General features: G+C 51.3%; 4 protein-coding genes across 4 annotated transcripts in view; 2 read left to right on the forward strand and 2 right to left on the reverse strand.

Annotated features, from left to right (window-relative positions):
- MRPL9 (mitochondrial ribosomal protein L9) overlaps positions 1-6,536 on the reverse strand; it is a 12,430-nt gene extending 5,894 nt beyond the window's left edge. The window contains exons 1-4 of the mRNA XM_082275788.1: positions 6,398-6,536; positions 4,747-4,906; positions 4,536-4,660; positions 3,426-3,479 (exon numbers count right to left, since the gene is read on the reverse strand). Coding sequence (XP_082131914.1) covers positions 3,426-3,479; positions 4,536-4,660; positions 4,747-4,906; positions 6,398-6,460 — 402 coding nt within the window. The 5' untranslated portion in view covers positions 6,461-6,536. The remainder of the gene's footprint in view (positions 1-3,425; positions 3,480-4,535; positions 4,661-4,746; positions 4,907-6,397) is intronic.
- Positions 6,537-8,766: 2,230 nt separating this feature from the next.
- LOC309569377 (zona pellucida sperm-binding protein 3-like) lies at positions 8,767-16,761 on the forward strand (the record flags this gene model as incomplete). The annotated part of the gene is made up of 8 exons (XM_082275185.1): positions 8,767-8,937; positions 10,956-11,074; positions 11,722-11,825; positions 13,507-13,684; positions 14,257-14,377; positions 14,454-14,545; positions 15,802-15,923; positions 16,520-16,761. The coding sequence occupies exons 1-8, from the start codon at positions 8,782-8,784 to the stop codon at positions 16,759-16,761; spliced, it is 1,134 nt and encodes a 377-aa protein (XP_082131311.1). The 5' UTR covers positions 8,767-8,781.
- Positions 16,762-24,171: 7,410 nt separating this feature from the next.
- On the reverse strand, positions 24,172-55,562 carry TDRKH (tudor and KH domain containing; the record flags this gene model as incomplete). The annotated part of the gene is made up of 14 exons (XM_082275789.1): positions 55,473-55,562; positions 46,749-46,878; positions 43,911-44,017; positions 42,026-42,215; positions 41,018-41,157; positions 38,837-39,095; positions 36,413-36,576; positions 36,167-36,339; positions 31,925-31,989; positions 31,693-31,841; positions 31,073-31,177; positions 30,914-30,995; positions 25,521-25,982; positions 24,172-24,215 (listed from the first exon to the last, which is right to left on the reverse strand). The coding sequence occupies exons 2-14, from the start codon at positions 46,858-46,860 to the stop codon at positions 24,172-24,174; spliced, it is 2,052 nt and encodes a 683-aa protein (XP_082131915.1). The 5' UTR covers positions 46,861-46,878; positions 55,473-55,562.
- SLC39A1 (solute carrier family 39 member 1) lies at positions 55,563-59,842 on the forward strand (the record flags this gene model as incomplete). Its single annotated transcript, XM_082275905.1, is given in 6 exon segments — positions 55,563-55,604; positions 55,607-55,633; positions 55,636-55,664; positions 58,673-58,863; positions 58,964-59,094; positions 59,205-59,842. Coding segments are annotated over 6 exon segments (1,056 nt in total). The 3' UTR covers positions 59,841-59,842.
- Positions 59,843-61,847: the final 2,005 nt, after the last annotated feature.

Consider the following 61,847-nt stretch of genomic DNA (forward strand, 5'->3'; position numbering starts at 1 on the left):
AAAATCCCCAAACATTGTAGATTTTTTTTTTGAGCAGAGACCCTGGAGAATAAAATGGAGATCGTTGCAAAACTTTATGTCACACTGTATTTGCCCAGTGGACGCAATTTTTTTGGGAAAAAAAATACACTTTTTTAAATTAAAAAATAGTAAAGTTTTCTATAATGGGTTTCTCTAGAAAAAGAGGACCGGTCACCCCTATTTCTATTACAAAGGATATTTACATTTCTTGCAATAGGAATAAAAGTGATACAAAAAATACTAAAAAAAATTACAGTGTGACAATTTTATTAGTAATTAACAATTTAGTAATTTTTTGCATCACTTTTATTCCTATTACAAGAAATGTAAATATCCTTTGTAATATAAATAGGGGGTGACCGGTCCTCTTTTTCTAGAGAAAACATTATAGAAAACTTTACTGTTTTCTTATTTTTTTAATTTAAAAAAGTGTATTTTTTTCCCCAAAAAAATTGGGTCCACTGGGCAAATACAGTGTGACAATTTTATTAGTAATTAACAATTTAGTATTTGCCCAGTGGACGCAATTTTTTTGGGGAAAAAAATACACTTTTTTAAATTAAAAAAATAAGAAAACAGTAAAGTTTTCTATAATGTTTTCTCTAGAAAAAGAGGACCGGTCACCCCTATTTCTATTACAAAGGATATCTACATTTCTTGTAATAGGAATAAAAGTAATACAAAAAAATACTAAAAAAAAAATTACTAATAAAATTGTCACACTGTATTTGCCCAGTGGACGCAATTTTTTGGGGAAAAAAAAATACACTTTAATTAAAAAAATAAGAAAACAGTAAAGTTTTCTATAATGTTTTCTCTAGAAAAAGAGGACCTGTCACCCCTATTTATATTACAAAGGGATATTTATATTTCTTGTAATAGGAATAAAAGTGATACAAAAAATACTAAAAAATTACAGTGTGACAATTTTATTAGTAATTAACAATTTAGTAATTTTTTTTAGTATTTTTTGTATCACTTTTATTCCTATTACAAGAAATGTAAATATCACTTTTGTAACAGAAATAGGGGTGACCGGTCCTCTTTTTCTAGATAAAATCTTATAGAAAACTTAACTGTTTTCTTATTTTTGTAATTAAAAAAAAGTGTATTTTTTCCCCAAAAAATTGCGTCCACTGGGCAAATACAGTGTGACAATTTTATTAGTAATTAACAATTTAGTATTTGCCCAGTGGACGCAATTTTTTGGGGAAAAAAAATACACTTTTTTTAACAAACAAAATAAGAAAACAGTAAAGTTTTCTATAATGTTTTCTCTAGAAAAAGAGGACCGGTCACCCCCTATTTCTATTACAATGGATATTTACATTTCTTGTAATAGGAATAAAAGTGATACAAAAAATACTAAAAAAAATTACTAAATTGTTAATTACTAATAAAATTGTCACACTGTATTTGCCCAGTGGACGCAATTTTTTGGGGAAAAAAAAATACACTTTAATTAAAAAAATAAGAAAACAGTAAAGTTTTCTATAATGTTTTCTCTAGAAAAAGAGGACCTGTCACCCCTATTTATATTACAAAGGGATATTTATATTTCTTGTAATAGGAATAAAAGTGATACAAAAAAATACTAAAAAAATGACAGTGTGATAATTTTATTAGTAATTAACAATTTAGTAATTTTTTTTAGTATTTTTTGTATCACTTTTATTCCTGTTACAAGAAATGTAAATATCACTTTTGTAACAGAAATAGGGGTGACCGGTCCTCTTTTTCTAGATAAAATCTTACAGAAAACTTTACTGTTTTCTTATTTTTGTAATTAAAAAAAAGTGTATTTTTTTCCCCAAAAAATTGCGTCCACTGGGCAAATACAGTGTGACAATTTTATTAGTAATTAACAATTTAGTATTTGCCCAGTGGACGCAATTTTTTGGGGGAAAAAAATACACTTTTTTTAACGAACAAAATAAGAAAACAGTAAAGTTTTCTATAATGTTTTCTCTAGAAAAAGAGGACCTGTCACCCCCTATTTATATTACAATGGATATTTACATTTCTTGCAATAGGAATAAAAGTGATACAAAAAAATTCTAAAAAAAAATTATTAATTACTAATAAAATTACTAGTAATTAAAAAATTACTAAAAAAAAAAAAAAAAAAATGTAAAAACGTCCCCATGTCTCCATGCTCATGCGCAGAGGCAAACGCATACTTAAGTCGCACCACACATGTGAGGTATCACTGCGAACATCAGAGCGAGAGAAATAATTCTCGCCCCCGACCTCCTCTGTATCTCTAAACTGGTAACCTGAATAAATTTTTAACGGGTCACCTATGGAGATTTTTAGGTACCGTACTTTGTCCCCATTCCATGAGCGTGCGCAATTTTAACTGCTTGCTGACCGCCGCACGACTATTTACTGCGGCAGTCAGCCCCCTACAGGCAAAACGACGTAGGGCTACGTCGCTCGCCCACGAGCCTCTAGGGGGCGAGCGTGCGCCATGGAGGCGCACTCCCGCCCCCGCTCGTTTCCTAACATCCCCGCGCGAGTGACCGGTGGCTCTGATGTCCGCCGGTCACTCGCGATCTCCCGCTGGAGAGGATGAAAGGCAGGCGGCTGATGTAAACAAAGCCGTCTGTCATTCTCCTTGATGTAACTGCAGAGATCATATGATCCTGCTATGTAGGATCGTATGTCTCTGTGGTTACATCACAAGCCACGCCCCCTTTACAGTTAGAATCACGCCCCTAGGGTCACATTTAACCCCTTGATCACCAATACAGTTAACCCCTTCCCTGCCAGTGTCATTAGTACAGTGACAGTGCATATTTATAGCACTGATTACTGTAGTAATGTCACTGGTAACCCCAAAAGTATCAAAAATGTCAGTCAAGGGTCCGATCTGTCCGCCGCAATGTCGCAGTCCTGCAAAAAAAAAAAAAACGCAGATCGCCGCCATTACTAGTTAAAAAAAAAAAACAATAAAAATGACATAAATCCTTCCTGTAGTTAGTAAACGCGATAACCTATGCACAAATCAATCAAAATACACTTATTGCGATTTTTTTTTTTTTTTACCAAAAATATGTAGCAGAAAACAAATTGGCCTAAAATGTTAAAAAATTTAGATTTTTTTTTGGAGAATTTTCATATAAAAGAATGTGAAAAATACTTATTTTTTCAAAATTGTCGCTATTTTTTTGTTTATAAAAATGAAAATCGCACAGGTGAGCACTACGATGTCACCTGGAATGGATAGGAGGGGACCGGTAAGGCAGAACAGGCAGCCATGTCAATGCCGCTTCCCTGTGCCGCTCTGCATATAGGGGGGGGGGGGGTAGGGCGGAACGCATGTCTGATGGGGGGAAATGATGGTGGCACCTAAAGGAAAATTTTACAGCTTTGTGTAAATAAAAGTCCTTGTAATGACTGACCTTCTCACCGGTCCACGTCTGCAGGCGTTCTCCGGGTGCCACTGCCGCTTGTTTCTATGGGAAAGAATCAGAGTGGTGAGATAGGAAGCAGTACAGGGACACCGTTCTCTCAGAAAGTGAGGACCACACCCTATCAGGGCAAGGCGTGGCGAACATCTGGGGACTGGGCACCAGTACCCCACCCTCCGGCGGACAGGGCGAAAGGGCCCCTCCGGGTGACAGGGTGCCAGGACCGCACCCTCCGGGGGACAGGGCCCCACCCTCCGGGGGCAGGGCCCCACCCTCCGGGTGTACAGGGCCGCACACTCTGGGGGACAGGGCCCCACCCTCCGGGGGACAGGGCGCCAGGACCGCACCCTCCGGGGGACAGGGCCCCACCCTCCCGGGGACAGGGCCCCACCCTCCGGGGGACAGGGTGCCAGGACCGCACCCTCCGGGGGACAGGGCCCCACCCTCCGGGGGACAGGGCGCCAGGACCGCACCCTCCGGGGGACAGGGCCCCACCCTCCGGGGGACAGGGCCCCACCCTCCGGGGGACAGGGTGCCAGGACCGCACCCTCCGGGGGACAGGGCCCCACCCTCCCGGGGACAGGGCGCCAGGACCGCACCCTCCGGGGGACAGGGCCCCACCCTCCCGGGGACAGGGCGCCAGGACCACACCCTCCGGGGGACAGGGCCCCACCCTCTGGGGGACAGGGCCGCACCCCCTGGGGGACAGGGTGCCAGGACTGCACCCTCCGGGGGACAGGGCCCCACCCTCCGGGGGACAGGGTGCCAGGACCGCACCCTCCGGGGGACAGGGCCCCACCCTCCCAGGGACAGGGCGCCAGGACCGCACCCTCCGGGGGACAGGGCCCCACCCTCCCAGGGACAGGGCGCCAGGACCGCACCCTCCGGGGGCAGAGCCCCACCCTCCGGGGGACAGGGCGCCAGGACCACACCCTCCGGGGGACAGGGCCCCACCCTCTGAGGGACAGGGCCGCACTCCCTGGGGGACAGGGTGCCAGGACCGCACCCTCCGGGCGACAGGGCCCCACCCTCCGGGCGACAGGGCCCCACCCTCCGGGGACCCCATTCTCTTAGGTGACCCCACTTTCCCTGAATACCCACCATCTTCTCCTCTTCAAACATCTGCTTGTTCTCCGGGGACGGGTAAACCGCGAGACCCTGTGGCAGAAGTTTGTTGCGGCCCAGCGATTTCTCCACCAGCACCGTGTCACCGCGACTGCCGAGCTCTGCAGGGAAGAGGAAGAGGAATGCCGGCTGATTGGTGTACAGACAGTGAGACCGCAGCTTCTGGCGCTGCACTGTGAGCACTTACTGTGTACAGACTGAGTCAGGATCAGCTCCATCTTCTCCTTCTTCTGGTGCTTTGTGTCCTCCACCATGCGGTAGACCCGGTGACGCCGCGGGTTCAGGTAGGGCTCCTCCCCCTCCTTAGCCAGGCGGACATTGTACCAACGTTCTACAATCACTGTACCCTGCAAAACACAAAGACAGGGGAGCTCACAAACCGGGGGAGGACCAATGAGGACCATCGTACCCACTATACATGGGGGGGGGGGGGGGGGGCACAGCATCTATAGAGGGGGACCATCACTTCTCACCAGGAGGATGAGGGAAGAATGAAGGGGGAGGGGTGTGATAAGAATATCAGGAAAGTTCTTCTTCCTTTATCACTAAATCTTTAGAAGGGGGTTACTCAGTGCAGGACCAACAGGTAAAGGGGGGGGGGGGGTACACAGGAGTCAGACAAGTACGGGGGGGGGGGGTCATACAGGTACAGGAGGGTCAGTGGGGCAGACGGTTATGGTGGGGGGGTCAGTCAGTGGGAGGCAGATGGGTACAGGGGGGGGGTGAGTCAGTGGGGGGCAGAGGGGTACAGGGAGGTCAGTGGGGGGCAGAGTGAGGCACAGGGGTAGAGGGGTGTCAGACGGGTACAGGGGAGGTCAGTCAGTGTGGGGCAGAGGTGTACAAGGGTGGGGGGGGGTCAGTGTGGGGCAGACAGGTACAGGTGGGAGTCAGTGTGAGGCAAAGAAGTACGGGGGGGGGGGTGTCAGATGGGTACAGGGGGGTCAATCAGTGTGGGGCAGAGGGGTACAGGGGGGGGGGGGAGAGTCAGTGTGGGGCAGACAGGTACAGGTGGGGGTCAGTGTGAGGCAAAGGGGTACAGGGGTGGGGTCAGATGGGTACAGAGGGGTGCAGGGGTGTCAGACAGGTACAGGGGGGGTCAGTCAGTGTGGGGCAGAGGGGTACAGGGGAGTCAGACGGATACAGAGGGGGTCAGTGGGGGGCGGAGGGGTACAGGGAGGTCAGTAGGGGCAGCCAGGTACAGATGGGGGATAGCGTAAGGCAAAGGGGTAATGGGGTGGGGGGTCAGATGTGTACAGAAAAAGCAGTTCGGGCAGGGGTCAGTGTGGAGACAGGGGTAGTCATTGTGGGGCACAGATGGGTTAGACGGGTACAGGGGGGCAGAGCAGTACAGGGGGGGTCAGTGTGGGGCAGAGGGGTACAGGGGTTCAGACAGGTGCGGGACAGAGGAGTCAGATGGGTACAGGGGTGGGTCAGGGGTAAGGGGGGCAGTCAGTGTGGGGAAAAGGGGTACGAGGGGGGTCAGTGTGGAGACAGAGGCAGTCATTGTGGGGCACAGATGGGTTAGACGGTATGGGGGGAGGGAGCAGTGGAGTGCAGGGGGGGGGACAGACAGGTACGGGGGGGTCAGCCAGTGTGGGGGTATAGCTGGGTATAAGGGGCATATGATGGGGTATACAGGGGGGTTAACAGGGTATATATTAGAGATGTATCTGGGGTATCTATCAGGTGTATATTATGGGGTGTACAGGGTGTATATTATGGGGTGTACAGGGTGTATATTATGGGGTGTACATTATGGGGTGTACAGGGTGTACATTATGGGGTGTACAGGGTGTATATTATGGGGTGTACATTATGGGGTGTTGGGGGGCCCTCACCCGGCTCGGGCACACACGTATCGGGGCTCCCAGGCTCAGCAGGCGGCTTGTCACTTTCAGCATTTCTCCGGTCTCTCCAGTCCAAGGACACCATATGCAGAGCTCCGACCAATCAGCGCCCCGCAATCACCCCACGTGAACACAGTTTACCTCACTCCTGACCGTCACATGACCCGTCACTAGAGTCTCGTCCCCTTTCTTTTTCTATACACAGGAAGTGTCCTCTCTGGCGGCCATTTTCCCGGAGACCATCCCCTGATCTGACTGTTCTGTGTGGATCGTTGCTCATAGCAACCAGATTCCCCCCTCCACCCCATTCATTACCCATCCCCCCAGTTACTAATAAAAAAAATAATCACCATGGTAACCTTAGCCCCTCCCATCCCTGAATATTTCCTGCTGTTCATGTTTTCCTCTCAGATAAAGTAAACAATGATGGAATAATGTATCTGTGTGGCGGTGACCCTCTCCATCCTAAGGGACTCCGCCCACAGCGCCGTGTGTTTTTCCTGCGTTTCCCCTTCCCATCCTAAGGGACTCCGCCCACAATGCCGTGCATTTTTCCTGCGTTTGCCCTTCCCATCCTATGGGACTCCTCCCACAGCGCCATGCGTTTTTCCTGCGTTTCCCTTTCCATCTTATGGGACTCCTCCCACAACGCCATGCGTTTTTCCTGCGTTTCCCCTTTCCATCCTATGGGACTCCTCCAACAGCGCCGTGCGTTTTTCCTGCGTTTCCCCTTCCCATCCTAAGGGACTCCTCCCACAGCGCCGTGCGTTTTTCCTGCGTTTCCCTTTCCATCTTATGGGACTCCTCCCACAACGCCATGCGTTTTTCCTGCGTTTCCCCTTTCCATCCTAAGGGACTCCTCCCACAGCGCTGCGCATTTTCCTGCATTTCCCTTCCCATCCTAAGGGACTCCTCCCACAGCGCCATGCGTTTGGAAAAGTCCTGCATGCTGCATCTTTGGTTCGCTTTTCAAAACCACACCTAAAACGCAGCTCACCATTAAAAAAAATGGAAAACGCAACAAAAATGCATCAAAAATTGACCATTCTTGGTGCCTTTTTGAAGTCACAGGTCCATTTTTTTGGCAGGAGCAGGCAACCAGAAAACGCATTACTGCTTTTGCTGCGGAGCAACCAGAAAGCAGTCTAAGGCTACGTTTCCGCTACTGCGAAAGTCGAGCGATTCAGAGTGCGACTTTGATGCAATTTTGATCTGACTTTACAATCTCTGACTCAAAGTCGCATCAAACGAGTGCAGCCACCTTTTCAGAGTCGCTACAACTTTAAGTTGCATAGATTGGAACGCCTGCCATTGAAATCAATGGGCTGACTTGGTAGCGCAATGCACATTTTGCGTTTTTTTCGAGTCCCGTGTACGTTTTTTCCCCCCTCAGGTGACCAGGGAGGAAAACGCATTATGCAATTTTAAATGTTAAAACCGTGTTAAAGCACGATAGGCATGTTCTAAAAACGCATATCGCATTTTACAAAGCGCAGTTGTGCGTTCTGATGCCATTCCAATGACATTTCACGGAACGCTGGGTTGTCGCACTTTCGATAGAGCGGGGGGGGGGGAATGTGCGTTTTCCACACGTTACTGCAACGCCAGGATTGGTCAGGGTTGGTCAGGATTGGTCAGGATTGGTCAGGTTTGGTCAGGGTTGGTCAGGATTGGCCAGGGTTGGTCAGGGATGGTCAGGGATGGTCAGGATTGGTCAGGATTTGTCAGGGTTGGTCAGGGTTGGTCAGGATTGGTCAGGGATGGTCAGGATTGGTCAGGATTGGTCAGGGTTGGTCAGCATTGGTCAGGATTGGCCAGGATTGGTCAGGATTGGTCAGGATTGGTCAGGATTGGTCAGGGTTGGTCAGGATTGGTCAGGATTGGTCAGGGTTGGTCAGGGTTGGTCAGGATTGGTCAGGGTTGGTCAGCATTGGTCAGGGTTGGCCAGGATTGGTCAGGGTTGGTCAGGATTGGTCAGGGTTGGCCAGGGTTGGTCAGGATTGGTCAGGGTTGGTCAGGGTTGTCCAGGGTTGGTCAGAATTGGTCAGGGTCGGTCAGGGTTGGTCAGGATTGGTCAAGGTTGATCTACCCCAGGTGGGGTAATTACTGCAGGGTGTATAAACTCTCACGCCAGAAGGCTGGATGGGAATGTTTCTTTCTTGGTCACTATGAGTTGGCTTAGAGGGCTCCTTGCAGTGGTCTTGGGCTTTGATCTTGTCCTATGTCAGGACTATTGGTACCACCAACGGCCTGGTTCCAGGCAGCCGGCTTCTCTCCAGGCTGGTTGGGGTTCTGCCCGAGGTTTTCCCCAGAGACCTAGGCAGCTGTTGGCTCCTTCTGGAGGGGCGGTCAGTATAGTGTGCTTGGAGGACACAATGGTGGTGACCATCCAGAAGAACCTGTATGGGAATGGAAAGCTGGTCAAGGCGTCGGACCTCACCCTGGGCTCTGCGCAATGTAAGCCGTCCTCTGAGGACCAGGACACCGTGACCTTCCAGATCAGTCTGCAGGACTGTGGGAACCAAGTTCAGGTTGGTTGTCTGATAGAACTATGACTTGTTACATTCTAGTCCAGTGATGGGGACCTTGGCACCCCAGATGTTTTGGAACTACGTTTCTCCTGATGCTCACGCACTCTGCAGTGTAGTTGCACATCATGGGAAATGTAGTTTCAGAACATCTGAGGTGCCAAGGTTTGCCATCACTGCTAGTCTAAAGCTGGATGTGAACTTGAAACTGTGGTGCCACCTCCCTTATGTTGTCTGATAAAGGACAATAAACTGGTCACATGCTTATCTCTTGTAGGTCTATCTTTATTGTGGTACAAGCTACTGGCGGGGCCGGGAGGGCCACCTCTACAAGCTACTGGCGGGGCCGGGAGGGCCACCTCTACAAGCTACTGGCGGGGCCGGGAGGGCCACCTCTACAAGCTACTGGCGGGGGCGGGAGGGCCACCTCTACAAGCTACTGGCGGGGCCGGGAGGGCCACCTCTACAAGCTACTGGCGGGGCCGGGAGGGCCACCTCTACAAGCTACTGGCGGGGGCGGGAGGGCCACCTCTACAAGCTACTGGCGGGGGCGTGAGGGCCACCTCTACAAGCTACTGGCGGGGGCGTGAGGGCCACCTCTACAAGCTACTGGCGGGGGCGTGAGGGCCACCTCTACAAGCTACTGGCGGGGGCGTGAGGGCCACCTCTACAAGCTACTGGCGGGGGCGTGAGGGCCACCTCTACAAGCTACTGGCGGGGGCGTGAGGGCCACCTCTACAAGCTACTGGCGGGGGCGTGAGGGCCACCTCTACAAGCTACTGGCGGGGGCGTGAGGGCCACCTCTACAAGCTACTGGCGGGGGCGTGAGGGCCACCTCTACAAGCTACTGGCGGGGGCGTGAGGGCCACCTCTACAAGCTACTGGCGGGGGCGTGAGGGCCACCTCTACAAGCGATTGGTGGTGAGAACCACCTCTACAAGCGATGTGAACTTGAAACTGTGGTGCCACCTCCCTTCTATTGTCTGACAAAGGACAATAAACTGGTCACATGCTTATCTCTTGTAGGTCTATCTTTATTGTGGTACAAGCTACTGGCGGTGGCGTGAGGGCCACCTCTACAAGCTACTGGCGGTGGCGTGAGGGCCACCTCTACAAGCGACTGGCGGTGGCGTGAGGGCCACCTCTACAAGCGACTGGCGGTGGCGTGAGGGCCACCTCTACAAGCGATTGGCGGTGGCGTGAGGGCCACCTCTACAAGCGATTGGCGGTGACTACATTTCTAGGGTGACAACCATGCTAAGCAGTGTTTTCACCCTAGGACAGCATTTCTTACCCTAGAATAGCCTCTCTCAATCTTTTTCAACCCAGAGGAACCCTTGCTCAAACTCCTAGCAACCTCTGGAGGAACCCTAGGCTTCCATTACACCCTGCCCTAGAACAGTGAGGACTGCATGGCACTCCCACTCCTTCATAACTGGGGGATGTTTTGTAGTCTGCTAGTCCATACCATTATTGGGATGACAACCATACTAAGGAGTGTTGTCACCCTAGGGCAGTGATGGTGAACCTTGGCACCCCAGAGGTTTTGGATCTACATTTTCCATGATTCTCATGCAGTGTAGTTAAGCATCATGGGAAATATAGTTCCAAAACATCTGGGGTGCCAAGGTTTCCCATCACTGTCCTAGGGCAAGGCGTGTTGGACTACATTGCTTTCCCCTTCCTTCACAAACCGGGGAAGGTTTTGTGGTCTGCTGATTCATTACTAGCCTGACAACCATCCTAAGCAGCGTTGCCACCCTGGGACAAGGAGGGACTACTAACACCTCCCATCTCTAGTGAGCTTGGAGGACACAATGACCATCCTGAAGAATCTGTATGGGAATGGAAAACTGGTCAAGGCGTTGACTGCACCATGCAAACAGCGGGGCTCGGGACAAGAATTAGGACATGAGGGCCGCCTACATATTTAGGCAATGCCTATTTGACTGGAAGGTTGGGAGTCCCCTTGGGAGTCCCCCCCTCCCTTTGGGTCTCGGTGACATTGTTCTTTCTTACAGATGGATGCAGACTTCCTCCTGTACACTTCAAACATCGCCTACAAACCCTCTTCATCCAGGAATGTTCCAATCACCAGAACCAACAGTGCCAACATCAATGTCAAGTGCTACTACCCTCGGTGAGTCTCCTAGTTGGGTCAATTGTGTGCCTTTGTCTGATTCCATCACCAAGTCTTTTTGCATTGATAAACTTTGGTATTTCATGGGGTAACTATAGTGAGCTACAGAGAAACCCATACAGGACACTAAATGGGGATGTTTGGTATCCCAAGATTCGGCACATGCTTGGGTTGACTTGCCAATTGGTAAAGCCGGGACAAGCTTGACTGCTTTGGAACATGCTACTCTAGTGGGCTCACTTTAAATGGACTCCATAGTTGTTACAACAGTTAGGAGTAATTTTCTCTTAACTGTGTGAAATTCATATATACCATGTGCCACCAGCAGGTGGTGGTCACCAAACAAAACTGGCATTTTACTGTGGCTGCTGAGTATGCTGCCAAATGTTCCATCTTCTATGTATGGGAATATCCTCTTCTATGTATGGGAATATCCTCTTCTATGTATGGGAATATCCTCTTCTATGTATGGGAATATCCTCATCTGGTTGCAGCTAGTGCTGGACTATCTTATTACACCAGCATGCTTTGCAAACTTGGGTCATGGATGCTCCCCCCCCCTTTTTTTTTTATAAAAAAAGTTGTATAAAGAGGAAAGGTTGTGATTGGGTCAGCATGAATTAATTTTGTCTACTGCTTTATTTTAGGCATGGAAATGTCAGCAGCAATGCCATCAGTCCAACATGGATTCCCTTCAGCTCCACCATATCCATAGAGGAGAGGCTCTCCTTTGCACTATATCTGATGAATGGTAGGAACTTCTTGGCCTTTAGAACATTAAATTGTAATTCCAGGGTGTGGTTGTAAGCTGTGGGCTGTTCAATAACCAGTCATCGTTCTGGATGGGGCAGCCTACATGTGGCCCCTGCTATGGGCTGCCAGCCCTAACCATGCATGGGCCCCTGCTATGGGCTGCCAGACCATGCCAACCCTAATATATGGGGCCCCTGCTGTGGGATGCTAGCCCTAACAATACCTTGGGCCCCTGCTATGGGATAACAGACCATGCCAGCCCTAACAATGCATGGGCCCCTGCTATGGGATTCCAGACAATGCCAACCCTAATATATGGGGCCCCTGCTGTGGGATGCTAGCCCTAACAATACCTTGGGCCCCTGCTACGGGATGCCAGACCATGCCAACCCTAACAATACATGGGCTCCCTGCTATGGGATGCCAGACCATGCCAACCCTATCAATACATTGGGCCCCTGCTATGGGATAACAGACCATGCCAGCCCTAACAATACATGGGCCCCTGCTATGGGATAACAGACCATGCCAACCCTAACAATACATGGGCCCCCTGCTATGGGATGCCAGACCATGCCAACCCTATCAATACATTGGGCCCCTGCTATGGGATAACAGACCATGCCAGCCCTAACAATACATGGGCCCCTGCTTTGGGCTGCCAGCCCTAGCAATACACAGGTCCCTGCTACGGGATGCCAGACCATGCCAACCCTAACAATACATTGGGCCCCTGCTATGGGAAAACAGACCATGCCAGCCCTAACAATACATGGGCCCCTGCTTTGGGCTGCCAGCCCTAACAATACATGGGCCCCTGCTATGGGATAACAGACCATGCCAACCCTAATACATGGGCCCCTGCTATGGGATAACAGACCATGCCAACCCTAACAATACATGGGCCCCTGCTATGGGATAACAAACCATGCCAACCCTAATACATGGGTCCCTGCTATGGGATAACAGACCATGCCAACCCTAACAATACCTTGGGCCCCTGCTATGGGATAACAGACCATGCCAACCCTAACAATACATGGGCCCCCTGCTATGGGATGCCAGACCATGCCAACCCTAATACATGGGGGCCCCTGCTGTGGGATGCCAGCCCTAACAATACCTTGAGCCCCTGCTATGGGATACCAGACCATGCCAACCCTAACAATACCTTGAGCCCCTGCTATGGGATACCAGACCATGCCAACCCTAATCCAACTTTCTTTGGGGGGCCAGTTTTTACCTGATTCAGACCAGCTTGGTTGATGGATTGGATGATGCTGAAACTCAAACCGCTATACATGTATGTGGTGGCTAAATGCACAAAAGGCTAAAAAAAATTTTGTTCCTCAAATGGTGGTCTTGCATTCACCTGGCATCTTTTGAGACTTGGCTACAGAACTAGTTTTTAAACCTACATGGATGGTTGCCTAAACCAACCAGTATCCAAAGTATCTCAATATTTGAGGACATCTGATCAATAAATTCTGAGGTTGTAGCAAACCCACTATTGGCTTGCTATAAGCTTCATAAAAAAGCTGTTGGGTTTTTGGTGCTCTTTGCTATTCCTACCCACCATATCCATCAATCTAGGCTTGATCAAACTTGGCCCTCCATCCAGCTTGGTAGATAGAATTGGCTGGAAATGTCTTGCCTAACCATGAGGTTTCTTTTTACAGATGATTGGAGTGGTCTGAGGGACTCCAGCGTTGTATCTCTTGGAAACTCCTTGCACATCGAGGCTTTTGTTAATGTAGACAACCATTTGCCGATGAGGATTGTTGTGGACAGCTGTATGGCCTTGTTGACTCCGGACCCCAATTCTACCCCTCGATATGAGCTCATTAACAATTATGGGTAAATATTCATTCATGTTCTACGATGGGACTTTGTAGGTCCACCTCAAGTAAAAAGCAATCTGTAAAAACGCCAACCATGGCAAACCCCTTCCAACAGGGTGTGAGGGTTAGAAGTTAGAACATTACTCCTTGTTTCTGCTTGTTCTGGTGACTTCACAGGAAGTGAGGAAAAAATCCCCACAACAGTTCAACTCCTACAATATGCAAATCTCTAGGCTTTAGTGCTTTATTTTATGAACTTAGAGGCGGGAGGGGCCTTGACGCGTTCTACAGAGGCGGGAGGGGCCTTGACGCGTTCTACAGAGGCGGGAGGGGCCTTGACGCGTTCTACAGAGGCGGGAGGGGCCTTGACGCGTTCTACAGAGGCGGGAGGGGCCTTGACGCGTTCTACAGAGGCGGGAGGGGCCTTGACGCGTTCTACAGAGGCGGGAGGGGCCTTGACGCGTTCTACAGAAGCGGGAGGGGCCTTGACGCTTGCAATCAATCCCCACTAGTTATGACCCTGTAGCTTGTGTATATCCTAGAAAATTCAAGAGTCATGGTGCTTTTTCTTTTTATAACCCTCTGTAGATGCCTGGTGGATGGGCAGCAAGAGGACTCTTCCTCCACCTTTATATCACAGAGACCTGAGCCGAACAGACTGCGCTTTGAGATCGATGCCTTTAGATTCACAGACTACAACCAGCCAATAGTATGTAGCAGTCTGTGCAATTGGATTGTGCTGAATGTTGCAATGGAGCCTAATTAACGCCTTCTTTCTATCTCAGATCTATATCTACTGTGTTCTGAAAGCCGTCCCACTCAACCAGGCCCCAGACCCAACTAACAAGGCGTGTTCCTTCAGCAAAACTAGCAACTCGTAAGTAACCTCTACTTAGCTGTATGGCTTGTATTTGCGGTAACATGGTACCTGCAGAATGTCATTTGATGCACCTTGGGTCATCTACTAGGACGCTTTTGTACAGGAACATATCTGGACCATCTGAAATTGCTAGCTGGTTGACCTGTTACTTCCAGACAACTGCTTGCACCAAGCTGGGTCACCCTTGTATTGGGGACTTGGTTGGGGATACCAGAATTGGGGAGGTGTCAGTGGAAGTCTACGTGTTGAATGCTTATTGGCTTCCAAATGCAAAGGTGATGTTTGGAATCACACCAACTTGCCTGTATCCTAATGCCTCATACACAAGCAACGATTATCAGCCGACCGATCGGCCGACTTTTGTCCAGTGTTGTTGCGTTGGTTGGAATGTGCCTAGACTGCACACGAATTTTCTCGGCCAACAAAAATCTACTTCTGAAGTGATGTCATGTGTTTTACTTTCCGTGTGTTTTTTCTTCTCTGAGCATGCCCAGTCTTGCTCATCAGATTTTGTCTGTCGAAATCTGTACTGACTGACGGCAAATCGTCCGTTGTGGTGACGGCCAACAAAAATTTTATAGCCTCCACACCAGATTTTTTTTCGGCCGAAAAGTCTGAGTCGGTTGTCGGCAGCACCATACTAACAAGCCGAAAATCGGCCGATCGGACGTTGGCCGAAAATTCACGCCCAACTATCGACGCGTGAGTACGAGGCATCAGGCTTGGTAAAGTTGGCCATACAGATTGCATTTCAGCTGATTCCTGCCATAGGCTGAAATTCATTCCATGGGTGGCCTGTTGGCACCATCAGCTCAAGTCAATTTTATTTTTGCTGTGGGGCTGAACAAGAAGTCTTGATATAAGGCCAGCTTAATTCTACATCTGTGCCAAATGTGTGTATTGTACAATTTATAGCCCTAGGGTTTAGAAGTCCTGTCTGAGGACCACCTGCAGCCCAGGTTTCTAAAATTTGGAGGCAAACTTCCAATTGGCACAGGTATAACTCATTCGGTATATCCAGGAATAACTCTATCCTGTACTGGGGTCATAAAGGACCCTACTACTTGGGCTCTGGTTTAAAAACTCTTTTGCCAGGTAGTGCACTACTTGGGCATGCAAAATTTGACCTGCACAGGAAAATTTTCCAAAATTTGCACAATTGCAGGGAATTCTAGGACTTGATAGTTATGTCATGGTCAGTTACGTAAAATGGACAATGTCTTCACTTCTCTACCAATTGTCCATCCTTTAAGGTGGTCCCCTGTGGAAGGTGCTTCCAACATCTGCAGTTGCTGTGAATCTGGAAACTGTGATGGCTCTCAATCCAGAAGGCTGAGGCCAGGATCTAGAAGACAGTGGAAGAGACATCAAGCTGGTGAGTTTGAGGCACCTGGCAGGCCAATGGAAGCTGACCTGAAAATGCCATCTGCATGGGTATAATGCGTTTTTGGTTCAAGTCAATCTTGCCAAAGTAGGAGGATAAGTTCTGACTTGGTCAATGCAGTTCCTGGCTGTACACCATGTATCTTCAAACTGGGGCTTGATGTGGCCCTTTGCTTGCCTTTATTCAGCCCTTGGTGCACTTCCTCCCATTGATGGGCCACTATTCCTTCTCCAATACTAAAGATGGGGGAGTTGAAAGCAAGGACATTTTCTACTTTGGCCCCCTAAAGTCTGAAGGACAGTAGGCTTGCGGCCCTTTGCTTGCCTTTATTCAACCCTTGGTGCATTTCCTCCCACTGATGCCAAAGATGGGCCACTATTCCTCATCTAATACTAAAGATGAAGGGGGTTGATGGCCAGGACATTTTCTACTTTGGCCCCCTAAAGTCTGAAGGACAGTAGGCTGGCCCTTTTGTTTGATTAGTTTAGATCATGGGTCTCCAAACTTTCTAGACAAAGCATGCAATGAGCATGTCCCAGGAGGCAATATGGTCTAAGACGTTCTCCTTAACTGTCTTCTCCCCACAGAAGAGCATTCGGAGGCGGTGATCCACACACAGCTCCTGGGCCCCATTTGGATTGTCGACCCGGAGGCTGACCTCAAGTCTGAGAGTGGCCAGGCTCTTGCTGTGCACGCTGACCATGAAGAGGAGGTGAAGCCCTGGATGGTGATGGCTGTGGGAGGCCTGTGGGTGACGGTACTGATGGGGGCTGTGCTAGCCTGGAAACTTGGATCAAGAAAATGTAACGTGGCCAACGTACAGCAATAAAATTTAATTTTGCATAAGTTTCTGAATTGCTTTCTTGTGGTAGAAGCAGCGTAATGTCCTGCTAAACAAAATTTCTCTAGAAGAGCTGTCAAATGTCTTCTAAACTTGACAATGGTTACCACAGATGGGTTTTATGCTGTCAGGCAATGGACTCTCCAATCAGAATCTGTCTGGACCACTTAGCGCTTTCCACTGCATGGAACCGAATGGTTCGGCTCGCTTTTGTGCTTTTCCACTGCTGGTACCGCATGGTATAGTGTAGGAACGATTCGGTTCGGTACGGCGACGCTTCTCCACTGCATGGAACCGAACGGTACGGCTCTCAAAAACAGTACCACCTCGATTGTGGTTCCAAGAGGTACCATACCCGGTACCATATCCCACAATCCTTTGCATGCAGTCACTACTAGCCACTGATTGGTCAGAGAATCGTTATCCCACCCACTTAACTTTAGTACTACTTTAGTGGAAAAGCAAACCGTACCATGCGGTACCAGCAGTGGAAAAGCAAACCGGGCCGAGTAGAGCTGAGCCGGTACTTGCAGTGGAAAAGTGCCATTTGGCTATCCTCAACGTCAGAGAGCTGTCCTATGCTGCAAGGATAGTTCCAGGCTTGTCTGACTAGAATCTAATTGCTTAAAATTGGCCTGAGGTGACCATGTATCAGGGACCGGGTGGGAAAAGACTAGATATTGTCAATCGCCCATCATGTATCTCCATGGTTTAACACACATTTGTAAATGGTACAGCCTAGATTACCGACATATTACATTGACATTACCTGCTTTTAGTCTTTGGATGGGGAAATATTGTGTCTGCAGCAAGACTTTTGCTTGATGGAAAGTCCTTTCTATTGGACAATCTTTGACTGACTGGTGTTGGCCATCTTTCTTCAGTAGGATGCAGGGGTTATTTACCTTAACAAATATTGACTCCATACATGATTCTAATGTATATTCCAGATCACTGTAAGGTACATTTACAATTAAAAGTGTAAATATCCAGAGGTGTACAGTAGAAGATCCAAAAATCACATTGATCAAGAATCTGTGTGGAGGTGTCTAAGGCCAACAAGTCATTGCTTTTGAGGCAGATCCAGTGGAAGCACTGAAACCTGGGTGTCAAGTGAACATGGCTCCGCATTTCATACACCTTCCCATGTTTTACCTAGGTCAGGGGTCTTCAAACTATGGCCCTCCAGTTGTTCAAGAACTACAATTCCCATCATGCCTAGTCATGTCCGTTTTACAATGCCTCATGGGACATGTAGTTCTGCAACAGCTGGAGGGCCGTAGTTTGAGGATCCCTGACCTAGGTCAATGAAAGTTCTTGCTGGATAAATGTTTATGGCAGCCAGTTTCAACTAGGGTTCCTCCAGTGGTTTCTAGGGCCTCCTTTTTAGCTGATTCACCTCATTTTAATGGTGTCTGCATAATGCCAGGGGGTAATGCCACTTGGTAGAGTTGGCTCTGACACATTTGGTCTGTAAAGGGGGCATTCTTCCCACTGACCACCAATGTAAGGGAAGCTTTCTTCCTAATGGCCATCAATACACATTTCCCTGCTGACCTCCTAATGAATTGGGTTTAGCAAGGGCTCCTCTTGGGTTAAAAGGTGGTTTATGGGCTCTGGAGAGGTTTTGTTGAGGGTCTTATGGTGGCAATTGGTTGATCATGGCGTGGCTCAGGAAGGTAAATATGGCTTGGATAGTTTTGGCATTGCAGCTATCAACCACTGCATGTGGTTTCCACAAATTTAAGCTAAGACTGAACCCCCCAACTGCCATGAAAGTTACCTTTCATGACAGTATGGGTGCTCCCCCCCCCCCCTAAACTGACCAGTCTCAGAACAGGAAGTGAGGTATCTCCTCTCAGAGGCTCAGAACAGGAAGTGAGGAGGCATCTCCTCTCAGTTGTCAGTAGGTATGGTGCCCCCCAAAGATTTCCCCTTGCTGGCTGCTGTGACAACTGGGTTCTCCAGGAATGGGGTCTAAGTGATAATGGTCAGAGTGGGGGGGGGGCCACATACCCACCACAATGGGCACCAGGACCAACAGATGGGTTCTAACCTTTTTTCTACTTCAGCTGGAGTTGCATCTCTTGGCGGTTCTATGGATTAAGCTCTCTGGGCACCACCATGGCTGATGCCTCATACACATGCAACAATTATCGGCCGACCGATCATCTGACTTTTGTCTAGAGTTGTTTTGGTGGTCGGAATGTGCCTAGACTGCACACAAATTTTCTCGGCCAACAAAAAACAACTTCAGAAGTGATGTCATGTGCTGGTTTACTTTCCGTGTGTTTTTTCTTCTCTGAGCATGCCCAGTCTTGCTCATCAGATTTTTGTCTGCCGAAATCTGTACTGACTGACGGAAAATCAGCCATTGTGTTGACGGCCAACAAAGATTTTATAGCCTGCACACCAGATTTTATTCGGCCGAAAAGTCGGAGTCGGTTGTCGAAAGCATCATACTAACGCCGAAAAACGGCCGATCGGAAGTTGGCCGAAAATTCCCGGCCAACTATTGATGCGTGTGTACGAGGCATTATTTGCTAGAGAGCCATAGAATTTTCTTGGTGGACTTTCTAAAGGTAGGTTGCCAGCGTGTTCCAACCCATGGTGATCGCACATATCTACGTGGCTTGTTTTACAAACCTGCAGAGTGGAATAATTCACAGGACTTCTGCTGCGTAAACTTTATTTGTAAGGTCCCAACAGTAAAACAATTGGTTATGTAGTATTATGAGGGTTTGTGAAAAAAGAGGCCAGGACTGGGAACCTGAGCTGCCTGTGCAGGTCCCTGTCGAGGTGTGCTGCCTTTGCCAGGCACAGAAGAAGGCTTCTCTGCTAGATGCCCTGCAGGACCCTAGCAGCTGCTCTCAGATGAGCCAGGTAGGTAAATGTACAACTGGGAGAAAACAGTCCTTCCCTCGCCCAGCCAGTGATGAGCAAGTAATGAAAAATCCTAGCCTCACTGACCTTGCAGAGGCCCACCTGTGCACCACTGACCTTGCAGAGCCCCACCCAAGCTCTACTGTCCATGCAAAGGCCCACCTGTGCCCCACTGACCTTGCAGAGGCCAAACCAAGCTCTACCATCCATGCAAATGCACACCTGTGCCCCACTGACCTTGCAGAGGCAAATCCATGCTATGATGTCCATGCAGAGGCCCACCCAAGCTCTACTGTCCATGCAGAGGTGATGCATCTCCATCTGGAGGAATCACAAACTGACCAGTCCAACAGAAGTACTTCCTTTTAACCACGTCCTGCGCCTAGGACCTCATGATGTCCTTGACTTGAAGTAGAGATACTGGGATCTGTAGAAGGGGGGGGAAGTAAAAGCCATCCTAGTGGCCAATTAACCAGTGGATTGCCATTACAGGCAGTGGGAGGGGATGGCCTACCAGTGCCTCTTGTGTTCAATTGTGGAGCCTGGGATCCCATAGAGCTGGTTGTGTACCACATGGTCCCCAGCCATCTCTATGGTGCTGAGAGTCTAGAAACTATTTCCTGACATCACTTCCTGTCCTGGCAGATAATACGTGGCAATTTTTGTCCCCTGAAAGCAGAGGTCAATGTTTTGGGTGTTTTTTTTTTTTTTTTTTTCAGAGTTGGGGAGAGATCTGAGGCCTTATAGACCCCCAGATGTCTCCATAAAGAGAACTTATTATCCCTTATTTATATCACAAGGGATATTTACATTTCTTATAACAGGGATAACAAAAAAAATAATTATTTACTTTAAGTGCCCCGTCCCTCCGCACAGTGGTGAACAAAGCGTCGCCTATGAAGATTTGTAAGTACCATAGTTTGGCGCCATTCCAGGAGCATGTGCACTTTTAAAGTGTGACATGTTAGGTATCCATTTATCAGGTGTAACATCTTTTAAATTTTAGAAAAAAAATGGGTTGTATATTTCTTTGCATTAAAAATGTATTTATTCCAAAAAGATTGCATTTGAAAAATTGCCACGCAATGACCATGGGAGATTTAAAAATGTAAACCCCTGCAATTTTATTCTCTAGGGCCTCTGCTTTAATATGTTTGGGGGGGTTTTCCAGAAAAAAAAAATGTTTTTACCTGTAGGAGAGAAAGATCAGAATTGGTCTGGATGGGCATTAAAGTACTTTTGGTGCTGTTTCCTGTTCCTGGCAGAGGAGGTACCTATGTCTCATAGGTGGTCCTGGAAGACAATTTGGGAAATTGTGCTGCAAGCCTCCGCTTCCCAAATGGGGTACAGCTTCTAGCACTAAAGCTTCAGGCCCTAGAAGTGGCTTACAGCCTTGATGGGAGCTTAGAACATCCAATCAGCATTGCTGGAATCCCTTCTTGGCTTACCTTAAGCAAAGCTCTACACCATGATTGTGTAAAACTGGGCTTGCCCCAAACTAGAAAGAGGAGGGGAGAGCTACAACTCCAAGCAGAAAAGCCCTGGGCTCAGTGAGGAGGGGTGAGCAAGTAATGAAAAACCCTAGCCTCACTGTCCATGCAGAGGCCCACCCAAGCTCTACTGTCCATGCAGAGGCCCACCTGTGCCCCACTGACCTTGCAAAGCCCCACCCAAGCTCTACTGTCCATGCAGAGGCCCACCCAAGCTCTACTGTCCATGCAGAGGCCCACCTGTGCCCCACTGACCTTGCAAAGCCCCACCCAAGCTCTACTGTCCTTGCAAAGGCCCACCTGTGCCCCACTGACCTTGCAAAGCCCCACTGTCCTTGCAAAGGCCCACCTGTGCCCCACTGACCTTGCAAAGCCCCACCCAAGCTCTACTGTCCATGCAGAGGCCCACCTGTGCCCCACTGACCTTGCAAAGCCCCACCCAAGCTCTACTGTCCATGCAAAGGCCCACCTGTGCCCCACTGACCTTGCAGAGGCAAATCCATGCAGAGGCCCACCCAAGCTCTACTGTCCATGCAAAGGCCCACCTGTGCCCCACTGACCTTGCAGAGGCTCACCCAAGCTCTACTGTCCAAGCAAAGGCCCACCTATGCCCCACTGACCTTGCAGAGGCAGATCCATGCAGAGGCCCACCCAAGCTCTACTGTCCATGCAAAGGCCCACCTGTGCCCCACTGACCTTGCATAGGCAAATCCATGCCCATGCAGAGCCCCACCCAAGCTCTACTGTCCATGCAAAGGCCCACCTGTGCCCCACTGACCTTGCAGAGACCCATCCAAGCGCTACCGTCCATGCAAAGGCCCACCTGTGCCCCACTGACCTTGCAGAGGCAAATCCATGCCCATGCAGAGGCCCACCCAAGCTCTACTGTCCATGCAAAGGCCCACCTGTGCCCCACTGACATTGCAGAGCCCCACCCAAGCTCTACCATCCATGCAAAGGCCCACCTGTGCCCCACTGACCTTGCAGAGGCAAATCCATGCTATGATGTCCATGCAGAGGCCCACCCAAGCCCCACTGTCCTTGCAGAGGTAAACCCATGCCCCAATGTCCATGTGGAGGCATACCCAGTAAAGTGATATGTATCTCTAGGACTAAGTCCAAAATGGTGAAACGTGTCAGAGAGGGGTTTCCAGGAAGGATGAGCTGTCTTGCTTTTTACGGCTAAGTAAAAATTTACTGAACTGAGGGACACCATTGGTGTGCGGCTTCTCCTTTTCTGTGTCTTCATGGAGGGAGGACAGGCTCCTAAGAGCGGCACCCTGTTGGCTATGGAACAGTGGAAGGTTGGGGCAGCGACTCCTACAGGACTCAGTGAAAGTAGACGTGCTCTCTAGAAAATGTGATTTCCGATCCATTCATGTATTCAGGAATTCAATTTTGGATGCATCGTTACCGGACCTATTCGTTTTTGGAATTCGAGCCGGTTGTTAACCCACTTGAACGCCGGCCACTTTTACCCCCTTCCGGCTCAGGCCAATTTTCAGCTGTCGCACTTTGAATGACAATTGCACGGTCATGCAGCGCTGTACCCAAACAACATTTTTTATCTTTTTGGAGACAGATAGAGCTCTCTTTTGGTGGAATTTAATCACCACTGATTTTATTTTTCGCTAAAGAAATGAAAGACTGAAAATTAAAAAAAAATTTTGGTTACAAAATTTTGTTAATAAGTAATTTTCCTCCTTCACTGATAGGTGGCACTGATATGCAGCCTTTATGGGCGCTGATTGGCACTGCTGATGGGGCTGAACAGATAATCAATGCACTGATAATTAGCACACCCCCCCGTCAGGAGAGCCGGTTATCTGCTCTCCTCTACTCACACCCTGTCAGCAGTAAACAGAGGGAGGGCGCACTCAGCGGCTAGTTCTGAAGAACATCATATGACGTCCAGTCAGGACAACGGAGCCCCCGCCCGGCTGTCATTCTGCTATAATCCGGGCGGCCGCTGAGTCCTTAACAACCATAACTCATCTGCTGTCAGCAGGATTCCCCGCTGACAGCAGAATGTATGAAACAAGTGCTAGTTAAAAAATAAAAAACGACACAGCCTGGCAGGCCCCCCCCCTCCATCCATACCAGACCCTTCCCTTCCCTCAAAGTGCCTTGTCCCCAGATCCTGGCCCCCCCTAAGAGAAGTATAGGGTGCATACTTATGAACCCCATACTTCTTCACATGGGGTGGGATCTGGGGGGTCCCTTGTTACAGGGGGCTCCTAGATTCCAATAAGTCACCCCCGCAACCACCAGGTCAGGGTTGTGGGGAAAAGGCTCTTGCTCTCATTAAGTGTCTGGCTAACCCCCCCCTTTCCTGGCCTGCTTGCTTAGATAAGGGTCTGGTATGGATTTGGGGTGCCATTTATAATTTTGGTGTTGGGTTCCCCTCCAATTCCATACCAGACCCAAAGGGCCTAATATGAATGGGGGGGCTCTTGCTCCCATCAAGTGGCTGCCAGATAAGGGTCTGGTATGGATTTGGGGGGGCATTTTTTTATTTTTTGGTTCCCCTTCACCAGACCCAAAGGGCCTAATATGAATGGAGGGGGGGGCAATTTTTTTTTTTTTTTATGCCAGAAATTGTTTGTTTATATTCTGCTGGCAGCGGGGAGATCAGCTGACAGCAGAGACGTCATGGTTGTTAGGGACACTGTGGCCGCCCACTCCTTAACAACCATCTCCTCTCAATAAATCCGAATGACATTAAAATTAGTTTGTTCATTTCAGCCTTTTTTCTGATTCGTTCACATCCGTTACAAGTCATGAAACCCAACCAACCCATCCTCCCAACCTGCATGGACGCCAACGTCCTTCTGTACGCCATTCACCGTCCAGCCCTGGAAATCGCTGCGAGCAACCAAGACAAACGGCCCAATAAGGAGCGCACACAGCCGGCCGTCTGATCTTAAATTAACAGCATAACGTTTAATAACAGAAATCTATAAATACAAATGTAAACATTGGGAACTGGAACGTGCAAGTGTGCAAAAACTGGCCTCCGTTCATTCTACTCCACCACGATGACGTCATCAGCAGAGGAATTCAAGACCTCTGAAAAGTGAGAGAGAAAAACAAAATTACAAAAATTAGCCCCAAAAAACTGCTGTGCCCATTATGAGGGTTTCCTCCATCCCTGTGCTGAGTTCCCGGGTCTGTACCCCCGCTGTGCCCATTATGAGGGGTTCCCACCATCCCTGTGCTGGGTTCCCGGGTCTGTACACCCGCTGTGCCCATTATGAGGGGTTCCCCCATCCCTGTGCTGAGTTCCCGGGTCTGTAGACCCACTGTGCCCATTATGAGGGGTTCCCACCATCCCTGTGCTGAGTTCCCGGGTCTGTAGACCTGCTGTGCCCATTATGAGGGGTTCCCACCATCCGTGTGCTGAGTTCCCGGGTCTGTACACCCGCTGTGCCCATTATGAGGGGTTCCCACCATCCGTGTGCTGAGTTCCCGGGTCTGTACACCCGCTGTGCCCATTATGAGGGGTTCCCACCATCCCTGTGCTGAGTTCCCGGGTCTGCACACCTGCTGTGCCCATTATGAGGGGTTCCCACCATCCCTGTGCTGAGTTCCCGGGTCTGTACCCCCGCTGTGCCCATTATGAGGGGTTCCCACCATCCCTGTGCTGAGTTCCTGGGTCTGTACACCCACTGTGCCCATTATGAGGGGTTCCCACCCTCCCTGTGCTGAGTTCCCGGGTCTGTACACCCGCTGTGCCCATTATGAGGGGTTCCCACCCTCCCTGTGCTGAGTTCCCGGGTCTGTACGCCCGCTGTGCCCATTATGAGGGGTTCCCACCCTCCCTGTGCTGAGTTCCCGGGTCTGTACCCCCGCTGTGCCCATTATGAGGGGTTCCCACCATCCCTGTGCTGAGTTCCTGGGTCTGTACACCCACTGTGCCCATTATGAGGGGTTCCCACCATCCCTGTGCTGAGTTCCGGGGTCTGTACACCTGCTGTGCCCATTATGAGGGGTTCCCAACATCCCTGTGCTGAGTTCCTGGGTCTGTACACCTGCTGTGCCCATTATGAGGGGTTCCCACCATCCCTGTGCTGAGTTCCCTGGTCTGTACACCCGCTGTGCCCATTATGAGGGGTTCCCACCATCCCTGTGCTGAGTTCCTGGGTCTGTACACCCGCTGTGCCCATTATGAGGGGTTCCCACCATCCCTGTGCAGAGTTTGGGTGGATTGACCCTTAAAATAAGAGTGAAGAAAGCACAGGAGGTGAAAACTGATAGAGAATTTATAGTCATAGCTTCCAGGTGTCCACCAAGAGCTGAAAAAGGAGAGCAAGAAGGAGAAGTTGTGATCCAATCACCAGGTGATAAGTAAAGCGGTGACATCGCGTTGTTTACCAGAGTTGGCGGAAGCCGGTTTCGCCCCGTCCTGTAACGCTCCGCTCTCCTCCTCGCTGTCGGAGCTGATAGTAATGACCTCCCGGGATGAAGTCAAGTCGGAGCTGGAGGACCCGTCTGTGGCGTAGTAGAAGCAGCCCCGGGGGGAGTAGATGCTGCTGTCCTCCATGGAAGACACGAGGCTGGTGACTTCGGAGGCCGTGCAGGTGGAGCAGTCGGTGGAGGTCGTGAGGGAGGAGAAGGAGGAGTCCACCGAGGCTGAATGGCAGGAGGGGACGGGTGATTGGCCGGAGGTGGAGGCGTCGGCGGACTGGTCACTGCCGTTCAGGCGGATTCTGGACATGCTCTGCTGTAAGCTCTCCGTCTTGGAGCTTTCCAGGGGAGGCGGTGTAGACAGGGCGCCCGCCGGCTGCAGCTCCGGGCTGCGATTAACATCCCCACGCGTGACTTCGATGGACTCATCTGACGGGTAGGTACATCAGTTACATCCAAATTCTCATCCCCCACTGACCACCCGAGTGAGGGGGGTTTGCTACCTTCAAAAATGTGGCCGGTGCTCAACCAAAAACAGACACAACCCGGGGAGATGCAATGGCAGGTCCTTCACCCCCAACTTCTGGCCAGGACATGTGAAAGTGGGGTGACCTGACTGATTGGGGGACGGCATGGCACACAAGCAGGCGCATAATAAGGACCCCCACCACATGCACAATGAGAAGGATCCCACCACACTTCCGATTCATTTGCATGGCACCCGAGTGGGCACAGTGATAAGAACCCGAGTGGGCACAGTGATAAGAACCCGAGTGGGCACAGTGATAAGAACCCGAGTGGGCACAGTGATAAGAACCCGAGTGGGCACAGTGATAACCCAAGGCACCCGAGTGGGCACAGTGATAAGAACCCGAGTGGGCACAGTGATAAGAACCCAAGGCATCCGAGTGAGCACAGTGATAAGAACCCAAGGCACCCGAGTGGGCACAGTGATAAGAACCCAAGGCACCCGAGTGGGCACAGGGATAAGAACCCAAGGCACCCGAGTGGGCACAGTGATAAGAACCCAAGGCACCCGAGTGGGAAAAGTGATAAGAACCCAAGGCACCCGAGTGGGCACAGTGATAAGAACCTGAGTGGGCACAGTGATAAGAACCCAAGGCACCCGAGTGGGCACAGTGATAAGAACCCAAGGCACCCGAGTGATCACTGTGCCCACTTGGGTTCTTATCACTGTGCCCACTCGGGTGCCTTGGGTTCTTATCACTGTGCCCACTCGGGTGCCTTGGGTTCTTATCACTGTGCCCACTCGGGTTCTTATCACTGTGCCAAGAACCCAAGGCACCCGAGTGGGCACAGTGATAAGAACCCAAGGCACCCGAGTGGGCACAGTGATAAGAACCCAAGGCACCCGAGTGGGCACAGGGATAAGAACCCAAGGCACCCGAGTGGGCACAGTGATAAGAACCCAAGGCACCCGAGTGGGAAAAGTGATAAGAACCCAAGGCACCCGAGTGGGCACAGTGATAAGAACCTGAGTGGGCACAGTGATAAGAACCCAAGGCACCCGAGTGGGCACAGTGATAAGAACCCAAGGCACCCGAGTGATCACTGTGCCCACTTGGGTTCTTATCACTGTGCCCACTCGGGTGCCTTGGGTTCTTATCACTGTGCCCACTCGGGTGCCTTGGGTTCTTATCACTGTGCCCACTCGGGTGCCTTGGGTTCTTATCACTGTGCCCACTCGGGTTCTTATCACTGTGCCAAGAACCCAAGGCACCCGAGTGGGCACAGTGATAAGAACCCGAGTGGGCACAGTGATAAGAACCCGAGTGGGCACAGTGATAAGAACCCGAGTGGGCACAGTGATAAGAACCCGAGTGGGCACAGTGATAAGAACCCGAGTGGGCACAGTGATAAGAACCCGAGTGGGCACAGTGATAAGAACCCGAGTGGGCACAGTGATAAGAACCCGAGTGGGCACAGTGATAAGAACCCGAGTGGGCACAGTGATAAGAACCCAAGGCATCCGAGTGGGCACAGTGATAAGAACCCAAGGCACCCGAGTGGGCACAGGGATAAGAACCCAAGGCACCGAGTGGGCACAGGGATAAGAACCCAAGGCACCCGAGTGGGCACAGTGATAAGAACCCAAGGCACCCGAGTGGGAAAAGTGATAAGAACCCAAGGCACCCGAGTGGGCACAGTGATAAGAACCTGAGTGGGCACAGTGATAAGAACCCAAGGCACCCGAGTGGGCACAGTGATAAGAACCCAAGGCACCCGAGTGATCACTGTGCCCACTTGGGTTCTTATCACTTTGCCCACTCGGGTGCCTTGGGTTCTTATCACTGTGCCCACTCGGGTGCCTTGGGTTCTTATCACTGTGCCCACTCGGGTTCTTATCACTGTGCCAAGAACCCAAGGCACCCGAGTGGGCACAGTGATAAGAACCCGAGTGGGCACAGTGATAAGAACCCAAGGCACCCGAGTGGGCACAGTGATAAGAACCCAAGGCACCCGAGTGGGCACAGTGATAAGAACCCGAGTGGGCACAGTGATAAGAACCCGAGTGGGCACAGTGATAAGAACCCAAGGCACCCGAGTGGGCACAGTGATAAGAACCCAAGGCACCCGAGTGGGCACAGTGATAAGAACCCAAGGCACCCGAGTGGGCACAGTGATAAGAACCCAAGGCACCCGAGTGGGCACAGTGATAAGAACCCAAGGCACCCGAGTGGGCACAGTGATGAGAACCCAAGGCACCCGAGTGGGCACAGTGATAAGAACCCAAGGCACCCGAGTGGGCACAGTGATAAGAACCCAAGGCACCCGAGTGGGCACAGTGATAAGAACCCAAGGCACCCGAGTGATCACTGTGCCCACTTGGGTTCTTATCACTGTGCCCACTCGGGTGCCTTGGGTTCTTATCACTGTGCCCACTCGGGTGCCTTGGGTTCTTATCACTGTGCCCACTCGGGTTCTTATCACTGTGCCAAGAACCCAAGGCACCCGAGTGGGCACAGTGATAAGAACCTGAGTGGGCACAGTGATAAGAACCTGAGTGGGCACAGTGATAAGAACCCAAGGCACCCGAGTGGGCACAGTGATAAGAACCCAAGGCACCCGAGTGGGCACAGTGATAAGAACCTGAGTGGGCTCAGTGATAAGAACCCAAGGCACCCGAGTGGGCACAGTGATAAGAACCCAAGGCACCCGAGTGATAACTGTGCCCACTTGGGTTCTTATCACTGCGCCCACTCGGGTGCCTTGGGTTCTTATCACTGTGCCCACTCGGGTGCCTTGGGTTCTTATCACTGTGCAAAGAAACCAAGGCACCCGAGTGGGCACAGTGATAAGAACCTGAGTGGGCACAGTGATAAGAACCCAAGGCACCCGAGTGGGCACAGTGATAAGAACCCAAGGCACCCGAGTGGGCACAGTGATAAGAACCCAAGGCACCCGAGTGGGAACAGTGATAAGAACCCAAGGCACCCGAGTGGGCACAGTGATAAGAACCCAAGGCACCCGAGTGGGCACAGTGATAAGAACCCAAGGCACCCGAGTGGGCACAGTGATAAGAACCCAAGGCATCCGAGTGGGCACAGTGATAAGAACCCAAGGCATCCGAGTGGGCACAGTGATAAGAACCCAAGGCACCCGAGTGGGCACAGTGATAAGAACCCAAGGCACCCGAGTGGGCACAGTGATAAGAACCCAAGGCACCCGAGTGGGCACAGTGATAAGAACCCAAGGCACCCGAGTGGGCACAGTGATAAGAACCCAAGGCACGCATCCCAAGTGGGCACAAAAAGGACCCTGGCCACACTGCTCATTCCAAGCACAGCATGGCCCACTGTACCCTAAGCACCACACCTGAGCGGGTACAATGATAAGTGCTTTACACTTGCTTTGACTTTAACACATTAAAGCGCCTCCTGCTTCAACATGTGTTTTTGACACTTCTAAAGCTTTTTTTTTAAGCATGGAAAATGCCCCGTGTGTTGATTTTTTGTTTGTAAAGTGGGCCAATAGAACCCCAGCTCATTAGTACCCCGACTCAGCAGATCCCCATCTCTGCTGATCCCCCACTCCATAGTAACCCCCAGCTCTGTTAATCCCCCTGCTCCATAGTAACCCCCAGCTCTGCGAATCCCCCTGCTCCATAGTAACCCCCAGCTCTGCTAATCCCCCAATCCATAGTAACCCCCAGCTCTGCTAATCCCCCGATCCATAGTAACCCCCAGCTCTGCTGATCCCCCTGCTCCATAGTAACCCCCAGCTCCGCTGATCCCCCGATCCATAGTAACCCTCAGCTCTGTTAATCCCCCTGCTCCATAGTAACCCCCAGCTCTGCTAATCCCCCTGCTCCATAGTAAACCCCAGCTCTGCTAATCCCCCGACCCATAGTAACCCTCAGCTCTGTTAATCCCCCTGCTCCATAGTAACCCCCAGCTCTGCGAATCCCCCTGCTCCATAGTAACCCCCAGCTCTGCTAATCCCCTGATCCCATAGTAACCCTCAGCTCTGCTGATCATCCTGTCACCTTCCACTGCATTTGCTCCCACACTGCTCACCACGTGTGACATCTGCTAGTTTTTCCTGCTCTGCTGAATCTCCTCTCTCTCTGGTCCCCTTCTCAGCTCCCACTGTATTGTTCCCATGCTGATTACCACACGTGACATTTGCTACCTTCTCCTGTTCCATTCCTCCAGCTCCACCGATCCCCCACTCAGTAGAAACCCCCAGCTCCGCCGATCCCCCACTTAGTAGAAACCCCCAGCTCCGCCGATCTCCCACTCAGTAGAAACCCCCCAGCTCTGCCAATCCATGTTTGCTGATCCTCCCTAACAATGTTAAGGACCCAGCCCCAATATGTGCTCTAAGCATGGCACTCTAGTGGGCACAATAATAAGGATCCCAGCCACAATGTGTGCCCCAAGCATAGCACTCCAACGGGCACAATGTTAAGGATCCCAGCCCCAATGCATGCTCTAAGCACCACACTCGCACAAGCATAATAAGGACCCTAGATAAACTGCGCATGCACACCTTTAGCATGCCACTCAGGCACATTGATAGGCATCTCAGCCACAAGGCATGGCACTCTTTAGCCCTAAGCACCGCCCCCAAGCAGTCACAATATTAAGGACCCCAGCCACAATGCATGCCATAAGTGGCCATTATGATAAGGACCCTTGTAAACAATGGCAAAGACCCAGAAGCGCACAGCTGGGTGGCTCCATTGAGACCCTTGCAAGGCAACGTAGCCACCATTGGAGGATTTTAAAACATTTTACAGGTTTGCTTTTTCTTTGGGAAGGGGGGGGGGGGGGGGGGTGATTCATGCATTCATACAGAGATGGTGACTATTACCCCAGGTGCTGAATACCGCTTACCAGACTCCAGCCGGTGTTCCTCCTCCTGTAGTTTGGTGAAGCTGGTGGGTTCTGGCTTCTCAGACATGCTGGTCACTTCCGCCTGTTGGGGGGACATGCAATGAGTCTACAGGGTGACACGAGCTTTTGTGAGAATTCACAGCAGAGGATGCTCCTTACCAAAAGCCGGGATACCAGTGTCTCATCATCGTCAGACTTCGTAGGACTTGTCCGGTGCTCCACTGCAAGTCCCAGACGGATGAGTTCCTGGCCGATATCCAGCATCTGCAATAAGGAGAGAGTCAAGGCCTGAGACGGGGCCACACAGGAAGTGCCGGAGGACCCAGCCCAACTGTCCCTGACCAAGCCCAACTGTCCCTGACCAAGCCCAACTGTCCCTGACCAAGCCCAACTGTCCCTGACCAAGCCCAACTGTCCCTGACCAAGCCCAACTGTCCCTGACCAAGCCCAACTGTCCCTGACCAAGCCCAACTGTCCCTGAACCAGCCCAACTGTCCCTGACCAAGCCCAACTGTCCCTGACCAAGCCCAACTGTCCCTGACCAAGCCCAACTGTCCCTGACCCCGCCCAACTGTCCCTGACCCCGCCCAACTGTCCCTGACCCCCCCCTCTCATTCTTTGGATTTCAGTTTTGACAATCATGGAGGCTCAGCGTCACATGTGGGCGGTACCTATGCAAATACAGCCTCTGCCCAGGAATGCCCACTCCTCCAGACTGACACCTGCCCATCAAGGCATTTTGATATTAGCAAGATTAAACAAAGGGCATCTCGACTCACCGGGTCCCTGGAGGAGTCGTATAGCTGGATCTGAAAGTTAGAGACCCCGGGGGATGGGAAACTGGCTATCTTGGCCAACAAGGGTCTCCATTTAGCACAGTATGTCAAGGTATCAAACATGTCCAGCGCCTCAGATGACCACTTTCCACCTGCCACAAAGCACAGACATTGAAATAAGCTGACATATTGGATAGGACAACCTTGTGGATACAGATCAGTGTCTGTGACTCACCTTTCGGAGCGACAAACGCGAGGCCACATTCCACCGCCTGGAACGGCAAACTGAGAAAGTCACTCCTGAAAGGAAAACACAAATCAAACATTTTTCAGGAGGAGAAAACAAGACTCATTCACATGGGTATCGAGGTCTGGACATCATAATTGCAAGACAAGATCACCAAAAGAAAGCCTTGGTTGTGCTAGGAAAACAGCGTATGTATTACTGTATCTTAAGTAATGGCAACGGTTTTGGCTCTGCATTCCTTCACACCAATCTGGTTGAACCGGGAAAGTTTCCCACATTTTGTGCCCATTAGTGAGGTAAGCTACCGAGGTTTGAGGAGAAGACCTGGCTTATGAGCCACACGTTGGGCAACAAAAAAGGCTTAGCTCACAAGCGCTGTTCCAATTTAGGTCGATGGTGTTCAGAAGGCTGGAGGTCAGGTGCAGGACATTTGAGTTCCTCCACACCAAACTGGTCAAACCATGTCCTTATGGATCTGGCTCCACTCTAATGGGAACAAATTGTGGGAAACATTCCCAGAAGTAAAAGGTAGGTACCAACGTTGAATGAGAAGACCTCGCTCGTGTGCCAAACATTGGGCACCAACAAAAGCTTGGCTCACAATCACTGTTCTGATTTATCCCAATGGTGTTCAGCAGGCTTGAGGTCAGGGCTCCGTGCATGACATTTGAGTTCCTCCACACCAAACTGGTCAAGCCTGGTCTATGGAACTAGCTCTGCTGGGAGGGTTACTACAAAATGTTGGCATAGGTCTGTGAGAAGTGGTGTCCAATCAGGCAAAATAACATGAGGTCAGGTACTGATGTTTGATAAGACCCGGTTTATGTGCCACATATTGGGCACTAAAAAATACCTGGATCACAAATTGCGTTCCAATTCATCCCAAAGGTGTTCAGTAGGGTTGAGGTCAGGGATCTTGGGCTCTGAATTCCTCCACACCGAACTGGTCAAACTAGGAAAGTTTTCCACAATTTGCACCCATTACAGCTCCCAATGTTGGGTGAGAGGCTTACGTGCCACACGTTGGGCACCAAAAAAGACCTGGCTCACAATCAACAGTTCCACTTCATCTCAAGGGTGTTTAGGAGAGTTGAGTTCAGGGCTCTGAGTTCCTCCACACCAAACTGGTCAAACCTGGAAAGTTACCCACAATTTTTGCCCATTAGTAAGGGCAGATACCAATGTTGGATACGAAGACCTGGTTTGTGTGCCACACATTGGGCACCAAAAACGACCTGGCATTTAATTCATCCCAAAGGTGTTTAAGTAGGGTTGAGGCAGAACATTTGAGTTCCTCCACACCAAACTGGTCAAACCATGTCCTTATGGATCTGGCTCCACTCTATTAGGAACAAATTGTGGGAAACATTCCCAGAAGGGCAGGTACCAACTTTGAATGAGAAACTTTGAATGCCAAACATCGGGCACCAACAAAAGCTTGGCTCACAATCGCTGTTCCGATTCATCCCAATGGTGTTCAGCAGGGTTGAGGTCAGGACTCTGTGCAGGACACTTGAGTTTCTCCACATCAAACTGGTCAAGCCTTGTCTATGGAACTAGCTCTGCTGGGAAGGGTTCCCACAAAATGTTGGCTATGTCTGTAGAAAGTCGTGCCCATTCAGTTAAAAGAATGTGAGGTCGGGTACGGATGTTGAGTGAGAAGACCTGGTTTGTGTGCCACACACATTGGGCACCAAAAAAGACCTGACTCACAATTGGCTTTTTAATTCAGTGAGGGCAGGTACCAACTTTAAATGAGAAGACCTCGCTTGTGTGCCAAACATTGGGCACCAACAAAAGCTTGGCTCACAATCGCTGTTCTGATTCATCCCAATGGTGTTCAGTAGGGTTGAGGTCAGGGCTCTTGGCTCGGAGTTCCTCAACAACAAACTGGTGAAACCGGGAAAACAAATTGTGCCCATTAGTAAGGGCAGGTACTGATGCTGGATGAGGAGACCTGGCTTATGTGCCACATGTTGGGAACCAAAAAAGACCTGGCTCACAATCGTTCAAACTCATCCCAAAGGTGTTTAGTAGGGTTGAGGTCAGGGCTTTGCGAGTTCCTCCACACCAAAACAGAATGTTTCCTCACAGTTTCTGCCCTTTCGTGAGGGCAGGTACCAATGTTGGATGAGAAGACCAAGCTTGTGTACCACACATTGGGCACCAAAAAAGACCTGGTTCACAACTGGCGTTTCATTTCATCCCAAATGTGTTCAAGTAGGGTTGAGATTCTGGGATCTTAGGCTCTGAGTTCCTCCACACCGAAATGTTTACCACAATCTGTGCCCATTAGTGGGGGCAGGTCCCGATGTTCAAAGAGAAGACCTGGCTTCTGTGCCACACGTTGGGCACCAAAAAAGGCTTGGCTTACAATCACTGATCCAATTCATGCCAAACTAGTCAAACCATGTCTTTATAGAGCGGCCTTTGTTGACAGAGGCACAGTCATGATGGAACAGAAAAGGGTCTTCAACAAACTGTTACCACAAGCTTGGGAGAGCACAATTGTCTACAATGTCTTTGTATGATTGAGTATTAACAGTAGCCTTCACTGGAGACACCTGAACTCCATCTTTTGGAAGGGGTCCACATACATAGTTACATATAGTTACATAGTAGGTGAGGTTGAATAAAGACAATAGTCCATCCAGTTCAACCTGTGTAGGTGTGTGTGGCTGTAATCATCTCACATACCCCTGAATGTTCTGATCCTTGAGATGTAAGTCTAAGAGCCACCATACTTCCCGCAGAAACCACCTCTTGTGGTAGAGAATTCCACAATCTTGTAGCCCTAACAGTAAAGAACCCTCCTCATTGCCTGAGGTTAAAACGCTTCTCCTCTAATCGCATTGTATGTCCTCGAGTCCTCATGCAATTCCTTCGAATGAACAGCTTTTTTTCTATGCCGAGATCACCATTGAGATATTTATAAACTGCTATCATGTCCCCCCCTCAGACGTCTCTTCTCCAGGGAGAATAAATCGAGCGATTGCATCCGCTCTTCATAGTTAAGGTCCTCCAACCCCCTAATCAGTTTTGTTGCCCTTCTCTGGACTCTCTCCAGCTCCAACACATCCCTCCTGAGGACTGGTGACCAGAACTGGATAGAATACTCCAGATGCGGTCGGACCAGAGTTTTATAAAGTGGAAGGATTATAGTTTTATCTCTGGAATACATCCCTTTCTTTATGCATGCTAATAATCTGTTGGCTTTGGCAGCAGCCGCTTGACATTGCATGCTGTTGCCTAATCTATCATCAACCAAGACTCCCAGATCCTTCTCCATTTTTGATTCCCCCAAGGGCTCCCCCCCTAAAGTGTATTGTGCTTTTATGTTTCTAGTCCCCAAGTGCAAAACCTTACACTTCTCCACGTTAAACCTCATTTGCCATGTCGTTGTCCACTCCGTAATTTTGTTCAGGTCATTCTGTAGGATATCTGCCTCATGCTGTGCAGTTATTGCCCTGCCCAATTTTGTGTCATCTGCAAAAACTGATAACGAACTCCTGATCCCGTCCTCAATGCTGTTTATGAATAAATTGAACAAGGTTGGTCCCAGGACTGAGCCTTGGGGCACCCAGCTTACCACCTCAGACCAGTCTGAGTATGCACTGTTTATTACCACCCTTTGGACACGCCCTTTTAGCCAGTTTCGTATCCAAGAGCAAACCCTGCTGTCGATACCTGCAGACCTTATTTTATAAATTAAGCGCTTGTGGGGAACTGTATCAAACGCTAACAGATTGGTTTGACAAGAACGCCCATTTGTAAACCTGTGCTGGTTACTGCTGATGATGTTGTTGTCTTTAGCATACTCTATGATATAGTCCCTTATCATCCCCTCCAGAAGTTTACATACTATCGATGTCAGACTGACAGGCCTATAATTTCCCGGGATATGCCTCTGACCCTTTTTGAATATCGGAATCACGTTAGCCTTCCTCCAATCCCCTGGTACATCTCCTGTCCTAATACCCTTGCCTATATAATGTAAAAACCATGTGATTTTAATTTAGCATTACCTCAATATAAGTCACTGGTAACCCACATCTAGAATATAGAGGGGGCAGGGGGGTGGGGCACTATGCATGCCAAGAAGAGAAGCATCTTAGAGAACGTAGATGCAGCAACTGAATTCATAAAGGGAATAAAGGATTCACTTGCTGGGATTTCAGCCCAGAATGAACACCTGAAGTGTGGGCTAAGTAATGCCCAGCTTGCACTCACCTGAGTGGGAAGATGTGCCCTTTGGGGCATTCCCAGTTGTCACCATAGTCCCCATAATACAAATCAACTGTGCCGTTCTCCAGAAATCCCAGGACCTCCGCCCTGTACCAGAAACTGTCACCCTGGAACGGAGCCGCCACAATATCCCCGATCTGGATCTCCGGCATCTCTCCCTGAGGAAAAACAAACAACAGCGATAACGCCACGCCTGCTGCAAAGTGCAGGTGTCAAAGCGCATGTACTCACCTGCTTCTGTCTCAAGTAAAAGTCACTCATCTCTGTGGTCAGTTTGTCGAGCTGCAAGGACCGGGAGCCATGGATCTGGATCCAGAAATGTTCGGGGTTCTCCGAGGCGGAAACGCAGACCTCGACGTACTCACCGGCACGGAAGTTAAAGTCTGGGCTGGGAACTGGAAAGGGGGGGAAAGACAAACGGATCAATTCAAGATCTAATACAAAGGGGATCGCAGATCAATTGCATACGATTCATGCTCCCCTCTGATTCTGGTTTCATTTTATCACTCCTCTTTGCCATCACCAGAGCTAAGCAGTATTTTTCTAATACTTTTTTTTTTTTTTTTTTTAGGAAAAAAAAAACAAAAAAACCTTTTTCATGAATTTAAAAAACACTAAAGTTATCCCCATTTTTTGTATAATGTTAACCACTGGAGGATTTTGCTGTCTTACGTCCAGGCCACTTTTTGCGATTCGGCACGGTGCGACTTTAACTGACAATTGCGTGGTCGTGCGACGCCGTACCCAAATGAAATTTACGTCCTTTTTTTCCCACAAACAGAGCTTTCTTTTGGTGGTATTTGATCACCTGTGCGATTTTTACTTTTTGCGCTTTAAACAAAAAAAGAGCGTTTATTTTGCAAAAATAACAATATTTTTCACATTTTTTTTTATATGAAATTTCCCAAAAAAAAAAAAAAAGTAAAAATCTAAATTTAACATTTTTGGCCAATTTGTTTTCTGCTACATATGTTTGGTAAAAAAAAAATCGCAAAAAGCGTATTTTGATTGGTTTGCGCAAAAGTTATCTCGTTTACTAACAAAGGGAAAGATTTTTGTCATTTTTGTTGTTTTTTTTTTTAACGCGTAATGGCGGCGATCTGCGATTTTTTTTGCGGTACTGCGACATTACGGTGGACAGATGGGACCCTTGACTGACATTTTTGACACTTTTGGGGTTACCAGTGACATTTCTACAGTAATCAGTGCTATACATATGCACTGTTACTGTAAAATTACACTGGCAGTGAAGGGGTTAACTTTATTTGAGAGGGAGGGGCTGTGTGTGTCCCTAGGGGCGTGATTCTAACTGTGATTGGCTGTGACTTGAGCTGTAGGAACACTGATCAACGGTCCTACATAGTAGAACCGTATGATCACTGTTTCTACACAGGGGAGAATGACAGGCGGCTTGTTTACACTAGCCGCCTGCCTTTCTCCCTCTCCCCCGACGTTCGCTGAGTGACCGGCGGGATGTCCGCCGGTCACACGCGCAGGGGGGGGGGGGTCCGTGACCACGCGGGGGCGCATGCTCGCTCCCCAGAGCCTCCCAGGCTAGTGATGTACCGATACGTCACTCTGCCTGTGAGGGGCTGACCGCCGCAGTATATGTACTTGCGGCGGTCGGCAAGCGGTTAAAATTGCGCACACTCATGGAATAACGCCAAACTTCTGTACTAGAAAATCTCCATAGGCAACGCTTTAAATTTTTCTTTTTTTTACAGGTTTCCAGTTTAGAGTTACAGAGGAGATCTAGCGCTAGAATTATTGCTCTATCGCAATAATCGCAGGGATATTTCACATGTGTGGTTTCAACGCCGTTTACATATGTGGGCGCGACGTACGTATGCGATTGCATGCGGGGACAGAGGCGCTTTAAATTTTTTTTTTTTTATTATTTTATTTATTTTTACACTTTCCTTCACATTTTTTTTTTTTTTAATTTTGATCATTTTTATTATGCAAGCATCCCTTGTAATAAGAACAGGGCTTGATAGGGCCCCTTTATGGAGACATGTGGGGTCTATGAGACCCCACATTTCTCTTCTATGCTGGAAAGACTGATAAAAAAAACAACCACAACACACACATCATAAGGTTGAACTGGATGGACTGATGTCTTTTTTTCAACCTCACAAACTATGTAACTATGTATATAGTTCAAAAGCCACATAGTGCATTGTGGTTTGAAGAAATCTCTAAGAAATCTGCACACGTCGGAACGTGACGTCATAACGTTGTGCCCAGCCTCCGAAGGTCATAGAGACTGGGGGCTCGTCCGGGATCTGGTCCGCGGAATTCTCTAAGGTAAACTTCCGCTGCCGGCTGACTCATTCCCAGGCTTGCTGATTGCACGGGTGAGCCGGTAGAAGACGGTGGAAGGAGGAGGGGAGGGTGGGGAAAAAATGTTCCTTCCCGCCGCCTGTAAAAACAATCAAGTAGCTGAACAGCCACTACGATTGTTTTATGGTGCAGGGAATCAGAAAAAAATAAAATAAATAATAATAATAATATCTGAATGACGCCTGCAGCTGCACCCATCGCCCAGATATCTCCACTCAAAGTCCAGGATGTCATATATGACGTTCAGCGGGCGGGAAGTGGTTAAAGTGCGGAAACTTTTTGAAGAACCCTCATATATTTAGAGCACCTTACCTTCAAACTTGCAGATATAGTAGGTGGCGTTGGAGGCATTTTGGGACTCCGAGTCCTCGCCCTTTTTTTCCTCCGGAGAGTCAGCGGTGTGGAAGCTGTCCGGGGAGCCCGTACTCGGGGTGTCGCTCTCCTTGGCAGGGGGCGGCTTGTCTGTCTTCTTTACGGCAATTATAGTCTTCTTCTGTGACCGGAATTTGGAAGAAACTGCTGGATTTTTCCAGATGGAGGCGTCTTCTTCCACCACTTTCTGGATCAGGGACTGTCAGCGAGGACAAAGGAAAAAAAAACAAAAAAAAAAGAAAAAAAAAAAATGTTCCAATCAGATAACTTTGCTTTAAACCCCCTCATACCAGACACTTTCACCCCCCCCCCCCCTCCTGTCCAGGCTAATTTTATTTCAATGCATTTAAAAAACAATTGAAAAAACAACTACATTTTCCTTTTCCTGCCGAGGCCAATTTTCAGCTTTCAACGCTGTTGCACTTTGAATGACAATTCCGCGGTCATCCAACACTGAAACCATGTGACATTTTTATCATTTTTCACACAAATAGACATTTCTTTTGGTGGTATTTAATCACCACTAGGTTTTTTTTTGTTTTTTTTAGCAAAACACCACCACAAAGTTTGAAAAAAAAAAAAAAAAACACAAAGTCCCCCCACCGTCTCTCACAGCCCCCCCTACTCAGTCCCCCACCATCTCTCTCATCCCCAGTCTCTCACAGCCTCCCCCCACCGTCTCTCACAGCCACCCCCCCACTCAGTCCCCCACCATCTCTCTCATCCCCAGTCTCTCACAGCCTCCCTCCCCACTCAGTCCCCCCACCGCCTCTCACAGCCCCCCCCCACTCAGTCCCCCACCATCTCTCTCATCCCCAGTCTCTCACAGCCTCCCCCCCTACTCAGTCCCCCACCGTCTCTCACAGCGCCCCCCACCGTCTCTCACAGCGCCCCCCTACTCTGTCCCCCACCGTCTCTCACAGCGCCCCCCTACTCTGTCCCCCACCGTCTCTCACAGCGCCCCCTCCTACTCAGTCCCCCACCGTCTCTCACAGCGCCCCCTCCTACTCAGTCCCCCACCGTCTCTTACAGTACCCCCCCCTACTCAGTCCCCCACCGTCTCTCACAGCGCCCCCCCCAACTCAGTCCCCCACCGTCTCTCATCCCCCGTCTCACAGCCCCCCCCCCCAACTCCACTACCCACCATCTCTCACAGCCCCCCCCCACTCAGTCCCCCATCGTCTCTCTTATCCACTCTCTCTCACAGCCCCCCCCCACCTACTCAGTCCCCCACCGTCTCTCTCATCCCCCACCGTCTCACAGCCCCCCCCCCCCCCACCGTCTTTCTTGTCCCTGGTCTCTCACAGCCCCCCCTTACTTAGTCCCCCCCCCCCTCACGCAGTCCCCCCCCCCCTCTCTCTCTCTCTCTCAGCCCCACTGTTTCTCTCACCCCAATGTCTCTCCCAGCTCCTCTCTCACCCCAATGTGTCTTTCAATCCCCTATTGATGGGTGGAGTCAGAGGCAGAGCCGGGGGGGGGGGGGGATAAGGTTTCACCTAGGGTGACAAAACTCCTTGTACCAGCCTTGACTGTGACCAATCACAGCTAGCAACACAATTGTATACAATGAATGGCATGAAAGAAAGCCATCCATTGTGTACAACTGATTGGTCACAGCGCTTACATGGTACCAGCAGTAGGCCGGAAAACCAATCAGTCATCCGCTGTCGCGCCAGAGCGTCATATGACATCCTCCCAGAACAATCGGGAAAGTCGTTTTACAATGGCGCGGGTGGGTAGCAGTAAAGAAATACCTTTGGAGGCCCAGTGGCATCACTGGGTCTTTCTGCTCTGCTGGCCTTTGCTCCACAGTAAAAGCCAATGTTGAGTGTGGAGGGAAGGGGGGGGGGGGTCACAGCACCCTGCCCTGAGCATTATATGAAAGAACACACGCCTGGCATCCCTTTTGATGTGCATGATTCTTCCTGCCGGCCGGTGCAGCTTTAGCTGTGCCACCTGTTGATCATTTGCTTGATTACACTCTGGTAGAGTGATCAGCAGATTGCACAGCTAAAGTCGGCATCCACCAAGTGGCCAGCAGGGAGAAGCATAGATGTTGAAATGGATGCCAGTAAGGTTCCTTCATAAAGCATGAGTTCAGCTTTAAATCAACCCAAGTACCTTGGCAGCCTCCACTTGCTTCAGTGATCCGGTTATGGTGATGCCCCTCGCTAGTTCCAAGCAGTTGTCTGGCTGGCGCTCACACTGGATATTGGCTCCGGAGGTTTCACACATCTCCCGAATCCTCTGTCCTCTTTTTCCTAAAACCAATGGGACGGGAATGGGTCACAGCACAGTCATTACTACATTGTTTATCAGTATGGAGTCCTAATGACCCCCATGAATCATCTGATTTGGCTGCGATATTTTCCAAGTAATGACTAATAAATCCCAGCAAAGCAAAGTTCCCATACAAAAGACACTCCCCTTATCCCCAGCCGGAGGAAGGAGGTCCCAATTCCTCTTTATATCACTAGAGGGGTCACCAGCAGGAGGAAGGAGGTCCTGATTCCTCTATATAGATCTTTATATCACTAGAGGGGTCACCAGCAGGAGGATGGAGGTCCTGATTCCTCTATATAGATCTTTATATCACTAGAGGGGTCCCCAGCAGGAGGAAGGAGGTCCTGATTCCACTATATAGATCTTTATATCACTAGAGGGGTCCCCAGCAGGAGGAAGGAGGTCCTGATTCCTCTATATACCGTAGATCTTTATATCACTAGAGGAGTCATCTGCAGGAGGTCCTTTTTCCTCTATATAGATCATTATATCACTATAGGAATCACCGGCAGGAGGATGGAAGGTCCTGATTCCTCTATATAGATCTTTATATCTCTAGAGGGGTCACCAGCAGGAGGAAGGAGGTCCTGATTCCTCTATATAGATCTTTATATCACTAGAGGGGTCCCCAGCAGGAGGAAGGAGGTCCTGATTCCTCTATATAGATCTTTAGTTAGACCTCATTTAGACTATGGTTGGGCCCTCAAGCTCTATAATGAGCAGAAACAATGTCTTGTTGGTTGGACATTCAGCTTCCTGTTCAGTACAGATGAAGGAACCCAGGAGTCCCTGATAAAAGCCCCTCCCCCACACGTACTTCCCCCATCGGGGCTCCTGGAAACGTACCGATAATCTGGTACACGGATCTGGCCGGTAGGTGCAGCTCCACCTCTATAACGGCATCCTGTAAGATTCCTGGGAGCAGCTCCTGGGCCTTGCGCACCTGGGCGGGGCTCCCTCTGATCGTCAGCTCCTGGCGTCCATCAGAATCCATGACTTGGCTCAACTCAATACGAGCGGACGTCCGTTTCGAGAGCTGTGCGGGAAGAAAGACGGGAGTACGGGGGTGAGGTCAGATCTAAAAGCTGCAAGTACAATCACACTTTAGAGCCAATTCTCACCTGCGCCTGTCCAGTAGGTACTGAAGGGCCACTACACTGCACCTCCTGAAATCCTATAAAATGAGGGGGAGGGGGGCGGCTGTCTTTTTTTAGAGGAACATGATTAGCCTCAGTTTGGCAAGAAGTTATACTGCACCACCAAGCACTTTGGATGTGAGGCACCCTATTCAAGAAAGTCTGCACAGCGTTATTTGGAAAAACATATGTCTGGCATCCTTTTAGACATACATGACCAAGAAACCGATCAGCAGATTGCACAGCTAAAGTCCACAGCACCCATAGGCCAGCAGAGAGGAGCATGCATGTCTAAAGGGATGCCAGAAATGTGTTCTTGCCACGGCTGATACTGCCGGTGGGTTCTTCTTCCGGCTGGTACTGCCGGTGGGTTCCTCATCCGGCTGGTACTGCCGGTGGGTTCCTCATCCGGCTGGTACTGCCGGTGGGTTCCTCATCCGGCTGGTACTGCCGGTGGGTTCCTCATCCGGCTGGTACTGCCAGTGGGTTCCTCATCCGGCTGGTACTGCCAGTGGGTTCCTCATCCGGCTGGTACTGCCAGTGGGTTCCTCATCCGGCTGGTACTGCCAGTGGGTTCCTCATCCGGCTGGTACTGCCAGTGGGTTCCTCATCCGGCTGGTACTGCCAGTGGGTTCCTCATCCGGCTGGTACTGCCAGTGGGTTCCTCATCCGGCTGGTACTGCCAGTGGGTTCCTCATCCGGCTGGTACTGCCAGTGGGTTCCTCATCCGGCTGGTACTGCCAGTGGGTTCCTCATCCGGCTGGTACTGCCAGTGGGTTCCTCATCCGGCTGGTACTGCCAGTGGGTTCCTCATCCGGCTGGTACTGCCAGTGGGTTCCTCATCCGGCTGGTACTGCCAGTGGGTTCCTCATCCGGCTGGTACTGCCAGTGGGTTCCTCATCCGGCTGGTACTGCCAGTGGGTTCCTCATCCGGCTGGTACTGCCAGTGGGTTCTTCCGGCTGGTACTGCCAGTGGGTTCTTCCGGCTGGTACTGCCAGTGGGTTCTTCCGGCTGGTACTGCCAGTGGGTTCTTCCGGCTGGTACTGCCAGTGGGTTCTTCCGGCTGGTACTGCCAGTGGGTTCTTCCGGCTGGTACTGCCAGTGGGTTCTTCCGGCTGGTACTGCCAGTGGGTTCTTCCGGCTGGTACTGCCGGTGGGTTCTTCCGGGTGGTACTGCCGGTGGGTTCTTTCGGCTGGTACTGCCGGTGGGTTCTTTCGGCTGGTACTGCCGGTGGGTTCTTTCGGCTGGTACTGCCGGTGGGTTCTGCTGGTCGGTACTTACTGCTGGCAGGAAATGCTGGTGGAGAGTGTGAGGAGCGGCGCTGGAGGAAGCATGCAGAGCGGATGCTTCCTGAATCTCTCCACTCACAGGCGGAGTGCATTTGATATCACTCCGCCTGTATGGCCACTGGGTGCCCTCCCCTGCTAGCCACTGGAGGAGGGGAACCAAGAAAATAAATTCTAGGATTTCATACACTAAAAGAAATCCCACCCAGCAAGAAAAGCTCTCCGATCACACACAGAAATTTCACATTACCATTTCGTAGTTTAGCGCCCCCCACTGAAAAGGGGGAGGAGGTGGAAGAGACCTCACCTGACTAATGACATCATCCCCTCCAGCCGAGAGCTGCTTCAAAGTGTGTTGCGATATCTTCATACGAAGTTCATCTCCGTCCTCTGCGATCTCCGGAGACTCCGACGCTGTGGGAGGAGACAAGGACACGGAGGTTTAGTAGGGCAGGGGGGGCCCCTGGGGGCACATTTGGAAATCTCTGGGAAGGCAAAAGAGTTTATATCACCCAAATTTACCAATCAGTAAAAGGGTGCAACCATGCGCAAGCAACCACTGCACTATGTAATGGCATGTTGTGTACACTCAGCAGTCGGGAGTAGAGTGACGTATGAGGACAAACAAACTTATACACAATACCAGACTGGTTCTCTTCAAATTCTAAATTCAATACCCCTATTGCCCCTTCCGCCCCTCCTCCACGTACGGCTCTCTTCCTACACCCCATAACTTCCTACCCTTCCTCATATACTGTACATATCGCTCACTTCCTACCCCCATTACCCCCTTCCCATCTCTCCTATACATAGTGCCCGCTTCCTACCCCATTACCCCCCTCCCATCTCTCCTATACATAGTGCCCACTTCCTACCCCATATTACCCCCCTTCCCATCTCTCCTATACAAAGTGCACACTTCCTACCCCCTATTACCTTCTTCCCATCGCTCCTATACATAGTGCCCGCTTCCTACCCCCATTACCCCCTTCCCATCTCTCCTATACATAGTGCCCGCTTCCTACCCCATTACCCCCCTCCCATCACTCCTATACATAGTGCCCACTTCCTACCCCATATTACCCCCTTCCCATCTCTCCTATACACAGTGCACACTTTCTACCCCCCATTACCCCCTTCCCATCTCTCCTATACATAGTACCCACTTCCTACCCCATATTACCCCCTTCCCATCTCTCCTATACATAGTGCCCGCTTCCTACCCCATTACCCCCCTCCCATCACTCCTATACATAGTGCCCACTTCCTACCCCATATTACCCCCTTCCCATCTCTCCTATACACAGTGCACACTTTCTACCCCCTATTACCCCCTTCCCATCTCTCCTATACATAGTACCCATTTCCTACCCCATATTACCCCCTTCCCATCTCTCCTATACATAGTGCCCGCTTCCTACCCCTTTACCCCCCTCCCATCACTCCTATACATAGTGCCCACTTCCTACCCCATATTACCCCCTTCCCATCTCTCCTATACATAGTGCCTGCTTCCTACCTCCTTCCCATCGCTCCTATACATAGTGCCCGCTTCCTACCCCATATTACCCCCTTCCCATCTCTCCCATACATAGTGCCTGCTTCCTACCCCATATTACCCCCTTCCCATCTCTCCTATACATAGTGCCCGCTTCCTACCCCATATTACCCCCTACCAATCTCTCCTATACATAGTGCCCACTTCCTACCCTCTTCCCATCTCTCCTATACATAGTGCCCACTTCCTACCCCCTATTACCTCGTTCCCATCTCTCCTATACATAGTGCCCGCTTCCTACCCCATATTACCCCCTTCCCATCTCTCCTATACATAGTGCCCGCTTCCTACCCCATATTACCCCCTTCCCATCTCTCCTATACATAGTGCCCACTTCCTACCCCATATTACCCCCTTCCCATCTCTCCTATACACAGTGCACACTTCCTACCCCCTATTACCCCCTTCCCATCTTTCCTATACATAGTGCCTGCTTCCTACCCCCTTCCCATCTCTCCTATACATAGTGCCCACTTCCTACCCCTTATTACCTCCTTCCCATCGCTCCTATACATAGTGCCCACTTCCTACCCCCTTCCCATCGCTCCTATACATAGTGCCCACTTCCTACCCCCTATTACCCCCTTCCCATCTCTCCTATACACAGTGCACACTTCCTACCCCCTATTACCCCCTTCCCATCTCTCCTATACATAGTGCCTGCTTCCTACCCCCTTCCCATCTCTCCTATACATAGTGCCCACTTCCTACCCCCTATTACCTCCTTCCCATCACTCCTATACATAGTGCCCACTTCCTACCCCCTATTACCCCCTTCCCATCGCTCCAATACATAGTGCCCACTTCCTACCCCCTATTACCCCCCTTCCCATCTCTCCTATACATAGTGCCTGCATCCTACCCTCTTCCCATCTCTCCTATACATAGTGCCCACTTCCTACCCCCTATTACCCCCTTCCCATCTCTCCTATACATAGTGCCCACTTCCTACACCCTATTACCCCCTTCCCATCTCTCCTATACATAGTGCCTGCTTCCTACCCTCTTCCCATCTCTCCTATTCATAATGCCCGCTTCCTACCCCCTATTACCCCCTTCCCATCTCGCCTATACATAGTGCACACTTCCTAACCCATATTACCCCCTTCCCATCCCTCCTATACATAGTGCCCGCTTCCTACCCCCTATTACCTCCATCCAATATTTCCTATACATAGTGTCCACTTCCTACCCCCTTCCCATCTCTCCTACACATAGTGCCCACTTACTACCCCCCATTAGCCCCTTCCCATCTCTGCCATACGTAGTGCCCACTTCCTACCCCCTATTACCCCCTTCCCATCGCCCCTTTACATAGTGCACACTTCATACCTCCCATTATCTCCTTCCCATCCCCCATTACTTTCTCCAGCCATCCTTATCTCCGTTACACCCTCTTCCCTACACACAATAGCGGCTTCCTACCCCAGTTACCCCTTTCCATCCCTCCTACCCCCCATCCTATACATAGTGCCCTCTTCCTACCCTTATTTAACCCCACAAAGGATAGGTATGTGAGGGGGGGGGGGTGAATCTTATGATTTTTAGGACCAGTTTATGAAGGGTGAGTGTTCCCGGTGGTATTACCTTGCCTGCTGCGGTACTTGGCGTAGCAGACGCAGAGCACGGCGGCCCCCGCGGACACCCCGAGAGCCAGCGCCACCTTCTGTCTGGTGCTGAGATTGCTCCAGCCCACCATGGCGGTACCAATAGAGACCTGCGGATAAGGGGGGGAGCATTAGGAGCACAGCACAGGAGCCTGTGTAGAAGAAGAGCCCCCCAGAACCCGCGTCACAGGCCGAGCCCAGCCACTGGTGTGCTTTACGACTGCTGAACATTCAGGGGCAAAGAGCATGCTGTATTACCCCAGGGTGGAGTCAGTAAAAATGTATCCCCCCCCCCCCCCAAGAGGGTCACGTGAACACCCCTCAGGATACATGGGGGGGTCCCCATACTAGGGTCACATGACAAACCCCTCAATATACATGGGGGTCCTATATCTAGGGTCACATGACAAACCCATCAATATACATGGGGGGGGTCCTATACTAGGGTCACAAGACAAACCCCTCAATTTACATGGGGGGGTCCTATACTAGGGTCACAAGACAAACCCCTCAATTTACATGGGGGGGGTCCTATACTAGGGTCACAAGACAAACCCATCAATATACATGGGGGGTCCTATACTAGGGTCACATGACAAACCCATTAATATACATGGGGGGTCCTATACTAGGGTCACATGACAAACCCCTCAATATACATGGGGGGTCTTATACTAGGGTCACATGACAAACCCCTCAATATACAGGGGGGGTCCTATACTAGGGTCACAAGACAAACCCATCAATATACATGGGGGGGTCCTATACTAGGGTCACATGACAAACCCCTCAATATAAATGGGGGGTCCTATACTAGGGTCACATGACAAACCCATCAATATACATGGGGGGGTCCTATACTAGGGTCACATGACAAACCCCTCAATATACATGGGGGGTCCTATACTAGGGTCACAAGACAAACCCATCAATATACATGGGGGGGTCCTATACTAGGGTCACATGACAAACCCATCAATATACATGGGGGGGTCCTATACTAGGGTCACATGACAAACCCCTCAATATAAATGGGGGGTCCTATACTAGGGTCACATGACAAACCCATCAATATACATGGGGGGGTCCTATACTAGGGTCACATGTCAAACCCCTCAATATAAATGGGGGGTCCTATACTAGGGTCACATGACAAACCCCTCAATATACATGGGGGGGTCCTATACTTGGGTCACATGACAAACCCATCAATATACATGGGGGGGTCCTATACTTGGGTCACATGACAAACCCCTCAATAAACATGGGGGGTCCTATACTAGGGTCACAAGACAAACCCCTCAATATACATGGGGGGGGGGGTGTCCTATACTAGGGTCACAAGTCAAACCCCTCAATTTACATGGGGGGGGTCCTATACTAGGGTCACAAGACAAACCCCTCAATTTACATGGGGGGGGTCCTATACTAGGGTCACAAGACAAACCCCTCAATTTACATGGGGGGGTCTTATACTAGGGTCACATGACAAACCCCTCAATATACATGGGGGGGGGTCCTATACTAGGGTCACATGACAAACCCATCAATATACATGGGGGGGGGTCCTATACTAGGGTCACATGACAAACCCATCAATATAATTAGGGGGGGTCCTATACTAGGGTCACATGACAAACCCCTCAATAGACATGGGGGGGTCCTATACTAGGGTCACATGACAAACCCCTCAATACACATGGGGGGGTCCTATACTAGGGTCACATGACAAACACATCAATATACATGGGGGGTCCTATACTAGGGTCACAAGACAAACCCATCAATATACATGGGGGGGTCCTATACTAGGGTCACATGACAAACCCATCAATATACATGGGGGGGTCCTATACTAGGGTCACATGACAAACCCCTCAATATAAATGGGGGGTCCTATACTAGGGTCACATGACAAACCCCTCAATATACATGGGGGGGTCCTATACTTGGGTCACATGACAAACCCATCAATATACATGGGGGGGGTCCTATACTAGGGTCACATGACAAACCCATCAATATACATGGGGGGGTCCTATACTAGGGTCACATGACAAACCCATCAATATAAATGGGGGGTCCTATACTAGGGTCACATGACAAACCCCTCAATATACATGGGGGGGTCCTATACTTGGGTCACATGACAAACCCATCAATATACATGGGGGGGTCCTATACTAGGGTCACATGACAAACCCATCAATATACATGGGGGGGGTCCTATACTAGGGTCACAAGACAAACCCCTCAATTTACATGGGGGGGTCCTATACTAGGGTCACATGACAAACCCCTCAATATAAATGGGGGGTCCTATACTAGGGTCACAAGAAAAACCCATCAATATACATGGGGGGTCCTATACTAGGGTCACATAACAAACCCATCAATATAAATGGGGGGGTCCTAAACTAGGGTCACATGACAAACCTATCAATATACATGGGGGGTCCTATACTAGGGTCACATAACAAACCCATCAATATAAATGGGGGGGTCCTAAACTAGGGTCACATGACAAAACTATCAATATAAATGGGGGGGGGGGTCCTATACTAGGGTCGCATGACAAACCCATCAATATACATGGGGGGGTCTTATACTAGGGTCACATGACAAACCCATCGATATAAATATGGAGGGGTCCTATACTAGGGTCACATGACAAACCCCTCAATATACATGGGGGGGGTCCTATACTAGGGTCACAAGTCAAACCCCTCAATATACATGGGGGGGGGGTCCTATACTAGGGTCACAAGACAAACCCCTCAATTTACATGGGGGGGGGGTCCTATACTAGGGTCACAAGTCAAACCCATCAATATACATGGGGGGTCCTATACTAGGGTCACATGACAAACCCCTCAATATACATGGGGGGGGGGTCCTATACTAGGGTCACAAGTCAAACCCATCAATATACATGGGGGGTCCTATACTAGGGTCACAAGACAAACCCCTCAATTTACATGGGGGGGTCTTATACTAGGGTCACATGACAAACCCATCAATATACATGGGGGGTCTTATACTAGGGTCACATGACAAACCCCTCAATATACATGGGGGGGGGGGTCCTATACTAGGGTCACATGACAAACCCATCAATATACATGGGGGGGGGGGTCCTATACTAGGGTCACATGACAAACCCCTCAATATACATGGGGGGGGGGGGGGTCCTATACTAGGGTCACATGACAAACCCCTCAATATAATTAGGGGGTTGTATATGTAGACGGTCAGTCTGAGAGGCGATGTCTTCTGCTGTCATCTGTATAGCGGTGGAGTGTTCACACTTCTAGGAATTTGTATTCCGCTATGTTTTGGGTTTGTTGTTTGTTGAATTAATTATGATAATGTTGCAGTCTCATTCCCCTGTGTCTGTCCAGATGGCCAGGTATGTTATCTATGTTCTGTATACAATACATTTGCATGATGTAATCAGGGATATATATTGGAAGTGAGTTGGTGAATAAAGTGTCATTTGTTTTACCCTTCATTGAGCCTAGGCTGATGTTTGAGGGGGGAATTGAGGCGGAGGTCACTGCATCATGTTAGATTCTGGAGACCCAGGACAGAAATACTTGGTCCACGTATTGGGGATCTGTTACAACAAGACAAACCCATCAAACCCCCCCCCCTCAGTACACATGTGGGGTCCTATACTAGGGTCACATAACCCCCCCAAAAGTATACATGGGGGGTTCTATACTAGGGTCACATTACCCCCCTTCAGTATACATGGGGGGTCCTTTACTGGGGTCACATGACCCCCCCCTCAGTATATATGGGGGGGGGGTCCTATACTAGGGTCACATTACCCCCCTCAGTACACATGGGGGGTCCTATACTAGGGTCACATTACCCCCCCTCAGTATATATGGAGGGGTCCTATACTAGGGTCACATGACCCCCCCTCAGTATACATGGGGGTCCTATACTAAGTCACATTACCCCCCTCAGTACACATGGGGGGGGTCCTATACTAGGGTCACATTACCCCCCTCAGTATATATGGAGGGGTCCTATACTAGGGTCACATGACCCCCCCTCAGTATACATGGGGGTCCTATACTAGGGTCACATTACCCCCCTCAGTACACATGGGGGGTCCTATACTAGGGTCACATTACCCCCCCTCAGTATATATGGAGGGGTCCTATACTAGGGTCACATGACCCCCCCTCAGTACACATGGGGGTCCTATAACTAAGTCACATTACCCCCCTCAGTACACATGGGGGGGGTCCTATACTAGGGTCACATTACCCCCCCTCAGTATACATGGGGGGTCCTATACTAGGGTCACATAACCCCCCCCCCTAAGTATACATGGGGGGTTCTATACTAGGGTCACATTACCCCCCTTCAGTATACATGGGCGGTCCTTTACTGGGGTCACATGACCCCCCCCCCCTCAGTATATATGGGGGGGGTCCTATACTAGGGTCACATTACCCCCCTCAGTACACATGGGGGGTCCTATACTAGGGTCACATTACCCCCCCTCAGTATATATGGGGGGGGGTCCTATACTAGGGTCACATTACCCCCCTCAGTACACATGGGGGGTCCTATACTAGGGTCACATTACCCCCCCTCAGTATATATGGGGGGGGGGTCCTATACTAGGGTCACATTACCCCCCTCAGTACACATGGGGGGTCCTATACTAGGGTCACATTACCCCCCCTCAGTATATATGGAGGGGTCCTATACTAGGGTCACATGACCCCCCCTCAGTATACATGGGGGTCCTATACTAAGTCACATTACCCCCCTCAGTACACATGGGGGGGGGTCCTATACTAGGGTCACATTACCCCCCCTCAGTATATATGGAGGGGTCCTATACTAGGGTCACATGACCCCCCCTCAGTATACATGGGGGTCCTATACTAGGGTCACATTACCCCCCTCAGTACACATGGGGGGTCCTATACTAGGGTCACATTACCCCCCCTCAGTATATATGGAGGGGTCCTATACTAGGGTCACATGACCCCCCCCCTCAGTATACATGGGGGTCCTATACTAGGGTCACATTACCCCCCTCAGTACACATGGGGGGTCCAATACTAGGGTCACATTACCCCCCCTCAGTATACATGGGGGGTCCTATACTAGGGTCACATGACCCCCCCTCAGTACACATGGGGGTCCTATACTAAGTCACATTACCCCCCTCAGTACACATGGGGGGGTCCTATACTAGGGTCACATTACCCCCCCTCAGTATACATGGGGGGTCCTATACTAGGGTCACATAACCCCCCCCTAAGTATACATGGGGGGTTCTATACTAGGGTCACATTACCCCCCTTCAGTATATATGGAGGGGTCCTATACTAGGGTCACATGACCCCCCCTCAGTACACATGGGGGTCCTATACTAAGTCACATTACCCCCCTCAGTACACATGGGGGGGGTCCTATACTAGGGTCACATTACCCCCCCTCAGTATACATGGGGGGTTCTATATTAGGGTCACATGACCCCCCTTCAGTATACATGGGCGGTCCTTTACTGGGGTCACATGACCCCCCCCCCTCAGTATATATGGGGGGGGTCCTATACTAGGGTCACATTACCCCCCTCAGTACACATGGGGGGTCCTATACTAGGGTCACATTACCCCCCCTCAGTATATATGGAGGGGTCCTATACTAGGGTCACATGACCCCCCCTCAGTATACATGGGGGTCCTATACTAAGTCACATTACCCCCCTCAGTACACATGGGGGGGTCCTATACTAGGGTCACATTACCCCCCCTCAGTATATATGGAGGGGTCCTATACTAGGGTCACATGACCCCCCCTCAGTATACATGGGGGTCCTATACTAGGGTCACATTACCCCCCTCAGTACACATGGGGGGTCCAATACTAGGGTCACATTACCCCCCCTCAGTATACATGGGGGGTCCTATACTAGGGTCACATGACCCCCCCTCAGTACACATGGGGGTCCTATACTAAGTCACATTACCCCCCTCAGTACACATGGGGGGGTCCTATACTAGGGTCACATTACCCCCCCTCAGTATACATGGGGGGTCCTATACTAGGGTCACATAACCCCCCCTAAGTATACATGGGGGGTTCTATACTAGGGTCACATTACCCCCCTTCAGTATACATGGGCGGTCCTTTACTGGGGTCACATGACCCCCCCCCTCAGTATATATGGGGGGGATCCTATACTAGGGTCACATTACCCCCCTCAGTACACATGGGGGGTCCTATACTAGGGTCACATTACCCCCCCTCAGTATATATGGAGGGGTCCTATACTAGGGTCACATGACCCCCCCTCAGTATACATGGGGGTCCTATACTAGGGTCACATTACCCCCCTCAGTACACATGGGGGGTCCTACACTAGGGTCACATTACCCCCCCTCAGTATATATGGAGGGGTCCTATACTAGGGTCACATGACCCCCCCTCAGTACACATGGGGGTCCTATACTAAGTCACATTACCCCCCTCAGTACACATGGGGGGGTCCTATACTAGGGTCACATTACCCCCCCTCAGTATACATGGGGGGTCCTATACTAGGGTCACATAACCCCCCCCTAAGTATACATGGGGGGTTCTATACTAGGGTCACATTACCCCCCTTCAGTATACATGGGCGGTCCTTTACTGGGGTCACATGACCCCCCCCCTCAGTATATATGGGGGGGTCCTATACTAGGGTCACATTACCCCCCTCAGTACACATGGGGGGTCCTATACTAGGGTCACATTACCCCCCTTCAGTATACATGGGCGGTCCTTTACTGGGGTCACATGACCCCCCCCCCTCAGTATATATGGGGGGGGTCCTATACTAGGGTCACATTACCCCCCTTAGTACACATGGGGGGTTCTATACTAGGGTCACATTACCCCCCCTCAGTATATATGGAGGGGTCCTATACTAGGGTCACATGACCCCCCCTCAGTATACATGGGGGTCCTATACTAAGTCACATTACCCCCCTCAGTACACATGGGGGGGGGTCCTATACTAGGGTCACATGACCCCCCCTCAGTATATATGGAGGGGTCCTATACTAGGGTCACATGACCCCCCCCTCAGTATACATGGGGGTCCTATACTAGGGTCACATTACCCCCCTCAGTACACATGGGGGGTCCTATACTAGGGTCACATTACCCCCCCTCAGTATACATGGGGGGTCCTATACTAGGGTCACATGACCCCCCCTCAGTACACATGGGGGTCCTATACTAAGTCACATTACCCCCCTCAGTACACATGGGGGGGGTCCTATACTAGGGTCACATTACCCCCCCTCAGTATACATGGGGGGTCCTATACTAGGGTCACATAACCCCCCCCTAAGTATACATGGGGGGTTCTATACTAGGGTCACATTACCCCCCTACAGTATACATGGGCGGTCCTTTACTGGGGTCACATGACCCCCCCCCCCCTCAGTATATATGGGGGGGGGGGTCCTATACTAGGGTCACATGACCCCCCCTCAGTACACATGGGGGGTCCTATACTAGGGTCACATTACCCCCCCTCAGTATATATGGAGGGGTCCTATACTAGGGTCACATGACCCCCCCTCAGTATACATGGGGGTCCTATACTAAGTCACATTACCCCCCTCAGTACACATGGGGGGGGTCCTATACTAGGGTCACATTACCCCCCCTCAGTATACATGGGGGGTCCTATACTAGGGTCACATAACCCCCCCCTAAGTATACATGGGGGTCCTATACTAGGGTCACATTACCCCCCTTCAGTATACATGGGCGGTCCTTTACTGGGGTCACATGACCCCCCCCCTCAGTATATATGGGGGGGGTCCTATACTAGGGTCACATTACCCCCCTCAGTACACATGGGGGGTCCTATACTAGGGTCACATTACCCCCCTCAGTATACATGGGGGTCCTATACTAGGGTCACATTACCCCCCTCAGTACACATGGGGGGTCCTATACTAAGTCACATTACCCCCCCTTTAGTATATATGGAGGGGTCCTATACTAGGGTCACATTACCCCCCTCAGTACACATGGGGGGGGGTCCTATACTAGGGTCACATTACCCCCCCTCAGTATACATGGGGGGTCCTATACTAGGGTCACATTACCCCCCCTCAGTATACATGGGGGGTCCTATACTAGGGTCACATGACCCCCCCTCAGTATACATGGGGGGTCCTATACTAGGGTCACATGACCCCCCTCTCAGTATATATGGGGGGGGGGGTCCTATACTAGGGTCACATTACCCCCCTCAGTACACATGGGGGGTCCTATACTAGGGTCACATTACCCCCCTCAGTATATATGGGGGGGTCCTATACTAGGGTCACATGACCCCCCCCCAGTATACATGGGGGTTCTATACTAGGGTCACATGACCCCCCCCCCCAGTATACATGGGGGTCCTATACTAGGGTCACATTACCCCCCCCCCCAGTATACATGGGGGTCCTATACTAGGGTCACATTACCCCCCCCCCCAGTATACATGGGGGTCCTATACTAGGGTCACATTACCCCCCTCAGTACACATGGGGGGGGTCCTATACTAGGGTCACATGACCCCCCCCCCCCCCCAGTATACATGGGGGGGGCATATATTAGGGTCACTTGCCCCCCCCCCCCCCCCCCCGGGTAATACACCCTATGTGACCCGACAGTGACTCACCCGGCGGGACAGCTACAGGAGATAAAACCCAGCTGGGGATTCTCCCGGCTATTTAAAAGCTCCGCACCGCCCACTTCCGGGTGTACCAAGATGGCGGCCGCTCCGAGCATGCGCTCTTCGCAGAAGAGAGAACGGAGAAGCCAAAGAGAGAGTTGTGTGACTGTCTGGGCCGTCAGCAGTGAGCTGTCCGGGGTACGTACCGAGCATATTACCCCCCCCCCTCATACCACCCTCACATTATATTCCCCGACCACCACCACCACACCCACCTACCCGCGGTCGGTCCTGTATTTGCCCTGTGGCCGGGTATTGGTAGGTTTCTTAGTACTGACCCCTGGCGGCCATTTTTCCGGAGACCTGGGCTATGTGGGTGGAGTTCGGCTCCTAGTGGGCGGAGAGCATGTCACCATGGTTACTGTAATAGGACAGGCTGAGTGTTCACACTATTATCTCCCTGTCATCCTGTGAGGACCCCTCAAGGGGCTGTCCAGAGTCCTGCCTGAGAACAGACCCCTCCCCTCCGGTGCCTTCCAGTGTCCTGCCTGAGAACAGACCCCTCCCCCCCAGGGCCCTCCAGTGTCCTGCCTGAGAACAGAACCCTCCCCTCCGGTGCCTTCCAGTGTCCTGCCTGAGAACAGACCCCTCCCCCCCAGGGCCCTCCAGTGTCCTGCCTGAGAACAGAACCCTCCCCTCCGGTGCCTTCCAGTGTCCTGCCTGAGAACAGACCCCTCCCCCCAGGGCCCTCCAATGTCCTGCCTGAGAACAGACCCCTCCCCCCAGGGCCCTCCAGTGTCCTGCCGGAGAACAGACCCCTCCCCCCCAGGGCCCTCCAGTGTCCTGCCTGAGAACAGACCCCTCCCCCCAGGGCCCTCCAGTGTCCTGCCTGAGAACAGAACCCTCCCCTCCGGTGCCTTCCAGTGTCCTGCCTGAGAACAGACCCCTCCCCCCAGGGCCCTCCAATGTCCTGCCTGAGAACAGACCCCTCCCCCCAGGGCCCTCCAGTGTCCTGCCTGAGAACAGACCCCTCCCCCCCAGGGCCCTCCAGTGTCCTGCCTGAGAACAGACCCCTCCCCCCCAGGGCCCTCCAATGTCCTGCCTGAGAACAGACCCCTCCCCCCCAGGGCCCTCCAGTGTCCTGCCTGAGAACAGACCCCTCCCCCCCAGGGCCCTCCAGTGTCCTGCCTGAGAACAGACCCCTCCCCCCAGGGCCCTCCAATGTCCTGCCTGAGAACAGACCCCTCCCCCCCAGGACCGTCCAGTGTCCTGCCTGAGAACAGGCCCCCCCCCCCCAGGACCGTCCAGTGTCCTGCCTGAGAACAGACCCCTCCCCCCAGGACCGTCCAGTGTCCTGCCTGAGAACAGACCCCCCCCCCCCAGGACCGTCCAGTGTCCTGCCTGAGAACAGACCCCCCCCCCCAGGACCGTCCAGTGTCCTGCCTGAGAACAGACCCCTCCCCCCCAGGGCCGTCCAGTGTCCTGCCTGAGAACAGACCCCTCCCCCCCAGGGCCGTCCAGTGTCCTGCCTGAGAACAGACCCCTCCCCCCCAGGGCCGTCCAGTGTCCTGCCTGAGAACAGACCCCTCCCCCCCAGGGCCGTCCAGTGTCCTGCCTGAGAACAGACCCCTCCCCCCCAGGGCCCTCCAGTGTCCTGCCTGAGAACAGAGCCCTCCCCCCCAGGACCGTCCAGTGTCCTGCCTGAGAACAGACCCCTCCCCCCCAGGACCGTCCAGTGTCCTGCCTGAGCACAGACCCCTCCCCCCAGGGCCCTCCAGTGTCCTGCCTGAGAACAGACCCCTCCCCCCGGGGCCGTCCAGTGTCCTGCCTGAGAACAGACCCCTCCCCCCCGGGGCCGTCCAGTGTCCTGCCTGAGAACAGACCCCTCCCCCCCAGGGCCCTCCAGTGTCCTGCCTGAGAAAAGACCCCTCCCCCCCAGGACCGTCCAGTGTCCTGCCTGAGAACAGACCCCTCCCCCCCAGGACCGTCCAGTGTCCTGCCTGAGAACAGACCCCTCCCCCCCAGGACCGTCCAGTGTCCTGCCTGAGAACAGACCCCTCCCCCCCAGGACCGTCCAGTGTCCTGCCTGAGAACAGACCCCTCCCCCCCGGGCCGTCCTGTGTCCTGCCTGAGAACAGACCCCTCCCCTCCGGAGCCTTTCAGTGTCCTGCCTGAGAAAAGACCCCTCCCCCCAGGGCTGCCCAGTGTCCTGCCTGAGAACAGACCCCTCCCCCCCAGGACTGTCCAGTGTCCTGCCTGAGAACAGACCCCTCCCCCCAGGGCCGTCCTGTGTCCTGCCTGAGAACAGACCCCTCCCCTCCGGAGCCTTTCAGTGTCCTGCCTGAGAAAAGACCCCTCCCCCCAGGGCTGCCCAGTGTCCTGCCTGAGAACAGACCCCTCCCCCCCAGGGCTGTCCAATGTCCTGCCTGAGAACAGACCCCTCCCCCCAGGGCTGTCCAATGTTCTGCCTGAGAACAGACCCCTCCCCCACAGGGCCGTCCAGTGTCCTGCCTGAGAACAGACCCCTCCCCCACAGGGCCGTCCAGTGTCCTGCCTGAGAACAGACCCCTCCCCCCAGGGCTGTCCATTGTCCTGCCTCAGAACAGACCCCTCCCCCACAGGGCCGTCCAGTGTCCTGCCTCAGAACAGACCCCTCCCCTCCAGGGCCTTCCAGTGTCCTGCCTGAGAACCGCCACCTCTTCTACAGACTGTCCTCTTCATACCTCCTCCCCCTCCCCCATCCCTCTTACCCCCACACCAATGCATTCTGCTCTCTTCCTTTCCCATTTACTCCTCCCTTATCCCTCCTACTCTTGCCTATACATACCGCCCTCTTCCTACCCCAATTACCCCCCACCCCCATTCCTCCTACCTACTCCTTTACATAGTTCCCTCTTAATACCCCCCCCCCCCCCGTGCCTCCTGCTGCCTTCTACAGCCCTCTTTTTTTTACCCCTAAAAACCCCCCCACACACAGACCAGCCCTCTGCTTACCCCATACCTTTTGGCCCTCCCTCTCAATGCCCACTGCCCCCATCCAACCCCCTTCACCTCTCCTCCTTCTTCATGCATACTGCCCCCCCCAATGCCCTATTACCCCCCTCTCCCTCCCCCATACCCCTGTCTAGCTCCCAACCCCCCCTTCCCCCCACACCCTAGTGACTGTATACGGTGACATCTGATGCCCATTGTGTGTCTCTCCCCAGTGCTAGTGCCACCATGGAAGGAAACCTGGCCAGGCTGGTTTGGAGGCCGGGCCTGGAGGCCTCGCCTCCCTCCGTCGTCACCGACCTGGATGTGAAGATCGGCTCTCTGGTCACCTTACTCCTCCTGACCCTCATCAGCGGCCTGATCCCCCTCTTCCTACTGCGCCGCCAGGGGAGCACCGACATCCTGAGTAAGAAACAGGGCTGGGGCGGGAGGGCATGAGCAACCCCTATACCTGTCCCCAGGGCAGCCATGACCATCTCCTTCTAATCTCTCAACTATCTCTGCAGGTGGCCGTCGCACAGCGCTGAGCCTAATCAGCTGTTTTGCCGGCGGCGTCTTCCTGGCGACCTGCCTGCTGGACCTGCTGCCTGACTACCTCTCCGGCATCAATGAGGCGCTCGGCAAGTTAAATATAACGGTGAGTATGAAGCTCCAAGGTCCCTCCCCCCAACGGGGCGGCGCCTTATGGTTTAGCTTCCTGTATACAAGGTGGCCTAATCCAGATTTCTGGCTTCTTTTCCTCGGCAGCTCCAGTTCCCTCTTCAGGAGTTCATCTTGGCCATGGGGTTCTTCCTGGTTCTGGTGTTGGAGCAGATCGTGTTGAGCTACAAGGACCAGCCGGGCCTATCAGAAGAGACTCACTCCCTCCTGGCATCTGAGGCCCGCCACTTCGGCCCGGGTCAGCCGCACGTACACGTGGACGTCAACGCGCACTCTGCGGTGCGGGCGGTCACCCTGGTCATGTCGCTCTCCCTGCATTCGGTCCTGGAGGGTCTGGCGGTCGGCCTCCTGCGGGAGAGCGGGAAAGTGCTGGAGACTTGCCTGGCCCTCCTCATCCACAAGTGCATCATCTCCTTCAGCTTGACCTTGAAACTGGGACAGGGGCGCCTACGTCCTCGGGTCATCTTGGGCTGCCTTCTGCTCTTCTCCTTCATGACCCCTCTGGGCATCGCCATCGGGGTGGCCCTGACGGAGTCCTCCGACCCCTTGCACCAGCTGGCTCGCAGCGTCCTGGAGGGCATCGCCACCGGCACTTTCTTGTACATCACCTTCCTAGAGATCCTGCCTCATGAACTGAATTCCGGTGACCAGCGCATCGGCAAGGTTATGGTGATGCTGTGCGGCTTCTCGGTCATCACCGCCATCTTGTTTATCAAGATCTAGGATGGGTTATACACAGGACGCTTCCATCTTACCCTTCCTGATCGCTGATGGCAAAGATGGCTGAACGATGGTCATAGAAAAGGACCAACCCACGAGCAGACCTATAATGGCTCCGGACCTGAGCCAGCGCCACCTAAATTCTTGGGTCATTCTACGTTGCCTTCTGCTCTTCTTTTTTCACGACCCCTCTTGGGGTGGCCCTGATGAAGTCCTCTGACCCATTTCACCAGCTGATTCCCAATGTCCTGGAGGGCATCACCACCAACAGAGCCATGTACATAACTTTCCTGGAAATCCTGCTTCTCGAACATCGGCAAGCCAGCGCCACCTAAATCCTTGGGTCATTCTACGCTGCCTTCTGCTCTTCTTTTTCCTGACCCCCTCTTGGGGTGGCCCTGATGAAGTCCTCTGACCCATTTCACCAGCTGATTCCCAGTGTCCTGGAGGGCATCACCACCAACAGAGCCATGTACATCACTTTCCTGGAAATCCTGCTTCTCGAACATCGGCAAGGTCTTCGTGATGCTGTGGGGCTTCTCGATCATCACCGCCATCTAGGATAAGTTGTATACAGCACATTCCCATCTTACCCTTCCTGAACACTGAAGGCAAAGATGGCCGAACGATGGTCACAGAAAAGACTCCTGAGCGGACCCACCATGTCTCCTCATCCACAAATATATCTCCTTCAGCTTGACCTTGAAGATGAGCCAGCGCCACCTAAATCCTTGGGTCATTCTACGCTGCCTTCTGCTCTTCTTTTTTGTGCCCCCTCTTGGGGTGGCCCTGATGAAGTCCTCTGATCCATTTCACCAGCTGATTCCCAATGTCCTGGAGGGCATCACTACCAACAGAGCCATGTACATCACTTTCCTGGAAATCCTGCTTCTCGAACATCGGCAAGCCAGCGCCACCTAAATCCTTGGGTCATTCTACGCTGCCTTCCACTCTTCTTTTTCGTGACCCCTCTTGGGGTGGCCCTGATGAAGTCCTCTGACCCATTTCACCAGCTGATTCCCAATGTCCTGGAGGGCATCACCACCAACAGAGCCATGTACATCACTTTCCTGGAAATCCTGCTTCTCGAACATCGGCTAGGTCAAAGTGACGCTGTGGGGCTTCTTGGTCATCACCGCCATCTAGGATGAGTTATATACAGCACATTCCCATCTTACCCTGAACACTGAAGGCAAAGATGGCCTAACGATGGTCACAGAAAAGGACTGACTCATGAGCGGACCCACCATGGCTCCTCATCCACAAATATATCTCCTTCAGCTTGACCTTGAAGCTGAGCCAGGGCCACCTACATTCTTGGGTCATCCCATACTGCCTTCTGCTCTTCCCCTTTATGATGACCCCTCTAGGCATTAGCCACATGGTGGCCCAGATGAGGTCCTCTAACCAATTTCACCAGCTGATTCCCAATGACCTGGAGGGCATTACCACCAACACCTCCATGTACATCACCTTCTTGGAGATCCTGCTTCACGAACATCGGCAAGGTTGTAGAGATCCTGTACAGCTTCTCGGCCATCACCACCATCTTGTTTATCAAGATCTAGAATGGGTTTAGATGGATGGATCTAGAACAGGACATTACGATCTCACCCATCTCCCTCCCCGAACACCAACCGGAAAGATGGCAGAACAACGGTCAATTAAAAGGACTGACCCATGAGCAGACCTATCGTGGCTCCTCATCCATGAATTCATCATCTCCCATTCAGCTTCACCCTAAGTTCTTGGCTCATCCTATGCTGCCTTCTGCTCTTCTCCCTTCATGACCCCTCTGGGCATCAGCGTTGGGGTGGCCCTGACGAAGTCCTCTGACCCCTTTCACCAGCTGACTTTCAGTGCCCTGGAGGGCATCACCACCAGCACCTAACTTCTTGGATATCCCACCTCACGAGTTCTGGCAACCAGAGCATCAGAAAGGTTGTGGTGATGCTGTGGAGCTTCTCAGTCATCACCACCATCTTGTTTATCAAGATCTAGGATGGACTA

Source organism: Pelophylax lessonae (assembly GCF_965119305.1).
Source record: "Pelophylax lessonae genome assembly, chromosome: 13".
Lineage (NCBI taxonomy): Eukaryota > Metazoa > Chordata > Amphibia > Anura > Ranidae > Pelophylax > Pelophylax lessonae.